Source organism: Phoenix dactylifera, chromosome 2 (assembly GCF_009389715.1).
Source record: "Phoenix dactylifera cultivar Barhee BC4 chromosome 2, palm_55x_up_171113_PBpolish2nd_filt_p, whole genome shotgun sequence".
Classification (NCBI taxonomy): Eukaryota; Viridiplantae; Streptophyta; class Magnoliopsida; order Arecales; family Arecaceae; genus Phoenix; species Phoenix dactylifera.
This window is the reverse complement of record NC_052393.1, coordinates 16000886-16071402: the sequence shown is the minus strand read 5'-3', so window position 1 is coordinate 16071402 and position 70517 is coordinate 16000886. Positions and strand designations below refer to the sequence as shown.

The window sequence follows — 70517 nt, the reverse complement described above, 5'->3', positions numbered from 1 at the left end:
CACCGATGAGGAGAGAGTACATACTGGTCTCTTACTTGCCGTAGGCCTTGATGATCCGAACGAGAAAAGTGGGGATACGTAGTCTTCGTCCTGATCGCGGAACAATAGAGAAGAGTTCGAAGGGCAATGGGATTTAATGGGACTATACCCTTTGCCACAGAGGCTCACAACCCCATTTTAAAATTCCATAGCTCTCCTCCTCCAGACCTCAGCCTATTTCTCTTCCTCTCCAACTCGTTGACGTGAGACTCGGGCTACTACTTCTGGTTGCCCCCACGTCCCACGTCATTGTAGCGGGAGCCATGCTTGATTCAAGATTGCTCGAGAGAAAGTTTCTTCCTCTGCTTAGCATGAACCCGTGGAGGCGGCAAAGGAGGGGCCTCCACCTGTTGCAGGCTTTGGACCGCAATGGCTAGCACTTGGACTTGCTGCACCAGTGCGTCGAACCGCTCGGGTTAGACTTGTGGAACTTGATCTGTCGGAGGTCTTGGTGGTGGATTCTGGACTGAGCGTCCGGGGCTTGGAGCATGATGCCGGGAGGTATCAGAGACTCCTTTGCTCCTTAGTTTTATGGCCACGATTCGGGCCCTTCCTCTAGCGCCAACTGTTGCTGGAAATTGGGCCCGGCGACGACTGCGAACCGAGGAAGAGGAGCTCCAGCGAGAGTGGCGGGTGGCGTCCTCCGGGGAACCTACAAGAAGCCGGTGGCCGGAGTTTCCAGTGCCGGCCCTCCGATGCTTAAGTCAGAGGGGGGCTTAATTTTGAAGAAGGAGATGGACTCTATGTAGATGTCCGAAGCCCCCTTTAAAGAGGAAGAAGTTCCCCTTTTATAGAAGGGATACAGGGTTACCTGGGATGTGACCAGACGAATTAAATGAGTTACCGTCATGATTGAGTGTGGTCATCTGAATTAATGTGTTGCCGTGGAGGACGGGACTGGAGCTAATGAGTTGTTGTGGGTGACCGGACGTAGTTGAGTGAGTCGATGAGTTGCCGTGGATGATCTAAGATTTTGAGTAACCTAGAGATCCGTGGAGACCATGCGCATTAATTGTTGACAGTCGTAGCAGGGTATGGTCCCTGGTTGATGTGTCGTGGCGTGGCCGGTAAGCAAAGCACGGTACAGTGAGTCTGCTGCAGGGCGTGGCCGCAGCATGTGGACGACGAGCTCGGTCTTCTGAGCTCGGTCTGCATGAGCTCGGCTCGGCCTGCATGAGCTCGGACTACTCGGCTCGGCCTGCATGAGCTCGGACTACTGGGCTCGGCCTGCATGAGCTCGGCTCGGCTTACATGAGCTCGGCCTGCATGAGCTCGGACTACTGGGCTCGGTCTGCATGAGCTCGGCCCGCAAGAGCTCGGCCTTTTGAGCTCGGCTTGCATGAGCTCGGTCTCCTGAGCTCGGCCTGCATGAGCTCGGTCTCCTGAGCTTAGCCAGCATGAGCTCGGCTCGGCCTACATGAGCTCGGCCTGCATGAGCTCGGCCTGCATGAGCTCGGCCTTGCCATTGGATTCGGGTGTTCTGATTATATTTGTGGGGTGGTCCGTTTTTCCCCCAACATTAGCAATTCAAAAAAGGGCTGCAGAGTCTTAAAGTTTCACATATATTCTGAGAGGACCAATCTACAGACTAGTTAGCCAATACTGGCCTGCAGGGTAATTTGGAATTTAAAAGGGATGATCTGATTCCGGTTTGGCTCTCCTCTTCTTCGTGATTAGCTGGAAGTTATGGTTGCTGCTTCTTTAGATTCTAGATTGTAATAGCAGTTTATTTTCCTTTAGAACTTACTCCCCCACTGGAATGTACCAAAAAAAAAAAAAATCTTGAATCATAATTTCAATTGATCTCATGACTAGAAGTTAATTACAAACAGACAAGAGAAAATAAAATTATGAATAGTGGGTTTTATGAGCCTACGTTAAGAGTTGTTCAACTCCAAAGCCTTTTAATCTGTACTAGCAATATGGATTAGTAAAAAAAATCATGTTCATGCTTATGAGTCTGAAATTGTTCTTGTTTCATTTTTACTTACTTCTGATTATTAGATGACTACTATTCAAATAACGATTTAAACAAGCTATTCTAAAAATATTTCTTGCTACATTATATATTCTTCTCCTTTTCGGAGACCCATAGGCAATTCTAGAGATAATTGGACTCATATATTCAACATATGCATTTTTTTATTCTTCTCTATTTATTTCTTTTGATGCATAACCTATAAAAATTAATATTCATGGATTGTAATATGAAGGAAAACATGATAGTAATAATTACATTTATAAATTATTTGATGTATTTGAAAGCGAGCTTGCATATTATATGCATTAGTATGAATTTAAAAAATGAATACAATAAGTTTTTTTTAATCTATTAATGTTTAAAATTTTTAGACTTTAATAGATCTTATTAACAATTCCCCTAGATAAAACTCCTGGCTTCGCTCCTAAGGTAGATCATGAATAATTAACTAATGATATAGATTTCTAATTTTGATGACCAATTTTTAATTATTAATTCTTTTAACATATATTTACCATTTAATTAATAATCTAATCATTTAATCCTGATGTGAAGATCCGAACTGAAGTCGATAAGGAGTGCCGACTTCAGTTGGTTCATCGTGGTCGTCCCCACGACGACCACGCCGGCTGAACGGCCAGCGGGATCTCCGCACACCCCCCCCTCTTCCCTCTTCCCCTCTTCCCTCTCCCTCTCTCTCTCTCTCTCTCTCTCTCCCTTTCTCTCTTCTCTGAGAGCCCCAATCCTTTCCCATTTCATTTTTCCTCCTCATTTTTCCCTCTTCTAGAGACGGTCGCCGGAGCCGTAGTCGTCGCCGGAGCCGCCATCGCCGCTGGGAAACCACTCGTCGACGACCGGAGGTGAGAAAGATATATATTTTTTTAATCACTTTTTATGGATTTAAGGGGAGAAATGAGGGATGCCATCCGGGTTCCTTTCCCCTGTTTCAAAAGAGTTATTTTGGGATTTGACCGGCCGACGGTGGCCGGCCGGGGTCAATCCGGCCGAAATGGGTTCGGCCGGAGGTGGGTGAACGGGGGCCGGGCTTCGAGCCCCGGTCTCCCTCTCTTTCCTCCCTTTTCTTCCTCTCTCTCTCTCCTTCTTCTCTTCTTCTTCCCTTCCGTCGCCTGTGACCGTGGGGTGACCGACGGCGGCTGGCCGAGCGCCACCGCCGAGGGCCACGGTCGGCCGCCGAGGGCCGACCGGAACCACCAGCCACCCCCCCCTTCTTCCTTTCTTCTTCTTCTTCTCCTTCTTCTTCCTCTTCTCCTTCTTTTTCTTCTTCTTCTTCTTCTTCCGGCCAGGGGCGGCTCAATACATTTGGGGGCCTTAGGCGAACTCATTAGAAGAGGCCTTTTTTTATTATTATTTAAATAATAATTTTTTTAAAAAATATTTTAAAATTTTTATTTAAAATAATTCGTCTAGCTTTTTGAGAAGCAAAATTACTAATTAAACTTTTATACTCAAGATCTATTAAAATACTATTTTCAATCGATAATATAGCTAATCCATTTAATTTTTCTTGTAACATAGTTGATCGCAAATAAGATTTTATCAACTTTAATTTTGAAAAACTTCTTTCAGCAGAAGCAACTGTTACATGTACTGTTAATAATATCCTATATGCAATGCATGCATTTGGAAAAGAATTTGTTTTTTTTATAAAACTTAAAATATCAATAGGGGTACTAGTTTCTATTTGTAAAAATTCTTTTAAAATTTTTAACTCTGAAAACAGATCGATACCATCAATATCAGAATATTCACCATGCTTTAAAAAGTTTTCAAGATTAAGACAACACTTTTTCAAATCATCTTCATTCAAAGATTTTAACTTTCTAAAATTAAACAAAAAACCAAAAATATTTTCATATACGGTAAATTGTTCAAACCTATTTTGAATTGAAAAAATAGCTTGATTTACTATATATAAAAAGTAATCAATTTTAAAAGATTCTTCAGCTGATCTTGTTATCCCAAAACTATTATCATCTCCATACAGTTCAGTGCATGGTTACCCCCCAGGGGCATCAAGAATGCAGCTGGCTAGCAAGAATTCTATTAGCATCTGATTAGCTTGATCTCAACTTCTATTGAAGGGAAGGGAATGCCACGTCAATACCATCTACTCATTCATTATGCACTAGGGGTTACCTATAATCAGTTTCATCTTATCAGGTATATAATTCCAAAGTTGCATGTTTTAAGGCTTTGAACATCTTTAAAAAAAAAAATAGCTATAAAGATATGCAGCGACAGCAACATCATCGCCTCAGGGTTTTGAAAGGGCCGATGGTTGAAAATTCAGAAATGACCTTCAAATTAATCAGAGAAAAACCGGAATGAACCACAAGGACATGAAGGGGAACCCTAGAATTGCCTCCTTTGCTAAATCAACAAAAGACAATAACAATCCCATACCTCACGAAGCTGATGTGTACGCCGAGGCTACGGTGGACGGCCGAGCAGTCGAGGCAGAGGAAGATCCTGTACGTCACCGATGCCTATGTAGGGTTCTTAGCATTGCAATCAAAGCACATCTGAGACGGAAAGATCCACGGTCAGAAGCGATCAAATCTGGAGGATCCCGTCGGGATCTGGAGTTCCCGCAGCAGATCCCCCAAACCCAAACGATTTTCAGGAAAACAAGTGATCGAAATTGAGTCGAACCCAGAGCAAATTTATAAGGACAAACCTACGAGACTGATTCCAATATAAGGGGGGAAAAAGCAAAAAAAGACGAAGAAGAAGAAGAAAAAGAAAGAGAAGAACTTGAACAGATTACCTTGTTCTCCGACTTAGATTTGAGCTTTTTGAATACCGCGTTCTTGTCGGTGAAGCTTTCGGGAGCCATGGCTACGATGGTACGAGCGGGGAGAGAGAGGACGGGTTTTTTTTTCCCGAGAGGAGGTTGGGAGGTTGAGGTGGGGGGGCAAGAACCTCCTCTGGGGAATGGGAGGTCGGAGACTCGGAAGAGGCGAAGAGCTGAGGAGGAAGTCAGACTCGGAGTCGGAAGTCGGGACTCGGGAGGGCTCGCCGCCTCGGTCGCCGTGAAGCTCGGAGGTCGGAGGAGACGAGGACGGCGACTCGGAGACTCGAAGTCGGCGAGGAGAGGACGGGAGGCTGGAGGCCCGGAGCTGAGGAGCAGAGGAGGCCCGAAGCTGAGGAGCAGAGGAGGCCCGAAGCTGAGGAGCAGAGGAGGCCGGAGCTCGGAGCCGAGGAGGAGACAGCACGGACTGCACGGACGCACGGTGGACCGGAGCTCGGAGCCTCGGAGCTTGGAGGTCGGAGCTCGGAGTCGAGGACGGCAACGTCGGCCGTCGGCGAGGAGAGCTGGAGAGGACTGTAGGGACAAGGTTGCCCGCCCGTTGCTTGTCGTCGTTGTCGACGACTCGACGTTGGCCGAACTGCCGAAGGGACGCGCTGCAGCCTGCAGGCTGTAGGCCTGGAGCGACGTACGGGCGGAGCCCGGTAGCCATCGTCCGTCCCCGTCGCCAGTCGCCAGTCGCCGTCCGTCTTCCAGACGCCACCGCCCACTCCCACTGTCCCACACTCTGCCAGAGTGCCAGCCAGACGCCACCGCCCACGCCAAGCGCCAGCCATTAATGGAGCAATAAAAAAAAAACATGACATGGCTGGGTGGGGCCTTCCCTGGGCCGGGGGCCTTAGGCGACCGCCTCGGTCGCCTAAGGCTCGAGCCGGCACTGCTTCTGGCTGGGTGTTTTCCTTGCATCGTTTTCCGTGCCCTGTTGTTGTCTCAAACCAGACACAAATGAACTTTGGGTGTTTCCCCTTGCATCGAATTCCGTGCCTGAATTGTGAATCGGACTTGGACCGGGTTCAAACTGTGAACCGGTTTCATCTATGCCGTGAATAAGGTTTGATCCGAGTTGAATGAATGGGTTTTGTTATGGTCTGATTGAACGAGTGATCAGTAGAATGGATTGAGTTTGAGTTGAATCCGATTGGATCTGTGGGCTAGTTTGGTTTGGGCCTGAGATCTGATCTGGACCTGTAATCTAGTTTGGTTCAATTGGGCCCAATCTGTTTTGGGCCACAATTAGCTGTGGGTTTAAAGAGTTCTGATTTTGGGATTTTGGTTTACCTGTTCTTAGGGTCTATGTCTGATCTTAGGGGCCCATTCTTGGATCTATGAACTTAAGGGTTTAAGGGATTAGAAATAGTTTAAATTATATTTCTTAGTTAATTAAATAATTAAAGTTTGTGTTTTAATCAGGGGTTCGTGATATCTGTGGTAGAAATTTTTAAGCGAGCCCAGGTAGGTGACCTATTGCTTTAAAGTAGAATTTTAACATGTACATTGCATATGTTGATGTTATGATTTATTATTGGCATTATTGTTAGAATTAGTATTAAGCATTTAATTTCATAAACTATTAAATTATTATGAGCATTATGTGTTAGAATTAGAAATTAATATTTAATTTCATGAACTGTTATGTACTGTACTATTGGGAGTTTGTTCATGACTTGAGTTGGAAAGTTGATTTGTTGATTTTTAAAATCCGCGTGACTATAGTCTAGGTCCCGCCAATGGGATGATACGTTGGCCCTGTCGACTTGTACTGAGGAACTAGTTCTAATACCGCGACCACCGGTGATAGAATAGTGGCGGCACAGGGGTGCATTTTGCTCTTCGGAGCGGCTCAGTGGAGCGTGAGTTTGGCACCAGGGGGTGCGGCACAGTGGTGCGTTGGCTCAGTGGAGCGGCTCTTTGGAGAGTTGTATTGGCACTTCGGTGTAACCATGCCACTGGGTGATGTGGCCGTAGTCATGCGGTTGAGTTATTTTGAGTCTCGGATCGGGTTTACGGATTATCGTGTGGATTTTTGGATTCCTGAGTTTAGTTGCTTTTATATGCATGACGACATGTTATATGATGACTTTACTGCATTATGTTGCCTACTGAGCTGTTAGCTCACTCCTACTATTTATATTTTTTTCAGGTGATGACATATAATTATGGGGATTACGGGATGGAGTGATCATGATGTATTTAGCCAGTAGTTATGGACTTTCTTTTGACTTATGTATATATATGGACATTTGAATTGAAAGTTGGAATTTATCTTTGTTTAGCTATTGATGTGGAATCTGATTTATCTGCCTTGCGTGCCTGCGGGGTCCGCCCTGCAGGTGCGCGGCGTCTGCTCGCGCCCCGGGCCCCGGGTTCGGGGCGTGACAGATTCATTGGTATCAGAGCCGAGGACGGCTCTTGTCCGATGGTGGAAAGGGTGTGAGGCCCAATAGTCCCACATCGGAAAGACTCGTTCCAGAGCCTGGGCATATGAGGCAGGTGTCTCCTAATCCTGCAGACGTGTTTTGGGTGGAAAACAAAATCGGGGAGGGGTGAAGGACGCTTGCGTGAAGCCCCAGAACTGGACAATATCTGGCAGGGGAGTCCCGTGTTCCCCCCTCATGCGGCCCCCACGTGGGCACTGGGTGCCTCACGTGCCTCGCAGAGGCGGGGGCGTGACATGTAACATTTCTTTTTAGTTGGTTAGAGTGTGAAGATCCGAACTGAAGTCGGCAAGGAGTGCCGACTTCAGTTGGTTCATCGTGGTCGTCCCCACGACGACCACGCCGGCCGAACGGCCAGTGGGATCTCCGCACACCCCCCCCCCCTCTTCCCTCTTCCCCTCTTCCCTCTCCCTCTCTCTCTCTCTCTCTCTCCCCCTTTCTCTCTTCTCTGAGAGCCCCAATCTTTTCCCATTTCATTTTTCCTTCTCATTTTTCCCTCTTCTAGAGACGGTCGCCGGAGCCGTAGTCGTCGCCGGAGCCGCCATCGCCGCTGGGGAACCACTCGTCGACGACCGGAGGTGAGAAAGATATATTTTTTTTAATCACTTTTTATGGATTTAAGGGGAGAAATGAGGGATGCCAACCGGGTTCCTTTCCCCTGTTCCAAAGAGTTATTTTGGGATTTGACCGGCCGACGGTGGCCGGCCGGGGTCAATCCGGCCGAAATGGGTTCGGCCGGAGGTGGGTGAACGGGGGCCGGGCTTCCAGCCCCGGTCTCCCTCTCTTTCCTCCCTTTTCTTCCTCTCTTCTTCTTCCCTTCCGTCGCCTGTGACCGTGGGGTGACCGACGGCAGCTGGCCGAGCACCGCCGCCGAGGGCCGACCGGAACCACCAGCCACCCCCCCCCCCTTCTTCCTTTCTTCTTCTTCTTCTCCTTCTTCTTCCTCTTCTCCTTCTTTTTCTTCTTCTTCTTCTTCTTCTTCTTCTTCTTCTTTCGGCTGGGTGTTTTCCTTGCATCGTTTTCCGTGCCCTATTGTTGTCTCAAACCAGACACAAAGGAACTTTGGGTGTTTCCCCTTGCATCGAATTCCGTGCCTGAATTGTGAACCGGACTTGGACCGGGTTCAAACTGTGAACCGGTTTCATCTATGCCGTGAATAAGGTTTGATCCGAGTTGAATGAATGGGTTTTGTTATGGTCTGATTGAACCAGTGATCAGTAGAATGGATTGAGTTTGAGTTGAATCCGATTGGATCTGTGGGCTAGTTTGGTTTGGGCCTAAGATCTGATCTGGACCTGTAATCTGGTTTGATTCAATTGGGCCCAATCTGTTTTGGGCCACAATTAGCTGTGGGTTTAAAGGGTTCTGATTTTGGGGTTTTGGTTTACCTGTTCTTAGGGTCTATGTCTAATCTTAGGGGCCCATTCTTGGATCTATGAACTTAAGGGTTTAAGGGATTAGAAATAGTTTAAATTATATTTCTTAGTTAATTAAATAATTAAAGTTTGTGTTTTAATCATGGGTTCGTGATATCTGTGGTAGAAATTTTTAAGCGAGCCTAGGTAGGTGACCTATTGCTTTAAAGTAGAATTTTAACATGTACATTGCATATGTTGATGTTATGATTTATTATTGGCATTATTGTTAGAATTAGTATTAAGCATTTAATTTCATAAACTATTAAATTATTATGAGCATTATGTGTTAGAATTAGAAATTAATATTTAATTTCATGAACTGTTATGTACTGTACTATTGGGAGTTTGTTCATGACTTGAGTTGGAAAGTTGATTTGTTGATTTTTAAAATCCGCGTGACTATAGTCTAGGTCCCGTCAATGGGATGATACGTTGGCCCTGTCGACTTGTACTGAGGAACTAGGTCCAACACCGCGACCACCGGTGATAGAATAGTGGCGGCACAGGGGTGCATTTTGCTCTTCGGAGCGGCTCAGTGGAGCGTGAGTTTGGCACCAGGGGGTGCGGCACAGTGGTGCGTTGGCTCAGTGGAGCGGCTCTTTGGAGAGTTGTATTGGCACTTCGGTGTAACCATGCCACTGGGTGATGTGGCCGTAGTCATGCGGTTGAGTTATTTTGAGTCTCGGATCGGGTTTACGGATTATCGTGTGGATTTTTGGATTTCTGAGTTTAGTTGCTTTTATATGCATGACGACATGTTATATGATGACTTTACTGCATTATGTTGCCTACTGAGCTGTTAGCTCACTCCTACTATTTACATTTTTTTTCAGGTGATGACATATAATTATGGAGATTACGGGATGGAGTGATCATGATGTATTTAGCCAGTAGTTATGGACTTTCTTTTGACTTATGTATATATATGGACATTTGAATTGAAAGTTGAAATTTATCTTTGTTTAGCTATTGATGTGGAATCTGATTTATCTGCCTTGCGTGCCTGCGGGGTCCGCCCTGCAGGTGCGCGGCGTCTGCTCGCGCCCCGGGCCCCGGGTTCGGGGCGTGACACCTGATAAATCTTTACTTCAATTGCTCTTTCTGAAGCTAGGAATGCATATATCAAACTATATGAAATAACCAGAAAAAGATGAAAGAAAGAAAGAACAGCAGGTGGGGGGGGGGTGGGGGGGGGCAACCATACTCTTTTTCTGTCTGTTTTAGAAGACCAGGATTGGCTCTATCCCTACTTGCAACTTACACTCAGCCCCTTTATCTTGGCCAAAGCCTAAGGCCCCATGCAGATTAAGCCAAAAGCTTGTAGCACCAAGGAACAAAGTGTAACTTGATATTTCCATTCATTCAAAAAAGGAACAAAAGTTTGATGGGAGCCGAAACGGGGGAGCAGCACCTCTCGCCAAAGAGGTGAGCGATAATACCATGCGAACCAGAGTTTGGTGGTGCGATCCATACTCCTTTTCATGTGCATTGGATGCGAGAAAGATTATGTGCGCGCCTGGAATCAAATAAAACTAAAAGGTACAGCTGAGTCGCTCGCCCTTCCTTTAATCCTGTCCAATGTTCCTTTTCCACCATCCTGTCATATTGGAAAGCATTCTGCGGACTACTTAGGTATCCCTGAATTCTGGTGGCTTCCAGGCTCTCTCAATGAAGTGTTCGTTATCCAAGCCTTCATGTACTAACGTATAGCACCATCACTTCGACCCAATCCTTGCACCTGAATATATTCCTCTTCTTTCTTAATAGCAAAGGAACTCTCATAAGGGATGTTATTCCTTGAAGAGTGCTCTGAAGAATCTAGTGAATTCGTTTCTATCTAAATACAGAGCATCACATCAGGAAGTTTGTCTACTTTAAGTTCTCTTTGCGGGGCTTGTTCTTATTTAAGATGTACAAAAAGATAGCCTAAGAGCTGATTACCTCCACATGTTAAGCTTTGCTTAGCTTTCTTATGAGGTATACTGTGGATAGAAAGTTTATTCTCCGAGTCAGAATAGAACAACAATGATTTGGATACAATTTTCATAAAGCTCGCAAGAGTGCTTGCTAAGTTGGATAGATCTTTTGCGGCATATGATTATTGTGGTTTTCCGTAGGACATTGTGGGCTGTGGTCGCGGGCGCTGAGAGTCGATATTCAAGACTTTGCTGCGGGTCTCGGATTTCTAGGTGCTTTTTCAAGCCTGTTTATTTGCACTTCACTTGTCATGTTCTCTCTGAACATGGATGACATGACTTGAGATTCCCACCACACAACCTAATGGTTGGATGATCAAATAGAATCTTTATGGATGAGAAGGAAAAACCTAATGTTTCAGCATTTTTTAACATCATAACAATGAATTTATGATCTTCTCATAGCTCCCTACTATAGTTAGAGGTATTCAGCAAAGGAAAATAATGACCTTGCAATGTAGCTGATTGGGTTGCTTCTCATGTTGTCCATCACTCTGGCAGTGTTACGTGAAACTATATCTCTATGACCCCTGTGGAATTTCGAGATATTCGCATTCGGACGTCTCTGGTTGTATCTATGCTTGGATGATATGATTCGTTTGTTTTACAAAAAAAAAAAAGGAAAAATAATGACCTTGTCTTAATTCAGCCATGGATTGAATTTTATTCGGGAACAAAATATAACTATTGCAATGACCATAATTACCCATCATGACAAAAATAATGGCGAGCATTCACATCCCTCTCTTCGTGATTAGAGATGCTGATATAGAGGGATAGGCCTATGCGCATTTGATGATGCGGAGAACCTGCATTCTAATATAAACCATAATAAAATCTGACCCAAAATTTCATGCACATAGCTGGATGGGCCTATGAGTACTTATGCATCATAAGGATGTATCAGCAGCTTGGGTTGAACCTTGATTTCTTTGTTATTATAAACTATCTTCAGGTGGAACGAAATTTTCCTCAATTATTGCGACCTCTTCTTTATCCAACAATTTTCATTATGTCTTCTTTCCTTAGCATTAAAGGTGATTAGTAATATAAACAAGAAAATAAAAAGAAACCTTAGTGCACTCTTCAGTTTGAATGGAAAAGCTTGGTTATGTATAGCATGCAAAATGAACTTTATTCCTACGGTCGAGGCGATCATGATGCGGAGACAATTTTTGTAGCAAATACTCTGGTTCCAGTGGAAGCTTGGAATCTCCTCTATTACTATCAAAAATTATCTTTCTCCACAATTTGCTGCATAAAATTGTAGCAATTGCCTATTTTATTAAATGAGCTGCGTGGACTTTAAAGGTTTATGGTGGAAGCTAACGTGTAGATGCTTAAAGCTCAGCAATGGGACCGTACTGGAAAGAATACTTTGAAGCCTCAAAAATCTCTTTCCAAATACATCATTCTATGTACTCTGTGATCCTTTTCCTTTTGTTTGTCTCGCGCGCACGCACTAAAGGCGCGCCAACTCTATTTACCACCACAGAGATATACTCCAAGAGCGTAATAGATAGGAAGAGTTTGATGGATACGTTTAAGAACTTCATATCTTTTTCCTGGAAAATACACCTGCAAATCTTATAAGCTAAGATTGGACAATTTTGATGAATTGATTGCATGGCCGGGACAACTATATCATGTTACCATGATTATATGTAAAAGTTTCAACTTCAACAATGAGCACGGTACCGGTAAATACTAATTTCTGAGCCAATCGTTACTCTTGAATCTTGATCTCGATTTAGGTCTCGAGGATGAGGGTGCGAATTGATTGAGTTGGTATTATCATGAGGTATTGGATATAGATGACTTGGATTCGATTACTACCCTCATCTTGGTTTCGGCCAGATGTCGTCCCAACCTTCTTGTCAAAATAAAACAAAATAAAATATGTACTATAAATAAGATAAAATAAACTCGATGGGATTTTGCTAGAAATGTTAGCTTTCTTTTATGGTGCCAAATGAATGCACGATCCGTTGATTAATAAATGTGAAAGTGCTTAAGCTAGGCTTCGTTCTCAAGCAAACACAAGTTACTAATAACTTGGATTTTGTATGCAGATCCAAACCCGATCTGTTGATAGCTATAGTGGTGTCCCTATCAATATATCCTAGAAGCGTCCTTTGGTCACAACTCCTCAAAAAACTAGGCACAAAAGCTAGGTTGGACAGAATAACTTTTCTAGCCGGGATAAGGCAAATGCGTGCAATGGTCATAAAAAGTTCAAGAAAATAAAGGGCATTTTAGAATACTTAATTTCCCACTGCGTCCGGTCTTTTTATAATTTCTCCTAATCCACATTCTTGTTCCCCTTGAATTAAAACTATATATATATATATATATATTCTCTCTGGGTGCTATCCATGTCCTTCTGGTGGGGATCTTAACCCCACAATTCGAGCATTAATAAGAGGCAAGGGTCTTGGATACCATTCCCTCCTTAAAGGTTAAATTATTTCAAAGGGTGAGGTGACCCACCCCCAGGTTCAAAAGAACTTGAGCACAAGGTCTGGAAGAAAGAAAAGGCGTGGAGGGGAACCAATGGAATATTACGTAAGAGATTTAATAATTCTGCGAAAGGAAGCGATGCCTTGGTGGGAATATCTTGCGCTCCCTGCCTTCTAAATCTCTCATCCCATCAATCCTCCTAATTATATCTGCATCCTGTGAGCCATGGCGACAGCGCTGGGAAGAGCCATCAACTTCTTTCTCTCCACCATCTTTTACCCCTTCCGCTATCAAGGAAACAACTATTGGAGAAGTAGCAACACCTACTACTACAGCAGCAATCCTAGCAGCAGCAACACCCACTACTACTTCGACGAGAGCTACATCAGCAAGAACATGGCCAAGGGACGACCACTCTCGCTGCAGGTTCTCCTTCATCTCTTGTTATACTTTCTGCCACTGCTACTTAAATTGCTTCCTGTTGTGAAGTGATTAAAGGATAATTGAAGAGTCCTCTCTCTTATTCACTGCATGCGCAGCTGCTCTTGATAGAAGTATAACACACGATAGCTAGAACAGTTCAATGAACCAAAGGAAGGCAAGTCCAGAATAATTATTTTTTTGAGCCAAGTCCAGAATAATTCTTTTATTGTATCGAAAGCTACATGCAGGAATATGTGAATAAACTCGTGGTTTAGGTTTGTCAAAAGCATGCCAGTTTCCCTTCAGTTTTAAGCACAAGTGAAGTTAAGCGTGCGCATCTCCTAGTTTAGAATGGATTCTCTTTGGTTGGTTGTTTGGCCCTTTGGCCCTTTGCCTTTTTCTTTGTCCCCCCGACCACTATGTCTGTGTACGTACGAAGCCGGAATTTGCTGCCCTGAACCTTTGCCTTGGGGTCGAGGGGACAAACCTTGCTGCCTTCGGCGCTGGTAGGACATGTCCAACATTTGAGAGATGGTGTTTGCTGACTGTTCCAAATAAGCAACAAACAATAAATTACATAAACAAAGATAAATAAGCAACTGCTTTACCTTGCGTAAGAAAAGGCATCATTCCTGAACCGAAGTTCTATACGTTATCCTATCCAACAGAATGAACCAAGGCATCATTCACAAACTTTATCATAGTTAAAAATTCTTACTTTCTCTCCATCTTTCTATTGCAGACAGTGGAGCTTAAAGTGAGGATGTGCTGCACAGGCTGCGAGAGGATTGTCAAAAATGCTATCTTAAGGCTTAGAGGTAGCTGCTATATATCTGAGATCATGAAATGTCATGAGCTAACCCGAACAGTGATATATTAGCTAACTGTAATGGAAAAAATTTCATGGCATAGGGGTTGATTCAGTGGAGGTGGACTTGGAGATGGAGAAGGTGACCGTGACCGGGTATATCGACGCGAACAAGGTGCTCAAGGAAGTGAGACGGAGCGGCAAGAAGGCAGAATTCTGGCCCAATCCTGATCTCCCCCGCTACTTCACATCGGCCGCCAACTACTTCAGAGACGAGGAATCCTTTCGTGACAGCTACAACTACTGGCGCCATGGCTACAATGGTGACAAGCACGGCCATGTCCCGGTGCCCCAACGTGGCGATGACCGCGTCAGCAACATGTTCAACGACGACGATGTCAATGCATGCCATGTCATGTGAGGGGGATCCGGGGACCAGCCTCTGTTCATCACTACTACTTGGGTGTCATGATGTGGGTGCGTTGTATGGTGTTATTATTACTGCATGTAATGGGTGGGGTAATCTGCGGCTCTGTGGGAGTGTTCGCGCTGGAAGGTCATAATAGTCGCCGCGCATGTGAAAAAAGGACATAGAAAGTGAGTATGTATCACCTGTGGTCCGTGCTGCGGAGAGATGTTCAGGTGTAAGGTTCATCAGTTTATCGTTGCCTTAAGTACTATATTTTTCCATGCAAATGAAATGATGAGAAAGTTGGAACACACTCTAAATCGTAGAAATGTATTCCTAAAAAGCTTAACCGGATAGAATGAGCTTCACTATAAGAAACTTGGACATTAGCGACGCTTTTTTTGGCTATTAGCGACGGGCCTCCGGCCTCGTCCCCCTCGGGGGGAGTTGTTTGTTCCGAAGTTTCTCCGATCGGAGTTGTGTCGGAGAAACTTTTTAAGCGTCCGTAGAAAGCATCCCGACACTTTCCAAAGCGTCGGTAACGCGTCGCCTATGTTACAGTGGAAAAAATATTTTCCGACGCTTTTAAAAGCGTCGTTAATTTCAATTTAGCGACGCTTTAAAGCGTCGCTCTTTTCCGACGCTTTAAAGCGTCGCGAATTACCATTTGCCAAGAAAATTACCATTTGCGGTCTGCGTTGGGTTTGGCTATATAAACAGTTATTTTTTTTCAGATCCGCCGATGTGGAACTAAAATGAGGTAGTTTTTTAGCTTCCGACGATGCTTTTGATGACGCTTTTAAGCGTCGTTATTTAACAACGCTAAAAAGCGTCGTTAGAAGTGTCGTCAATTACATATTAACTTCGACGACGCTTTTAAGCGTCGTCATTAGCCGACGCTTTTAAAAAGCGTCGGCAAATGTTGACGGAAAAAAATTTTTGCCGACGCTTGGAATAAGCGTCGGCAAATAAGAGTCGGTAATTTTCTTTTTTTGTATAGTGGAGGTAGATTTATTTATCTATTTTATATTTTCTTGCACTCTTCTTATATGTGGGCTGGACTTTCCTTTATGGGTGAACCTAATATAACTTAAGACTTCTGCTCTGATACCATGTTAAAATCACTATTTGTTCTAAAAGCTTAAGCTGATAGGTTGAGATGGATTTATTTATATATTTTATATTTTCTTACAAAATGCAACTATTATAGTGCGGATGCTACAAGTACACCTAGATCTAGCTAGTATTTAGATATTGACCATACCAATATTTTTACAAACATACGTACATATATGTATGTATATGTATTGATGATTAGAACATAATAAAACATAATATCATACTATTAAAGCAGCCATTTTAAGGTATAAATTAGTAATTAAAATAAAATTAAAGTATTGACAAGAAAAATATTAACTAATAACTAAAATAAATAACTAAAAGATAAAATTAAAAAAAAATGGAAATTTATAATTAAAAAATAAAAAATTTAAATGATGTATATGATTAAGATTAAAGTTAGAAAATAAACGTATTGTATTTTAAGATATAGATATAACTAAAAAAATAGTTAACAAAAAAAAAAAAGAAAATAAAATTAATGTTCTGTTTAGAACTAATATAAGTTAATTATATTTAATTTATATAATTAGTTAAATTTAACTGCTATTTCTTTTTCATGCATTTCTTCATTTCACATCCAAATAATGGGATGGGAATTATAATTCTAATTCCTTACTTTTTATTCTCATTCCATTCCGATTCTCATTTTAATTCTCTGCAATCCTAGAAACCAGACAGTGCGTCAAAGTTTCTGGATGCAAAGATTTATGGCTTACAAAAATGGGTGAAAAGAAAGGCAAAGAATGGCAGTGGTTCTGTTTGAATAGTATCATCAACATCGATATCTGCTCACTATTTTGTATAGATACAGAGACATAAAACCAATAGAACCAAACAGGTCAGCAGCTAGCTATCGAAATTTTACCTGATGACATATGATTTACAGAGCCTAATCCATTTTTGTCTTTTGAAAACAATGTATAAATTTTACTTGGAATTTAGGCCTGATATCGATCTGAGCTACCTTATAAATTCAGTCTAGGTGGGTTTCAGCTGGTTTTTCTATTAACCTACCTTGTGAGGACATCTTGTTTGGCATGCAAAATCATGTTGCAGTCAGCATAAATTGCCACATACCGAGTCCCCTTGCACCCCTTTGGAGAGGACAGCCATCAATGATCAATAAACAAGGATCAGATAAGGCGAATTTTGGCACGCAGCATTGCATCGAGAGGGCCATGCAATGAGTAAAACAGGGCTCTAGCCTAGGGTTGAATATTACATTGCCATGCGCCATTTTAAAGTAATTTAATCTTCCCCAGCTAGATATATTTGAACTTGACTCAAAAAATTAACTCAAAACCCTAACTTGCTCGACATAATAGGTGGGGACATCAATGGCTCAGTCAACCTAAGCAGGTTTTTTTCAGGCAATGCGTTAAAGTATTCAGGCAATGTGCTGCACAACAAAGTTTATTCCTTTCCCAATACCTCTCACTAAAGCAAATGTGAGTTTTCCCGATTCTATTTTTCCGACGCTAGGGGGAAGTATCGGAAAAGTTTGGCTCAGCGCCAACCTTTGCCGACGCTTCCCCCTAGCGTCGGTAAAGCTCCACAAATGACGACGCTTTAAAGCATCGTTAAAAAATTAGGAAACGACAACGCTTACAAGCATCGTTAAAAAACATAAAACTTTCGGAACCGCTCGCCCGACCCCCTCTCCTCATCCTCGATCTCTCGGTCGATGCCCTAGCTGCACGCCGACATCAAACTGATCTCACTTCCATCCCGAGCTCCGATCGGCGATCGAAGATTTCGCTTCCCCGCCGCTGTCGACCTCCTCCTCCTCTTTGTTTTCTTCTTGTTTTTAACGCTCGCTCGGCTCCCTCTCCTCCTCCCTCCTCTCCAGCGCCGAGCGACCGCACGTCCACAACCTCCTCTCCTCCTCCCTCCTCTGCGGCGCCGACCAGGAGAGCCCTAGAGGTATTATGTTCTTCCCCTTTTTCGATATGATCTGTGTTTTCCTGCACCTTATGTTCAAAAACCAAAACCTATTCATTTCTTAATTCTTTCCTCCGCTGTTTCCACAATAATAATAGAACCCATATAACAACTCCAAGTAAAACACATTGCACTTCAAAGGTGTTTTTAAGCATTCTGGCATGCCATCTATTATTCTGAAAGACGATTCACCATGTTGGCCAACCTTGATTTTTGAGCAAAGCTGGAGAAATAAGTCTGTCTCAAAGCACCACCCCAGTATTTGAACAAAGCTAGAAAAGTAATTCATGACATCCTCAAAGTCAAAATTAAAAAAGAAAGAAGGTAAAAAAAAAAAAAAAAAACTGTTCATTCAAAACACCACCCCAGGATCCAGTTTTCAGCATATTGGTTACGTTGTTTCTAGAGGATGAAGAATAGACAAGAAAAACGTTCTTGTTGTCTAACAGATTTGACGCACTCTAAATGGGAGCCGCTAATAAGAACAGCTAAGAAGCTAGTGGATGAAACACATGTAGAGCTGCTAAAGCTTCAAAACTCTCTGAAATATTTCATCGCTTTGCTTTCAATCAGGCATCTTTTCCTTTTGTTTTCTTCAGAAAAAATAAAATATTTTATATTTCTAGGTATAATTCATGAGTAGCAAAAGCTTTTTTATTCTTATTTTTTGTTCTGGCAAAAGATCAGACCATCCAAAAAAAGATCAAAGGAAAACTCAATTATTAATTTTACACTTGTATGTCCTATCAATTGCAAAGTCACAATGCTTCGTAGTTAATAGCTCTTGTAAAATTGTCATGGTTCCTCATCACAAGCTCTTATTTATAGATTTTTAAGCTGTGGGTTGGGATTATAGGAATGCATTGGAATGAGGTAGATGCTTTCATAGCATTTCCAATTCAAGGTCGACATTTCCTGGATATTAGACAAACTAACTCACTTCAGACTCATGGTGGAAGTAGTTGCTCTATTAAAGTCATGCTTGAGACACCTTATTAGATGCTTTCTATATGCTAGCTTCAATTGTCAAATCCAGCATCTGAACAAAAGCTTCCACCATGAGTTATGTGACATAAAGCAAATCTTTCTGTATGCTAGCTTCCACCATGAGTTATGTGTTCCACTATGGCTTAGTCTCCCTTTCTTCTTTTTTTTTTAATAATTGTCTGAAAAGATTATTTAAAATGGCCTATGAGATCATTCATGCCTCTATGTTCTCATGCCGGCGATTTTTTAGAATGACATGTCCTCAGTGTTTGTAAAGGTTGATGATTCATGAGGCCTCAGGCTAAGGATTGGATTTAGTAGCTACTTTTAGCAGCACATGCAACAATAATACAATGGATCAATATCCCTTTTTTATACCTTGAGTTCGACATAATAGATGGGGACATCAATGGCTCAGTCAACCTAAGCAGGTTTTTTCAGGGAATGTGTGCTACACAACAAAGTTTAGTCCTTCCCTAATACCTCTAAACCCCCTTAACTTGGATGAATGCGAGATGCTAAGGTTTGCTGACGAAGATTTTGGTAGCTGTTCCAGTTTAGTCAAGTTTGAGCACCAGTAAGGAGCCCTTTTCCAGGTTACATCTGCATTATAGGTGCAGTTAAGCATGATGGGGACAAGCCAATGGTCTAATGGTTACATTCTTCTTATAGTGATACATTGCGCTTATGCAATTGAATTAAGTGGTTACACATGCTGAACTACTCTGATTGGACAACTTACTCGATATGAAGGATGAACCAAGTAATGTCATTAGCAGTTTTCAAAACTTAGGAATATGTCCAATTCAATATATTTCGCGCATGAGCATGCTCGAATACACACATGCATGCGCACGTGCGTGCATGCGCGCGCGGAGAGAGAGAGAGAGAGAGAGAGAGAGAGAGAGAGAGAGAGAGAGAGGGGATGCAATAATGTCCATCATATATATTATCGATCATATGTACATATAGATGCTGCAGAATTTATTACTAGTATAGGACTAAAGGAAACAGTTTCTTCCATGACTTCCTACACTTGTGCATGTTTACAGTTGCAGGATGGGGTGCAATTTCAGCATCAGTCTCTTCCTCAGCAACGTTGCTCTTAACCTCTGCCTCTATCTGGTCCCAGAAGCGAGCTTCCCTTCTCTTCTTCCTGATGGTGGCAAGCACATCATCTTTGTTGCATATCCCCCATACTGTCACCTTTTGAAGGTGGTAATCAACATGCACTGAATGTATCCCTGCATAATGGAACATTTATTGACACGTCCAAGTAATGAACTTGAAATTAAGGCTCTGTTACATTTCTTTCAGGTCTCTTATTGTTGGACGCAGTAATCTTCTACTGCAATAGAACGATTAGTTAGCCTATTCGCTGGAATGCTTTCAGAGATATTATTAAGAAATGCAAACCTAGAATATAAGCTCATATTATTAAATTTGGCAAATTTTTAATGTTATGGAAATAACATGCTTGGTGAAACTTTTTTTTAAAAAAAATCTATTTTTTTTTATTAGAAAGGGGAGGACAGCGTTCATGTTGTGGCTTAAAAGTTTCTCCAGTATGTTGCCAAGTTGTTCATTGCAATAAAAATATATAATAAATTTAAATTCATAAACAAATCCCTTCCATTTAGTGTATCCTTTGATAAAACTTAAAAAAGGTATTCACACACCCATCCAATTCATAGATAAACCCCTCAGATAACTGTTTAACTTTCTTTAAGCAATACTATATTTTTTCATCATTTCATGTATTCGTTTGTTTGTTACGTTCCATCTCGTGTAGATAACAGAGGGAAGAAAATCCAGTACATGAAGAAGAAAAGTAAGCCCCTCAGCAATAAGGTTAGAAAGCCTTCTTCAGTGTTTGTTTGGCGAATCCATGCTATCGCTGAAATCAAATGAGTCTTCATGAGAGAATCACAGAGGCTCATTGGGGAAATACCGGCATACTAAACGTGCCAACATGCAAAATATAGAAAAAGGTTTTTATTGCAAATAAAGAATAAAGGGGGTCAGATAAGAAAATACTAGGTCATTTTCTGAAGAAACCATTAACAAAAAAGAAACTTTCCTGCAAATGGCTAGTCTAAGGAGGCAAGACTACATAACTCTATATAACTCCATGCCCAGAAGGACTAGACCATCGATCCCCAGTGTTCAAATCTCCAGACACTCCCAATGAGGATAGGGGATAGAGATATCCTTTGATATTGTGAACCATGTGTGAGATATCTACCTCTCATATGTGACAAGGCCTTCTTAATCTTCTTCTCACAGCCATAGGAATAGAGTGGCACCTTCATCTCCACATACTGGGCCTCCACATGCTTGCCTGCCGGAACAATCTGCAAGCCAGCCATTGAACTAGCCTGAACCTGTCCCAGAAGTCTTCAAGTGGCTACCTCTTCATGGGATTAATTGCGCTATATATAACCTCCGAGAAACCCAAAAGCAAGAACCAAGTGGATATATTCCCTACCCTACCAGTAACAAGACAAGGACAGGCTTGCGTGGCTTGGGTGTGGTTCAGTTCCTCCTTTTTCTCTCTTTACTTTGATCTCCTTCCTCTCTTTTTTGTTCCATTGCTGTTGATGGAGGTGTGGTTATGGTAGTTTCAATGAGATGGTTAGTGAGATTCCTTTTTGTTGGGGCCAATTCTATAGGCCGGGAAAGGTTTCATCAAAGAGCGTGAGATATGCCAAAGCGCGCGGTCTAAAGCTTTTGTTGCTTTGCTCACAGGATAAGGTGTTCAGCTCCCATGTGAACGATTGTGTAAAGCGTCTCTTGCCTTGAAAAGTTGGGAAGCATGTGGTGGTGGTGGTCCGGTAGGTCGGGTGAAAGGCTTCGCCAGAAGATCTATTACACTGTTATGATGTATTGTGTGTGTATATACATATATAGCTAGAGTACATGGGATGCACAACTGCAGATAAGGAGGCCAACCAGAACTAGGCCGAGTTACCCAGCTTAAGGCCGGGCTCCTATGCCGAGCATTGTAAACCAAGCCGAGTTCCCAAGTCATGCTCCCAGCTGAGCATTCTAGACCAAGCAAGTCAACTCGAGTTCTCAGGTCTATCACTCCTACGTGATTTTTTCAACGATCAGGCTTCCAATGGCTAAGATTCCAAAGGCCGAGGCCGAGCACTCCAGGCTAAGCACCCTAGATCGAGCACCCCAGGCCGACCACTTTAGGCTACTCAAGACCTTATGATCTAGAGAGATCACTCTACTGACTACTCTAATTCTTTTTATTCTTTTGTTATTTCTCGATGTTATTCCAAAGCCTTGCTTGCTTTAAGCATCGGAGGAGGCCTAGCTGGAGCCAACCTGGCCGACAATTCTCTTCTCTTTGTGTGCACGTCCGCGACTCTCTATGGCAGATTGGTGCTTCATCTTCCACCATAGTAGATTGAGCGGATTGATCTATGCCTTCCATGACGGGCAATGGTCGAGCAAGATTTGGGCATCAACAGAACCCAACTCAAGGGGTGGCTACCAAAGAAACCACACAGGCTTGGAAATTCATAAGTTAATAGCTTCGATGGAAATGGATTTCTTAGAGCCTTATTAAACTGCATTATCTTCACGTTCTGACAAGGGCTGCGATTTCTAGTCAATGAACTCTATAGTTCTATAGTCATGGACTGAATAATTCTACTATTAGACCTTCATTTCTTAGATTGGCGACCAATATGTTTAATTTATTTTTCCGGTGAAGGGCCCGGCAGGTGAGGCCCATTGGGACTAGGATGTTTCAAGAATAGAAAATGGCTCTCAGCCCACACGGCTGAACCTGGCCCCTTAGGCCCGACATCACAGCCACCTTCCACCGTGTCCGAGTGTGTGTGATGTTGGCTTGTTGCCATAAGACTCTTCTCTTTTCCACTGCTATTGTACACGCCATCTTGCTGGTGAAGGAAGGCATCACCGGCAGTGGAGAGAGAGAGCTTTCACTTAAAAGCAGAGTTCTGACAGAATTTGGTGCTCCAATACTAATTAGTTTTTTTTCCCATTGGTTTGCTTTATCAGTAATTCTTTTTATAGTTATATTTGGTTTTTTTATTAATCAATTACGTCTCCTAATTAACAAGTTTTTCCAAGGAGAGGAGCTTTTAAGTTTCATCCTCGGCAGTAGTAGGTCGAGCAATGAACAAGTTGCACCAAGTTGAATAAATGTGCCATGAACACAGTAGTATTAATTCTTATATGTGGAGGATTTTTAAGAGACAAAAAACCCCTCTTGCATCATACTTATCTTGCTCAAAGTGATCCCTCTTCCCTACTTCATCTCTACGAGGCCCTCTAGCTCTCACGGCACTTTGAACACCATGTTCCGTTTCCAACGGCAGAGGACCTCATTGTCCATTAATGCCATGTCCATAAGTATCATAGCAACACCTGTCTGAGCTCCTACAAATTTTCTCATCTTATTTACTCTAATGTACTCTATCACCTCTCCTCCCATACATGTTGAGATTGTGGGGCTTAATGTCCACTTGGACTGTGAAGGATGCGAGAAGAGAATAAGGAAGGCAATCTCCAAGTTGGATGGTAAGAGTAGACAAAACTCTATCAACTAGACATTGTCATTGAGTTCTAGCCCAGGTCACCAGACAAAATTTCGTTACAGAGGTTGATACTGTGAAACAGACAAGGATAGACAAAAGGTGACGGTCACTGGATATGTGGATCCGATCAGAGGAAGGTTCTCAAGGCAGTGAGGAGGACAGGGAGGAAGGCCTAGTTCTGGCCGTACTCATACGACTCTCAGTCCCATCCATTTGCCATTCGATCTCTCGAGGACTCGACGTATTCGTCAAGCCATAACTACTACCGGCATGGATGTAATTCTAGCGTGCATGGATATATATTTCCCTGACCCACCTTAGTCTGTGATGGTTGATGATCAGATGGCTGAAGTTTTTAATGATGACAATGCTCACGCATGCATGATAATGTGAAAATTACAAGCATTTGGTAGCATGAATAAATGCGTGAATGTTGAGAGCACCTATATGTAGTTGTAAATAAAATTCGCCCATGTGTTTTTCTAATGTGTAGCCAATGTGATCATTCGAAGAAAGGCAAGTGGATTTCTCTAGTGATTCTATCAGTGAAAAGCTTCATGCGTAGAAATATTTTCTTATGCTAATGTTAGGCCAAAAGGAAAAGGGTAAGCAAATGAAGAAAAGAATGGAATTTGAAGGGTTCTTTATGAATCCACTGGCAAATTATGTGCAATTTGAGTTGCAGGCTACCTTGGAAACATGGTAAAGAATTAGGCATTATCCAACTAGAGAGTTTTAGAAGTGAATCTAGGAATCTCATGTAGTCCTCATATTGCTATTGGCAATGATAATAACATTACAATATACATATTTCTCAGAAAACAACAATATATGTACAAGTGACATGCTGAGATGTCAATATACGTACAAAAGGCAACGATAGATAACTTCTTTGCACATTTGACCATCAAAGATTTTTTTTTTTATGAGACCAAGTAGATGATTAATGCACGCTATTTATTTCAAGAGTAGACAGAAAGATCTCAAAAAGGCCAAAATTAAGGTTATGGTGTTAGTCCACTACTCAAAACGAATGAACAACAATAGCACAATATATAGTTCTTCCTGAGCATTTGGACATGGGTAGTTCCAAGTGACTAGTTAAAAAAAACAGAAGAAAGAAAAGAAATACAAACAAACACCCAAAATCATGGGAACAATAAAGCATATCGTAACAAAGTTTGCTTTTCACAGGATCACCATCCTCAATCTTCATAGGACCATCTGTAGTCACCAGTGCATCGTCATCTCTCTAATACTTTCTCTTTTCATTTTTTTTTGAAATCAAATTAAAAAGAAACATTCATCATCCTTGCTTAACTTCCAGTTCTCAAAATAAGTTAGGAGAAGTTCAATTGCTGGGCTCATTAAGAGACTTGTGTTTTTGTTTGTAACTACCACCAAGAAAGTAACTTGAAAGGGAAACAAAATCTATAGCTCACACCAAGCTCATGAGGTGGTGATCTAATCCTAGTCCAATTTTACAGTGTTACACATGTCTGGACAAGCAATCCATGTCACCGCTACATCTGGAAATCCTATGTATCCTGAGCAGCAGAGACTAATCATGGCCAAAATTTTGACTCTTCGGTGCGACTGAGTCTCCACCCATGACAAATTGCTCGAGTTCAGAAGCTTCGGTATTAGACTGATCAGAGAAGGATGGAGTTACTTTTATTATCCATATTTGGCAACACAAGAGCCAACTCTAGCCTTTGCACCAGCAACAATGCAACATGAGACACTATCTAGCCTACAACAGTGGTTAGTCTGTTTAAATTGCACCCAGCTAAAATTTGCAAAAGAAAAAGAAAGAAAACTTAGTAGTGTGGCCTTTCTACATAACCAAGCATATAGGTCTCTTCTTGATCTGCCACAAGATGCCAAGTTGTAGATAAGAGCATGTAGGTACATAAACCTCCCCCTCTATTGAAACAATTTGAAGCATGTAGGTACAAGAATCTCGTACCCTTATTGATTGTCTGATGATTGGTACTGTTTGACATGACAGAGTACAACACAGAGTCTGTAGAGGGAAAAATCTATGTGAAGAATTATTATTTGGGTTGTTGCTGTCTCCATGATTCCTTATCCCATTTAAATGACAGCAGACACAAAGGGAAGCACGAGAACAATTTTCCACAGAAGCTAACCAAAAGTTTATTTGAATATGATCTAATTAATTTTCTTTTTTCTGCCACTAAAAACTTAATTTTAGTATGACCGAGTTTCCTTGTGTGAATTTTTTGTGCATGCATGCAGAATTTTTTTTCTTTTTTTTTTCTATCATTAGAAATCGAATTTTAGTGTGATTGAATTTTCTTACTTGCATTTTTTGTGCGCAAACATGTGGAAATTTTTTTTCCATTTTTCTGCAAGCGTATGAAATTTTTGTGCATAAGAATCACTAGAAGACTGCCATGGATTTCTTTTATCTGAATGAAATTTAATTATTTTTTTATTACTCTACTAAAAATGTAATTCTAGTATGACTAAATTTTCTTGTATGCTTTTTTTTTTCACGTGCATGCAATTTTTTATGCATAAACATATGCAAAATTTCTATCTAATATAATTAATTTTTTATGCTACTGAAAATTTAATTTTAGTGCAATTGAATTTTCTAGCATCCTACTAAAAACCTAATTTTAGTACGATTGAATTTTCTGGCATGTGTTTTTTGTGCATGCATATAGTTTTTTATGTGTAAACATGTACAAAATTTATTTTTAACATGATTTTCAAAAAAATGAATTCAGCACATAAAAGTTTTCATCTTGTGGATAAAAATATGAATTTTGTGTATAAAAAATTGAATCACTAAAAACCTACTTTTATTTGATTCTAATTTATACTGAATTAATTTTCTTTTTTATACAGAATTCTTAGCTACTTTAATTAATATTCTTTTCTTGAATGCACTTTTTTTTTGTGTGCATGCGATTTTTTATACAAAATTTCTTTCCTAACATGACTTCTAAAACCAATTTTTCTACATTGTTTCCTAATTTTTCTGAATTTTGAAGAAGAGTCGAATTTTCTCTCTTCTTTCTATTTAATAGATTTAATAGGTATAGAGATCTTTTAGAATATATACATGTAAAGATATTACAAAAATATATATATACAAAGAGAAAGGATATGTTTGCCAAAAAAACAAGATTAGCTTGGCCATAAACATCTACTATAAAAGGTTCCTACCCCAGATGGAAAAGGAGCTAATAGTATGCTAATGAGTTTTTTTGCATGTATATTCTTCCAAATATATAAAATTACATGAATACCCTCGTAAAATTACTATTTGCATGTATATTCTTCTTTTTTTGCATATGTACCGGTATCATCTAATATCGTTAAAAAAATAAATGGACCAAAACTAATATGACTGAAATACCCTTATGGGTAGACATGCAAAAAAATTTAGGATTTTTTTGCATGGAGAAGAATTGGGTGGACTTGCTTGACTCGGCACAGTTCTGTTATAACCTTCATCGGAGTTCGTCCATGAGGATGAGTCCGTTTGAGTTGGCTACAGGCCAACAGCCCCTCACTCCACATGAGGTGGCCAAGCAGCGCACAGGAGGTAAGTGTCCTGCTGCTTATCATTTTGCCCGCTCCAAGCAGGAAATGTTGGAGGAGGCAACGGACAGTTTTGCAAAGGCTGTTCGACGGATGAAGAAATATGCTGACAAAGGCACTTCTAAATATCAAATTTTGCGTGAATACCCTTTTAAAACTGATATTTGCATGTATACCCTCGTAAAACTCTATTATTGTACAAATACCCCTAATTATATAATGGTTGTTCTAACGGTGTTAAAAAAATTATATTTATATTAATTAAAAATAAAATAAAAATTTAGAATGACGTTATTACCCTTACTCTTTCCTCTCCTATTCTCCCCCCACCCCACCCCCGCTGCCTTCCTCTTCCCTCCCCTCCCCTCCCCATCCCAGCTTCAACCCCATAATTATGATATGATTAATTAGATTTGCCCAAATTCTTATCCAAAAGCATGGTAAAGTTTTCATTTACTTGCATATCCTTATAAAAATTTCTATTTGCATGTCTACCCATTAAGGATATTTTAATCATTTTAATTTAAAACCGTTAATTTTTTAACGGTGTTAGATGGCACGGGTACCTATGCAAAAATAAGAATAAAAAAAGGTATAATAGCAAAACAAATATTTTACGAGGGTATACATGCAAATATCAATTTTGGAAGGGTATTCACGCAAAATCTAATATTTAGAAGGGTATTCATGCAAAAAATTCAAAAATTTATAAAGATATACATGCAAATAACAACTTTAAATAAGTATTCATGCAATTTCTCATATTTAGAAGGGTATATATTAAAAAATCTATTAAAAAAGATCAAAACTTGGCTGGAACTTGCTAAGTCTCTTATAATTCAATTGGATTAATAAGTCAAAAAAAAAAGAGCTACATTATTGTTTTTTTTTAAATCATGACTCAGTCAAGTTGAAATATTAGGTGATCATTTTGATTATGCTATTCTCCTTTTGATTTTAATACAATAATTATTATTGAATCTATGATATCTATATATTATTCTTCATTATTTTTAAGAGATTAAAGTTTATAAAATTTAAATTAATTACAGATACTTAGATTAGTAAAATATTTTTTAGTAATTTGTAAATATTAAGTTGTTTTTTGTTTTTAAGGCAAGAATTTCGTAAAAGCAATATGATTTATTCTATAAGAGTTGATATTAACATGAGATCATGTGACATGATAATATTAACCTTTTTTTACCATCTTTTTTAATTAAGAACAACTGAATTATCTTTACCGAATCTTGATTATTTTTTATTGGATTTGTTTTAAGTGTATATCCTCCTACTAAATATGTATAATTGCATGAATACTCTTACAAAGTTGCTATTTGTATGTGCATTCTTATAAAGTTTTCTTTTTGTGCGTCTATCTATGAGGATATTTCAGTTATTTGAAATTTAAATCGTTTGTTTTTTAACGATGTTAGATAGTTTGGTTATATATATATAAAAAAAGAAAGGAACAAAAAAAGTATATATGCAAAATAAGTATGTTATGAGGATATGCATGCAAATAGCAATTTTATGAGGCTATTCAAATAATTTTATACATGTAGGAGGGTATAAGTGCAAAATCCTATGCTAACTAGGTTAGAACAAGCTAATTAGGTTAGATTGTTCTCTCATTTCTTTTCCATCTCATCCTATGAGAAGGCAAACAAGAGAAGGAAAAAAGATAGAAGAGAGGGGGGAAGAATACGGCGCTCCGCTCCTATCTATCTCTCTCTGTGTTCCACAAGGAAAATAGGTGGTCCATCTCTCGCCGCAACGCTTGGATTTCAGGGATTCGTTCCAGTCTGAGAGCAATACCTTAATGGTAAAGTAAGATGTAGTATCCAGTTAGTCAAACCACCAAAATAACTCTGTAACTTCTCAAATTTTGCGTTGCATATGTTCGGCATAGATCATATACTATTGATAGAACTATGCTTCGAAGAATACAAATATGAGGTCCTACAGTCTATATTTTAGTTCTAAACTACGAGGATGCGCCGGCCATTGATCGGTTCGGGAAACCAAAGTATAAGCAGTTGAATGATTTGATGTCACCCATGGAGCTCAACTTGTAGCTTTTCTTTGGAATTAGCGTATCCAGTCCTCAAGGAAATAATATATAAATATTTCCCTCAACTATGTCCCTAACAACATTTTAGCTCTCATTACTCATTAGCATCTCATTTGCACTAAACATTTAACCAGAGCATTTGATATAGATGGTTGTCGTAGATCACCATGTCATACTTAGTGTTCACCCAAATCTGATAGAATCTTATCACTAGATTTCAGAGGGCGGAGGAAATGTCAGCGCAAACCAAAAGATCTTGATTGTTGGAGCAGGCTTGTTGGATTGCATCTTCTTGGTCCTAAATTGTTGAGTTTGGTGCGACAGTTGCCAGTGTCGCAAAGAAGAAGATGACAGATGACATCGAGGCCAAAGTCCCATCTGCCATGCAGAAGACCACCTTCACAGTGTTGGGCATCTGCTGTGGTTCAGAGGCAGCACTAGTACAAAAGATATTGAATCCTCTTGAAGGAATTGAGAATATCTCAGTCAATGTCTTGGCGAAAACTACAACTGTAATCCATGATCCATCTAAAATTTCAGCTTCTCAGATTGGTAGAAACTTAACTCCTTTACTTTCTTCTTCATGCTCTTCACATCATTCATAACAATGCTTTCCCTGTCCGCATAGTCAATGCTCTTAACAAGGCTAAGCTGAAAGCTGGAATCCGGGAGCTTGGGCAAGTCAAGACCAGAAAGCAATCACGGCCAAATGCAAACGTAATAGCCTCAGGAGTGCTTCTCCTTGTGGCCATGTTCAGCTACATCTACCAACCACTGGTATGGGTTTCACTGGCATCGATTGCTATCGGAATTCTGGACATGCTGCGGCGCTGCATAGCTGCTCTAGGCCGCTGTGTGTTAGATATTAATGTCCTCATGGTGATTGCAGGTATCTTCTCCTTTTATCCCTTTCCTTGGCTCCACGTTTCCCCGCAGTGTATCATCAAAAGAACTGCATCTCACTTGAGATTTATGCCATCGTCTCGCAGAAATAGTAGTCTAACCTAACGATTAAAGAACTATCTTCTCATATCGGACTAGCTTTCAATTGCAAATTACCATAAATGTCTTTTACAAGATTGCCATTGATGATCAATCACGTACCTCTGGTGCAGTGTTTGGTGCTGTCGGGCTTGGCAATTACCTGGAGGGAGCCTCAGTCGTTTTTCTCTTCACATTAGCACAGTGGCTGGAAGCAAAGTCAAGTGACAAGGTCAAGAATAATAATATACTGAAATATGTCATTTGTTCATTAAAGCTTTTGCAAATTAAAACGTTATAAATAGAAAATTACTGATGGCTCCAACTTTACTCTTCCAGGCCCAAGCTTCATTGGAGTCACTAATGAATTTGGCACCCCGTACGGCAGTTATTGCAGAGACAGGCGAGACGGTCGATGTGAAAGATATTACAATCAATACACTTGTTTCAGTCAAAGCAGGAGAACGTGTGCCTGTTGATGGGCTTGTGGTGACTGGAGGAAGCACCATAGATGAAAGTAGTTTGACTGGAGAGTTCATGCCAGTGGATAAGGAGGTTGGTTCAAAGGTATGGGCTGGGTCAGTAGTCCTAACAGGTGGGTTGCGTATGTTGTCATTTACTTGTTTCCTGAATTCATAAACCTTCAAGATGATGCATGTTATGACTACATGGTAGGCACTATATCTTGCAGGGTTCATTAATGTGGCAACAAAGGCATTGGAAGAGGACTCTGCTGTTGCTAGAATGGTGAAGCTCGTGGAGGATGCTCAGAGTCGACGTTCAAACATAGAGGAGTTCATAGAAAAGTTTGCCAAGTATTATACACCAGGTATGGCCAATTATCTGTCCTATTCTTGATCAAGTTTTAGTGTAACTTCAGTAGAAGCCAAGCAAGTTAAGGACTTAAATTTTAATTGGGGACTTAAAGCTTATTTCTGTGCATGAGGAAGGTCTTTGACTAATGACGATAAACCTCAAGGACAAGATCATAGGAAACGCATTGCTCAACTTATTGACAACAGCATCAAAGACTAAGAATTTTGAAAATCTTTAGACATATTAAATACAATATATCAAAATTAATCTGACTAGAGAAACCATTTTGAATAGCCGTTTTTTCAGAATTTGTGAAAGCATCGCTAAAAGAAAAACAAGGGAAGGAAAGTCGGGAAAGACAAGGCGCACATCAAATATGCACTAGAATCAAACTCTTGTTTGGGATCTGCTAGTTCTTTGATTGGATCCACGTATGGATCTCCTTTCGGCTCTGCTCCTGTCTGAGCCTGTTCTCCTAGTTAATTTCTTTGTCAAACTTTCGGCCATGCATCATGAATCTTTTTTAATTGCACCCATTTTTAGCATCATCAATGTCATTAAACCCGCCATAGACCGTGTGCTGGCCTCTGTAGAAGCTCCATGCCCTATAATCTAGAACTTCAATATACTTAGTGTGCTAAAAAGTATCTTCTAACTGATACTAGGTTGTAACAAGTACCCATCCAAGTCTGTGGCAAATCCTTAAGTCATCAAAGCCTAGAGTCAACAACACAACTAAAACTTGTTTAATTGATTGGCAAGCACAACATGATGTTGTCCGTAGATACAGAAAACAATTAAAAATTCAGCAACCAATACAAGGATGCACATTCGAACTTATAGACATGACACTTTTACCAGAAGAGAAGCTAAAAATCAGTGACTTGTTTCAGATGTGATGAAACCAGTCAATTTTTAACAATATTGCTACAAGGAAGGGGATTACAATTGTTGGTAATATTGAAGAAGAGAGAAGCAAACTAAATCCAGAAAACCAAACCTATATGAGGAAAAGGGTAACATAGAGGAGGAAGTCTTTTTCAACCTAACGTTCAGATAAAATAGCAAGAACATTGACATAATTTGATGCATGAATTTATTGTTGTGAGGTCTCTTTCAGTATTTCATCAAAACAGAGAAAAATGAAAAGAAGGAAAAAAAAACTCAACTGCATCGATATACAAATATGTCATTAATGTTTCACATGAATCTTGTTCTATAACAAAAGTTTCAGCAATGATGTCAGAATTAGCTATTATGCTTTTAAGTGTGTGAAAGAGAATATAGTATATCAATCATCAAGCTCAATAAGGATGTATTTGTTCCAGAAACCAGACTTGTTGATAATGTAACTTCTGTAAATTCCATCATTTAAGAGAGGAAATTTGGTCCCATATTACCGAAGCAAGACAATCCTCATCAAAGTTAAGTCACAGCTTTGCACATCAGGATGAAATTTGACAGACATCAATCTCTATGCAGGAAAAGAAAATTCAGGTCTATTTCCTAGTTATACTAAGAAAAGTGATGGTGAAGACAGTAGGACAGCTATTGCTAGGATCTAATATCAGTAATGAAGATGAGCTTGGCTGTAATACCAATATTGAGGATAAGCTTGAAAACACAACTATGATTTTTGCATGAAAGTTCTTTCTGTCAATGTTTGAAACCATCGATCAGTTAAGGGAGAAATATTCATGCTATTAAAGTCAAAGATGGGACCCAATTTTGTAGCATCAAATCATATTCGGATCCATGTATATCATATTAGCACATAACATAGTTAAATCACCTTCATCCTTTTTGTTTGATAGTTTTACTTTTCAAAATAACTGTTACGACCATATAAGAAAAAGAAATACGAAAAAAACAGAACTTCGAGTAGTTCACATGTTTTTTTTGTTGTTGTTGTAACCTTGAAAGAACAAGTTATTCTGAGAGGCAATTATGTCGAAAGTTTACATGGATAGAGTAGGTTGGTCTCACTAGGTAGGCAATTATGTCAAAAGCATTTATATCTTTACATGGATATATGCAGCCCGCGAGCATGCATCAATAAAAAAAGCAACCCTCTTGTGGCACCCTGTAGGCATTTTTTTTTCTTGTATGCTCTTTGTATGTCTCTATGTGGAAATTGGATATATGAGTAATTTATAAATTAGTTGCAATATTTTTATTGGAATATAGTTTAAAGATAAAGTCCCTCAAAACTACTGCTTGACAAGTACTAGAATTTTTCAGGAATAAGGAATACTAATTTTTTGCGAAACAACCAGGTGTTGTGTTGATAGCTGCAGGAATTGCTGTAGTACCATGGGCACTAAGTTTTCAAGATATTCGCCATTGGATCTATTTATCACTAGTCTTGCTTGTGGTTGCATGCCCATGTGCGCTGGTGATCTCGACTCCAGTAGCCAAAGTGTGTGGCCTCTCTGCAGCTGCCAAGATGGGTCTTATTATCAAGGGTGGGAATCACTTGGAGGCTTTAGCAAAAATAAAAGCACTAGCGTTTGATAAAACTGGAACACTAACAGAAGGATCCTTCAAGGTTGTGGACATGCAATTGGTGGAACAAAAGATAGATATTAACCAGTTGTTATACTGGTAAGGAAGAAAATATGGTTTTACACAGGGATATGAGTTACTGTGATTATTTTTAGTTTTTTTTACAAAATAAACTAATATATAAGATCCTCAGGATTTCGAGTCTGGAAAATCTGTCCGGCCACCCCATAGCAAAAGCTCTAGTAGAATATGCAAGGTTCCGTGGTATCCAACCTAGTAGAGAAGTGAAGGACTTCAAAATGATCTCAGGAGAAGGCATTTCTGCTTATGTAGACGATTGCTTAATCCAAATCGGAAATGCACAACTAGCCTTTCGCAATGGATGGCTATCAGAGAGTAATCACACCCTTTATTAAACTCATGCCTCTCTAACTTTGCGGGTGGCGGTTGGTTGCATATATATTTGAATAAATCCTGAGTCCAAATGCTACTTTTCTATAATTGCAGGTAAGTTCTATATCGATGAAGCAGGTATAACAGTTGGATACGTGGGGATGGACAATCACTTCATTGGATACTTTCGCCTTGGAGATCAAGTTCGTGGAGAAGCTGCACAAGCTGTGCATGAACTACAGGTACAAACTAGAAGGGAAAACGAAGGTGAAACAAATATATACTTAAGCTGATATGTAACATTTGTCAGCTAGTTATACGTTAATTATTTATTTTATTCCAGAAACAACGGATCCAAGTGACTATTCTGACTGGTGACTCAAAAGCGGCAGCTGAACTCATCCAGAAACAAGTATGAAGATGTAAACCAAAAAATGGTTGCAGGGAAAGGGAGGGGGAGGTAATGGGCTTGACTAGAAGGAAAGGTTAAGTAATTTATTGAAATTTTCTTGCGATGCAGATTGGAGAAAATATAAAGGTAGAAGCCAGTTTGGCACCTGAAGATAAGATGAAAAAAATTGCCGAGCTGAAAGAGAAGTGGGGTCTGACGGCGATGGTCGGGGATGGAATCAACGATGCACCGGCACTTGCAGCAAGTGATATTGGAATAGCTATGGGCGTTGCAGGATCAGCTGTGGCGACTGAAACTGCAGATGTTGCACTTATGTCAAATGATCTACGGAAGATACCTGAAGCTGTGAAGCTAGCAAGAGCTACTTTAAGGAAGAATTACCAGAATGTGGCTTTGTCCTTGGCTGTGAAACTGCTCTTCCTTGGTTTGGCATTTGGAGGGATGCCTTCTCTCTGGGCTGCCGTGGTGGCTGACATGGGCACTTGTCTCGCGGTTATCTTCAATAGCATGCTCTTACTGCGGAAGCATAAGAAAGAAGGAAGCATTGCTTTTGACAAATCCTCAGAACAGCTGCATGTCAGGGTTGAACCTGGGTTGGACTCTGAATGCAGTAGAAACCTTCAGGAGAACTTGGAGGGGTTGCATGAACCCTTGTTGCCACCAAAGGAAAGAGAAGAAAAGGAGGAGCGTCCGCGTTCATGTTGCAAGGGTTGCCGTGGAGGAGCAAATGGAGAAGAAGTTGATTTTAGGTAATGAAGATGAAAGCAGTGATGAAAGGATATAAATCAGAATTGTCTGAATAAATGTACATATTTAAAAGGACATTGTTTTCTTCTTTTCTCAAAAGAAGAGGACAATTCTCTAGGACTTCCAAACTTTCAGGCTTAAAACTGTAGTACAAATATTTTCTTCTTATTGTTGTTTAAATATTAATCTATGTATCATGTACTAAAACAAAATTAAAATTGATATCCCAAAATTATTATAATCTTTGAACTTGATTGAAAAAATCCTTTATATTTAAATACCCACTACATAATGGAATCAAGATTCTATCCCTTTAGTCGATCTTCTTCTGTCTTGCAATCAACATGGTCTATCAGTATGTAAATGGTAAAAATTAATTTAACAATAATAAACTTAATATACATAAAGTAAATAGAAAGAGTATGTATCAAAGCAGTATAATTGCTCCAAAGGAAAGAGTGAGATATTTGTATGCAATAGTTGGTTGGAGAGAGAGAGGGACAACGTAAAAGAAAGAGGGGGCCATAGAAGCATAGTTCATGAAAAATCTAATAAATAGTTTTTTTTATCATATTTGTTTAGGAAAAACTAATATAGTATATAGATAACAAAAACCTTAATAGTTCATAAAAAATCAATTTGCAAGAAAAAATAATTAATAGATGAATAAAACAATTTTTTTTTTCTTTTGTGCTGTAATGTGTGCTTTACAAAGTCCTTCAGTTTATATAACTACTGGCATCAGTTACAACAATATTCTGGAAGCATCCGGACAAAATAGAAGAAGTCTTCCATAGCACACAACAATATTTTGGAAGCATCGAGACAAAGCAAAAGAAGTCTCCCATAGCACAATACTAATATAGCCGACCATATAAGCCACAATTCTATCAGTAATAATGTAGCTTCATGTAGACATATCTAGTCATATGTGAAAATGATGTTTGGTGTGAGTCTCCTCCAATGAGGGATGACTAACTCTTAGGTGCAAGTTAAGCAAACATTTGTCCAATGAATTTTCAACATAATCATAGATATACATTATATTATCTTGAACATTGTAACGGTTGTTTGATCTAGAACATTAATTTGTCGAGGAATATTACATAAAGTCAAAATAAAAATTAAGGTATTATACTTTCTCGAAAAAGACTAATATGTCATTTAAAAATGTAGCAGGAATAAAGAAAACAAGTTCAGTTCAATGGATAAGGTGACATTTATTTAGTAGTAGTTAAAAGGTATTGTAATTCAGAATTAACTGGTGGAATAATATTTATTTACAGGTGGTTCTATCATTCCATGGGTAGGGTAACAAGCATTCATGTATCACGAGTAAGGTTTTTTTTTCCCAAAATGATGTATGGAAAGGGCAGTTACTAAGGTTTTTTTTTTTTTTTTTGGATTAACAGAAGTTATACACCGTATCAGGATACCATTGAGTCTTTCTTACCCTAAAAAATAAAGGAATTCAGTTACTAAGAAATAAAAAAGAAAAATTGTAATTTCACAAAACGAAAAGTAATTTATTATCCCAGTATCCCATTAAGCCCTGCGATGTCCTGCGGGGGCCGGTATCTTATACTTAAACCTCTCCGCCGCTTAAAATACCATGTCGCCTGGAACTATACTTTGTTCCATCACCATGGTTAGGCGACTCGTGGCCGTGCTCTAAGGACATCCCGAACCCCATTGCCGGTAGCCGTTACGTCTCCCTTCGCCGTCAATTCCTTTTTTCCCGCTACTGTAATGGAAACCCTTCTACGGCTCAAACCCTACTCGACTCCTCCCTTCGCCCCCCTCCATCTGCACCCTTCTTCAAGAAGCAGCCCCTCTTTCGCTGGTCAGAGCTTTTCCTCCCTTTTCTTTGATCGTTCGCGTATTTTTCTAGAATTTTTCAATCATATTTTCTTGTCTGACAGTCTTTCTTTCTTTTTTAATTTGAGTCTTTAGCGATCGTTGCAAATTCTCCGAGGAACCAATCCGGCAAGAAGCTCAGATTTCATGGCACCAACATCACAATTCCTATCAAGAAACGGCGAACTATTCACCGAAATGTTGTTGTGAGATCGGAGATCGCCGCTGCCGGCTCAACCGATGATTCGGCGTGCTCGATGACAGGTTCTTCCAAGAAACACATTGATAGGAATCTTGATTTCTTGAAACCTTTTGGCTTATGGAAACTTTGCTAAGCTTTATGGTGGCTGCTCGTTAATAGATGGGTTTTATATTGGAACAGGAAAAAAAAAGAAAAAAGAAACCAACTTATGGAATCTTTATGACATCCGTTGTTTTCAATGATCATCAAGGCAGCTACTCGATAACAAATAGGTTTAAACAAGAAAGGGGAAGAAAAGAAATCCCACGTTTTCAATCTTGATGAGTCTTTTTTCTTTTTTCTTTTTTCCTTTTTTGCTTTTTTAATCTCTATGTCGACTGCTTGCTAGCAATCTGATGTTATACAAAGAAACAAAAATAAAAAAAGGAAAACTCATTTCTTGAATCTTGATAACATTGTTTTTCTAAATATTTATTGTTCCCTACTTGATAGTACTCAAATTTCTATAATAATCAGAATTCCAATTGGGTTCAAGAATCCGGGCAATTTGCTTTTACTCCGTGACTATCGTGGTTGCAATCTTTCTTTTTGTGGGAATGGTGGTAGTACACCCATTCGTGCTTCTGTTTGATCGGCTTCGTCGGAGAGCTCACCACCTGATTGCTAAGCTATGGGCGACCTTGACCATTGCTCCATTTTATGAGTTTGAGTTTGAGGGGGTGGAAAACTTGCCTCCTCAGAACATGCCAGCTGTGTATGTCTCCAACCACCAGAGCTTCTTGGACATTTACACTCTTCTCACACTTGGGAGGTGCTTCAAGATCATAAGCAAGAGAAGCATTTTCCTATTCCCAATCATTGGGTGGGCAATGCTCCTTATGGGTGTCATTCCTTTGCGCCGGATGGACAGCAGGAGTCAGTTGGTACTGATTCTTCTTCATTTCCCCCCTTTTTTAATATTTGGTGTCTGCGCCTTGAATTATTTGTTTATTTGATCCTGTGAGTGCAATCATGGAAAATCTTACTTTACATTTATCATACTTTTAGTGCAATGTTGAATGTTAGATATTTCCCTGAGGCTTCCAACAATTTAATTTCTTAAATTTATCATTCAGTCAGTATCTATAAATAGTATCACTGCACTGAAATCATATATGAAATGAACGTTAGGATTGTATTATCTTGATTCTGTCGTGGTCATCAATCCAAGAGATTATCCATTTACTGATCACCCCATATTATTTTCATGTTTATTGGTTGTAAAGAGTGAGGAATAGGTTATCTAATGGAAATTGTGCTGGTCCTCATTTCTTCTAAAATTAGGAAATTGTAAGACAGCAATTAGCAGATCAGCTTTTTATACACTGATGTCCAGCTCATTATTTTTGTTCCTTCAATACATGATGTATAACCTTGTTATTTTGATTTATTTGAGAACAGGATTGCCTCAAACGTTGCATGGATTTGTTGAGGAAAGGGGCATCTGTATTTTTCTTTCCAGAGGGAACTCGGAGCAAGGATGGAAAACTAGGTGCATTCAAGGTCAGTTCTTCAGCAGATAAAAACTAAGTATGATTGCATGTAGTGGAGTTTAGCTGTGCCTACATATTATTTCTGATGTAAATTGAGATAGGAAATTACATTTATGATCATGTAGAAAGGTGCATTTAGTGTTGCTGCAAAGACTGGTGTGCCAGTTGTGCCAATGACTCTTTTGGGAACCGGCAAGCTTATGCCTGCAGGAATGGAGGGTGTACTGAATCCTGGTTCAGTGAAAGTTATTGTTCATCAGCCTATAGAAGGAAATGATGCAGACATGTTATGCTGTGAATCTAGGAATGTCATAGCTAATGCACTTCTTGATCATGGCTATGGGGTGCATGGTGCATAGTTGGCTTTTGTTCAGTTTAACACTCCTGCACTTCAGTCTTCATTTTTTGGGGGAAGACTTATGAGGTACTCCTGTTCTCTCCTAATTAGTTTTCATTAAGAAGTCAAATGATGCAATGGCATGGTTAAGAACATAAGTAAATAGAGAATAGTTGTTATGTATATTTGTGAAGCTAATAACATAAAGATGCATACTTGCAGCCTTTCTCCATTTCTTTGCTACATGTTCATTTTTATGTATTCAATGGTCAAATTATTATGTAATTCATTATTAGGTGCTATTTCCTTTAATTTTTACTTTCCCATAACGGCGGAAAAATTTACCAATAAGCTGCAGTATGTGAAGTCTGAAGTTGCAATGAGCAAAAAATGCTTCCCTATAGAAACACTAGTTGCAAGTGATCTTTTTTCAGGTGATAAGTTTTCCCTCGCGAAGTGCCTTCTTGAGAACCATATATGTATTTTCAAATGTTGGACTTTGCAAGCTCTTATTATGCCCCAAAAGCATTGTCTCTAATAAGCTAAGGTCATTAAAATTTTGTAATTGTATTGAATAGATTGGTGTTGTTTTCCTGTAGTGTTAATTGAAAGGACATTTGCACATCTTTATCCTTTTATACACGTATATTTAGTTTCTGATCTTTTCATCTTCTAGCATGCAATGTATATACGGTTGGAGTTGGAGACACCCAAATTGAGGCGATATAAAAAATGCTCAGTATTTTTTTCCCTAATAAACAAATCTTCTTCCCTTCCAAATTAACTGGAATTCATGTGGGGGCAACATGTGGATAATTGGTTAAGTGGCACAGATTGCATTGGATCCCATCCCTGTGTGAAAATAATCCTCCTCATCTTCTGGCAAGTACCTTCCACTCTCAATTAGAGACTTCCACTTGTCAAGCAAAGAGCCTTTCTCATCCCTTTCCTCCTCCTTTAATTCTCCTTTGTCCTTTTCTCTTTTGTCCTCTCTTTGCAACTGTTGGATTTGATCTCTAAGCAAAGAAAAAGAGTAGGAAAGTTTATGTTCTGGGTTATTTGGTGTTGCATTGCAGCATGACAACCAAGATGATTGGCAGAAACTCAAAGTATGGACTGCATGAGATGACATAGCAGTCAAACAATCAGAAGTTGTAGACTTTAATAGTGAGAGAGAGAGAGAGAGAGCATGGCAAGGGGGCGATTTGTGAAGTGAAATCAATACTATGTGTCTGTAGTCAGAGGAATGAGATTGCGGTAGAACAATAAGGTAGGCTGCAAGGTTCTTAAATATGGTATTTAGTGGCAAAGCCGAGATTTGGTTCAAGGGCAGCAAGTTCTGCTCCATAGTCAATTGAAATCAAAATGATCACATTAACTTGCATTTCAAGGGTCTAGCAATCCTTCAATTGTTTGAAGTAGGCCTGAATGAGCACTACCAATACTAAAAAGAGTAAATTTAAGGTTTATTTAGAAAAAGAAAAGCATAAAAAGATGAGTAGTAATATGAGTAGTGTCTAATTAAACAAAGGGCAGTAACATCAGCATTAAGAGTCTAGTCATTGTCTTCTAAATTTAAATGGCAGTGACAAATAATATAAAAAGAGAATAGATTTCGAGCAGCAAACTAAATACAAAAAAGAGATAATTACATCATGAATCAAGGTATGCCATGCCATACCAAATCGGGCGGTACGAAGTGTACTGTACCATACTGGTTCAATAGCGACACTCGGTATGCTGAAGCAGCCCTTGTACCGAGCGTATCGATACAGTAACAAGGTAGCACCGATACGGGGCCCGGTACTTAAATAGCGTACCTTGCCATGAATAGCATAAATTGCCTCTTCATTTGAAGGACAACATTGAGAAATAAAAATAAATTAATTTATTCACCTGAAAGAAAAACTATAAAATAGAATAAAAGAAAGAAAAATATACTCACTTAATTGGATGGAAGGATCCTCCTTATTTTCCTTTTCCTGTCTTCCTAGTTCTTTTCAAACCCATCCACCTTATTGGACACCTTTAACCAAATATAAACAATATTGGTTGGTCATCTAAATCTTACCTTGTCTTCAGAGTCATTTTTGGTTGACCATAATTGGGTAGATCTTTTGCTTTTGTAAGAATAGAAAGTAAAAGTTCATTACTTTGTGGAATTCAACTATATATTGGTGCAAATCCGAATCCCATGAATTATGATACACATACAATATAGCGAAATTTTTTTTAGAGTTTCAAGGTGGGGGGACTTTCACTTCTGACCTTCTGCTTCTACTAATGTTATATTGTTTGAAGTAGCAGAGCCAAAAAATCTAGCTTTCTTTCCATGAAAGCATTATTACCCTTTTAAGGCTAGGAAGATGCCATTCGACTATGATCTAAAAAATCTCCTAGCTTATGATGATGCAGTTGGGAAATATAATTCAGAGAATTTGAGCATGCATTGGAGCTGTACTCTATAAAGAGATGTGCAATTTAGGGAGACCTTGTAATTCCAGTTCCAAGTTATATCTTCATTTGTTGGTATTCTTTTGCTTGAGTCACACTCTTTCGAGTGAAATATAAGGCTACTTTAGTTACATGTTGTCTGCTATAAATAATTAATAATATTTTTACATGTCTTTTTCACAATGAATCATGTGCCACATTAATGAAATACTCCATTTCAAAGGGATGTGGTCTTTGGTTTGAATTGTAACCCACCATGTTGGAGTTCACCTGTTCTGATGGACCTTCACAGTCATTCATATGCGTGTGTAATTTCTCGCTTGAGTTGCAGGAGAAAGAATGCATTAAGTATTGTTGTGGTTCAAATCTGGCCCGAGGGTGACCACGTCGGTGGAGCCGAGGGAGCCGCTGGTGCTGGAAAGGGGAAGACGGGAGCCACCTCCTACGCGACGGCCGCGGACCTGCACAAAGCCTCACCGGTGTTTCTGGTGAGGGCCCTCCGACGATCAAGTTAGAGTGGGTAAATTTGGTCCAGCCAAAAAGGTTCCTTTGAAATTACCTGACCGAGCTATTTATAGCCTCGATGGAGTGGCCTAGGAGGTGAAGGTACTGTCACCCCTCATCATGAGGGGTCGTGGCTTTGAGCCGGATGGCGCGTAGCTCAGGCTGGCTGGTGATGTGCGGTACGATCCGTTCTTGAGAACGGTAGGATGTTGACAGTCACGGCAGGGTATGACCGGAGTAGTCAAGGTGTCGTCTGACTGCTGTTGGCTGATTATGGAAACATGACACGATAATGTGGTGGAGTACGACCACATAGGCGGGTATAGGCCCGCACATGGGCATGGTCATTGGTGAGGCCGAGCTCGTTAAACAATCGCGTCATGCGTTTGACGAGGTCGGCTTGGCGGGTGCTGGGATTAGCTCGGCCTTCCGGATTCCGAGATGTGCTCGGTGAAGTGCCTCGAGCTCGAGAGTCGGAGCGTATCGCTGGGGTCGGCGCCCCGAGCCTGGTTGGGACGGATCAGTGATTGTCTGGAGGTACCCCGAGCTTTCGGCGGAGTTTCGAGGACGAGCTGGCCCTGGGCCGAAGTGATGATTCAGTTGTCCGTCATTGGTGCTTACTGGGCCGAAACTGGGCAGCCTTTTGGTTGTGGGCTAGGCGATCCATTTTTTTCTCTATCATTTGTCTCCCACTTTCGAGGTCGAGCTACCTGGTAGCTCGGACGATGGAATTAGTCAGACTTCTGATCATCCAGCACTTCAGTTACATGAGCAAAAAGAGGCGTGCACCGAACTGGATATGCTTCGGCGCACTTCTTGGCCGAGAGCTTGACGTCGGACTTGGGACGTTCGAGTTACTAAATTTTCTAGAATGGAATTTGCCACGGAAATTTTTTAGGGTTCCACGTGGGCGTTCCTTTCTGGAGAGTTGTTGAATCGGGATGAGGAGGGTTTCAACTATTAATTTCCCGTCCCCTGAAGCATTGCGTCTAGCGGAACATGAGGAGTCGGCCATTAAAGCTCCTTTCTCTGAAGCATCTCATTTGACGAAAGGCGGGAGGTCAATCATTAATATTTCGAGCTACGAAGCGTCCTCCATAATGATCAGCATTTAGTGAGGCGATTTAGAGAGATTTGTTGAGGCCATTTTAGGGCTTGCCACATGGCAAATTCCGGGCTGTATGATCATTTAGGTTGCCCGATCGGAGCCACTGCAGAGGCCTATATAAGGCCTGAAGAAGGGGTTGTAGGGTCGTTGTTTGACTCTCCCCCTGCTCTTGATCTTTTCTCAGCCGCCGTTGCTAGAGTGTTGGAGCTTTCTTCCGGGGGTCATTCTCTTTCTTCGCCCATCCATCTTTTTCCGGCGAGCTTTCGGGTAGGCATTTTATCCCTTCTTTCGGTCGTTTGGAGAGTCTTTCGTCTTCTCCCTCTTTTTTTCTTTAATCCTAAGACCAGAACAATGGACTCGCCAACGAGGGCATCGATGTTCGATGTGGGTCTATCGCGAGCTCCGGCTTCTTCCAAGGTGGAAGCGGTTGAACTTGAGGTGGGCCCGAGCCCGTATGGAACAGGTTCGCTCATGACCGACGAGGATCTAGGCTCCGTTCGAGCCCGATTCTTCATTCCTCCGGAGTTCGTGCTTGAACTTCCGGATCTCGGAGGCCGAGTCACCAACCCGCCCAGCGGTTGGGTCGGGGTGTACGTAGATACACTCCAAGCAGGGTTGAGATTTCCTCTACATGAATTTATGGATGAGCTTTTGACGGCGTATGGCCTGGTGCCTGCGTAGCTTGCCCCGAATTCATGGAGGCTAATCATCGGCTTCCTTGCCCTCTGTCTGGCACACGGCTTGCCCCTCTTGGTAAATGTCTTTAGGAGTTGCTTTATATTAAAAGGCAACCCTGTAGATAAAGGGTGGTGGTACTTCTTTCCTCGAGGAGGCCGTAAGCTTTTTGGGGGCCTGCCTACTTCCATCCACAGGTCGAAAGATAATTTCTTCTATATCTCCTCCGAGCGGTCATGGGGATTTAATCCGATCTGGATCTTTCCGTTGGCCTCGGTAAACAATAGGCTCCCGCGATTGTTGCAGTCCGAGCAGAAGACCTTGGATAGTTTGCTCGGGCTGAAAGAAACTCCTCGGCTCCCCGATCTGCTCAATGAGGAGGCCCTGGCAAATCTTGGTATGAGCCTGGCTCGTCCCGAGGGTAAGAATAGTTTGACTTTTCCTTCTTTCTCTTTTATGTCGGGGATGTTGATAAGACTTTTGTCCACATATATTGTAGGGATGATCTTCAACACCAAGACGCTAATAGCTATATATAAGAAGAGGGCCGCCCCCGAAGGGGTCCGTCTTAAGGGGAGGCCGAAGAAGGCAAGAGTCGCTTCCGGCCTCGAGATCGGGCAGGGAGAGTCTGAGGTTGCTGCTCTTGCTTTGGCCGGGCCTAGCCGGGGGTCCGTAGGAGAGGCCGAGGTGCCCCAGTCGACAACTGGGGGAGATCTTCCCACCCAGGCGGCAGTCGCACCTACCGACCAAATCTCGGAGATCACCGCGATAACTCAGCCGTCCGGGCCGGATTCCGATCCGAGGCATGGGTCTGGGGCTTCAGTCCCCCCCCCCACGGTCTCATTGTGCGCCAAGGCTGCGACTTTCTCCGAAGCTCCGGCCTTGGCGAGGATTGAGCCAAAGTTTTTCAAGTCCGGCGGGAAGCCATCACGGCGCATGCCTGAGGGCGATTTGGCCCTCGTATCCGAAGAGGTTGCTCGTGGGCTTGTGCGTAGTATCATGCTTCCGCGCGACCTCGCATTGATGGAGGACGACCTTGGCGACCTCGCCCACCATGTCTACTCGGTGAGCATACGGGTAAGTGATGTCACCCTTCTGTTTCTTGTTGTTTCTTTTGTGGATGTTTAACTTTTGCTGACACTTCTCTTTCTGTGCCAGTCCCTTCATGTGATCGACGTGTTGATGTCCAACATGCTCGCTGATCGGGAGGAGCTGAAGGCGCTCCGGTTGAAAACGGAGTGTGCCGAGCTTCAAGGACAAGAGGCTGAAGGCCGAGCGACGTCGGCTGCGTAGCGTCAGCAGGAGGCCGAGGATCGGGTGGCAGCTGTCGAGCAGCAGCAGCATGAAGCTGAAGAGAGAGCTGCTGCCGCTGTACAACGGCTTGGGAAGACCAAGAAGAAGGTGCGTGCTTCCGAGGCCGTAATAAAGGACAAGCTGGCTCAGATTCAAGTCATGGAGGCTGAGCATTCTCGGGCTCGCTCCTCCTCGGCGAGCCGTATTTCTGAGCTCGAAGCTGCTCTAGCCCATCTTCGAGGCAAGGCGGAAGAGCGGGAGCTAAAGATTGGGCGGCTCGAGGGCTTGGCGGAATCGTCCGCCCACGAGGCCGTCGAGAAATTCCGTCAGTCGGGAGAGTATATCGTCAAATTGGCAGAAGGGGCTGCTGCTGCCATGGTCCAGGGTTTCGACAATTGTCGTCTCCAAGTCCAGCAGTTCTGCTCCGGAGTCGACCTCAGCGGCCTTGAACCAAACCTGGATGGGGCTGCTGAGGTGGAAGAGGACGTTGCCAAAGCCGTTGGCGAGGTCAGGCCGGAAATTGCCCCTAAAGGTACCAACGGGGTGGAATCATCAGTCGTTCCTGACGCTGGCGCGGGAGCTGAAGCTACCGAAGCAGGCGGGGATGGCACTCCCGAGGTTGCAACCAAGCCGGAGGCCGTAGCCGACACTAACGCGGAGGTCGTCCATGTCGATTGATTTTTATTCTTATTCTTATAAGGCTGGCCATTTAGGCCCTTTGTAATTTTTCCGATCGTGAGGTCGGGTACTCTTATATTCGGCCTTCAGCCTTTTCTGTTAATAAAATTCTTTTTCTTTCGACAAGTGTTTTGAGTTGGTTTTGCTTCATGCTTGAATATTAAGATCCGGATCATGTAACCCATACCCGGGCCTATCTCGCATAGCAGGGGTTGCACTTAGTACTTGTAGGGATCTCCGGGTTCGGTACATCCCTAATTTTAAAAATAAACCTTATGTGAGGCGAGCTCGTAGCTCTTCATTTAACAGCGTGGGCCGTTTTAAGCCTTGCCTAGGAGAGCGAGAGGAACAATCGTAAATTATCTTATAGAGGCCCGTTCGGGGGCTCTTGTTAATTCGGGAGCATAGGCGAGTTCGGGGACAAGTATCCTTCCGATCGTAGAAATCCACTCGAGGGGCCGAAGCCACTTCGAGACTTTAAAAATCCACCCGAAAGGCTGAATCCACCTCAGGAATAATAAGTTCGGGGATAAGCATCTCCCCGAATATAGAAATCCACTCAGGGGCTGAAGCCACCTCGAGACTTAGAAATCCACCCGAGAGGTCGAAGCCACCTCGGAAATAATAAGTTCAGGGATAAGCATCTACCCGAAAATAGAAATCCATTCGAGAGGCCGAAGTCACCTCGAGACTTAGAAATCCATCCGAGGGGCCGACGCTACTTCGAAAATAATAAGTTCGGGGATAAGCATCTATCCGAACATAGAAATCCACTCGAGGGGCCGAAGCCACCTCGAGATTTAGAAATCCACCCAAGAGGCCGAAGCCACATCGGGAATAATAAGTTCGGGGATAAGCATCTACTCGAACGTAGAAATCCACTCGAGGGGCCGAAGCCACCTCGAGACTTAGAAATCCATCCGAGGGGCCGAAGCCACTTCGAAAATAATAAGTTCAGAAATAAGCATCTACCTGAACGTAGAAATTCACTCGAGGGGCCGAAGCTACCTCGAGATTTTAGAAATCCACCCGAGGGGCCGACGCCACCTCGGGAATAATAAGTTCGGGGATAAGCATCTACCCGAACATAGAAATCCACTCGAGGGGCCGAAGCCACCTCGAGATTTAGAAATCCATCCGAGGGGCCGAAGCCACCTCGGAAATAATAAGTTTGGAGATAATCATCTACCCGAACATAGAAATCCATTCGAGGGGCCGAAGCCACCTTGAGACTTAGAAATCCATCTGAGGGGCCGAAGCCATCTCAGAAATAATAAGTTTGGGGATAAGCATCTACCCGAACATAGAAATCCACTCGAGGGGCCGAAGCCACCTCGTGACTTAGAAATCCACCCGAGGGGCCGAAGCCACCTTGGGAATAATAAGTTCGGGGATAAGCATCTATCCGAACGTCTTACGGATGGGGGTGCTCTTCCTTGGCTCCCTGTTGACACCACAGAGCACCCCTAGCCGAGCTCAAAGTGTGACTTTGTAGATGCCCCCCACTCAGATCGAGGGCGAACTCGTAGAATCTTGCGGATGGGGGTGCTCTTCCTCGGCTCCCGTTGATGCCGCAGGGCACCCCGAGCCGGGCTCAAAGGGTGACTTTATAGATGCCCCCCACTCAGATCGGGGGCGAACTCGTAGAATTCTGTGGACGGGGGTGCTCTTCCTCGGCTCTCCGTTGATGCCGCAGGGCACCCCGAGCCGGGCTCAAAGGATGACTTTGTAGATGCCCCCCACTCAGATCGGGGGCGAACTCGTAGAATCCTGCGGACGGGGGGTGCTCTTCCTTGGCTCTTTGTTGACGCCGCAGGGCACCCTGAGCCGAGCTCAAAGGGTGACTTTGTAGATGCCCCCCACTCAGATCGAGGACGAACTTGTAGAATCCTGCGGACGGAGGTTCTCTTCCTCGGCTCCCTGTTGATGCTGCAGGGCACCCTGAGCCGAGCTCAAAGGGTGACTTTGTAGACGACTCCTGCAGTTGTGAGATCCTCGAGCCCTCGTTAAGTCCTGCAGGGCGCCCTAAGGCAAGTTTCGAGGGGCGACTTTATAAAGTCGTCGGCATACGACTCACGCTTTATCGAGCATGCGCCGAACTTCCTAGGGTACTTCAGAGACGTCTTGGGTGAATTCCGGAAGATAACTTCATTAGATTACGGTCTAAGGGAGAAAGCCCTGACCTGAAGGAGGCTAAGGTCCTTCCTTGGGGGAGTAATTTACATCTGGGGTCACCCGCCTCAGGCCGGTGAGTGCGGCCTCTTCTCGGCCCCTTGGGGCCAGGGTGGCATCAACGTAAAACTCATAGGCGGGGTATTGGTAGTGCCCGCACCGGGGCGTCCGTTGTCGGGTTCGTTAGATGGTCCCGAAGTCTGCCCATCAAGCTCTGCTCTGTTGGTTGACCCGCCAACGAATCGGCTCAGATGGCCTTGGGGGACGATCACTTCGATCTTATCACGGAGCTGATAGCAATCCTTCGTATCGTGACCGTGATCTCTATGGAAGCGGCAGTACTTGCCTAGGCCATGGTCTGCCGTACCGGTCCGTACCGGCCGGTACGGGCCGGTACGTACCGGTCCGGCCTGGGACCGGTACCGGATCAGCGTGAAATCCGGTACCGATAATTTATTGTTGAAGAACCGGTACGGGACCGGTACGCCACCGGTTCGGATCGGTTCGGACCGGTACGCCACCGGTACGGACCGGTACGCCACCGGTTTCGTACCGATCCGGGACGCCACTGGTACGCCGACTTCTGCGACTTGGATGATCGCATCTTTGGAGGAGATTGGAGGTAGTCGCGATCCTCAATTTCCGTAAGGATCTCGGCCCGGGAGGACGTAAGAGGAGTATACTCCTCAAAACTTCGATGAGAGAGATGTCTCCCAGATCTCCGAGGGGACCTGCTCCTCGATCGACAACACTCCTCGCGGAGTTCTGCGATCTGATCCCAAATCATTTGGATTTGTCGCCTCGCTTCCTCGACCTTCTTGTCGAGTTCGGTGGTTGACGAAACTCCAGCCGAATGAAGGGTTTAGATAACCACGGCTAGGGTTTGGACTTGCTAGGCGAGCAGGTAAAACTGCTCTGGCTGGATTTGAGAGGTTTGGTCTGCAGGGACGTGTGATGCAGGAGGTGAACCTTAGAGAGAGCAGTCGGGCACTGATTCCCAGCTGCTCCGCGTTTGGGGCCCCTTGGCTCATTATCTTTGTGATCACGACTCAGTCCCTTCCTCTAGCGCCAAAAATGTTGTGGTTCAAATCTGGCCCGAGGGTAACCACGTCGGTGGAGCCGAGGAAGCTGCCGGTGCTGGAAATGAGAAGACGTGAGCCACCTCCTGCGCGACGGCCGCGGACCTGCATAAAGCCTCACCAGGGTTTCCGGTGAGGGCCTTTCGACGATCAAGTTAGAGTGGGTAAATTTGGTCCAGCCAAAAAGGTCTCTTAGAAATTACCTGACCGAGCTATTTATAACCTCGGTGGAGTGGCCTAGACGGTGAAGGTACTGTCAGCCCTTATCATGAGGGGTCGTGGCTCTGAGCCGGATGGCGCGCAGCTCAGGCTGGCTAGTGACGTGCGGTACGATCCGTTCTTGAGAACGGTAGGGTATTGACAGTCACGGCAGGGTATGGTCGGAGTAGTTAAGGTGCCGTCTGACTGCTGCTGGCCAGTTATGGAGACATAACACGGTAATGTGGTGGAGTATGGCCACGTAGGCGGGTGTAGGCCCGCACATGGGTGTGGTCGTTGGCGAGGCCGAGCTCGTTAAGCAGTCGCGTCATGAGTTTGACGAGGTCGGCTTGGCGGGTGCTGGGAGTAGCTCGACTTTTCAGATTCCAAGGTGTGCTCAGTGAAGTGCCCCGAGCTCGAGAGTTGGAGTGTATCGCTGGGGTCGGCGCCCCGAGCCTGGTCGGGACAGGTCGGTGATTGTCCGAAGGTACCCCGAGCTTTCGGCGGAGTTTCGAGGACGAGCTGGCCCTGGGCCGAAGTGAAGTTTCAGTCGTCCGTCATTGGTGTTTACTGGGCCGAAACTGGGCGGCCTTTTGGTTGTGGGCTGGGCGATCCATTTTTCCCTCTATCAGGTATGTTTTGGCTTTTTGATGGAGTTTTTGGTATACTCTGATCCATGCAAACTTGCTTTCTTGGAGTTAATGTAAAATGTCTTAAACCTACTGAATCCAACTGTGTTAAGGACTATGTTTGCAGATCCGCACCTTGAGTAGATTGCAAAGTACTATAGGTAATTTCGTAGTTGAAGGGCTTCTATCAGGGTGCTCTTTTGTTTTCCTGAGTTGCGATAGCTGTTCTAGAGTGTAGCAGTAGCTGAGATGCAGAGTCACAGGTTTAATTGATACACATTGAGGGCGATTTACTCTATAATTGAGCATATGGCCAGCCATAGTGCACTCTCACCATTGTGGAACTAAAGTTTTAAAGTGGTTTTAAACTAACTTATGATAATGGCCTAGACATATTTATTATTGAAAATTTCATGAAGGTCAAGAGTCCAGAAATGCTAGGTCTGTAAACAAGTTAAACATGCAAAGAAACCTTACGCCAGTGCTATGCCAACCTTATGTCAAGGTCTGGATTTTGAATTGAACCTCAGCATTGAATAAAGAGATGTAAATTACTTCAAAGTCCAAGTTTTGCCAATTCAAATGTTTCTCCATTTAAGAGGAAAACCTCTTATTACCAATTGAACAATAACAGAGGAAGAGCCTACTAAACTAGCTAGCCAAAGAAAGATTTTTGATTAAGTCTTCTTGGAATGGAGCAAGATCCATAAATCATGAAGGAAACCATGTTAAGGAATGTACCTCATGGTTAGGAGCCTTTAGTGTGTAATTGGAATTCTAGTAAGGTAAGGGTTTATTAGTCTATGTAGCATTTCAAGCCTAGGCTGGTGGCGAAGGGTCATAGAAGGAACATGTAGGATTATCGACATATTTGTTTCCATTATTAAATTCAAATGCCTGGTCGCTGGTGAGGCTTTGCTCGGGGTTTGGTCCATCTCTTCTCGACACACATACATGCGTCAAACTCCTGTGTTCTTTTATCTCTAGGATTACAACAATTGGTCTTGCTACACTGGCTTCAATTTGTGAGCTGACATTCATGATTCATTAGATGGATGTGAAAATTAACCTTTTTGCCTATTGCCTGAGAAGAGAAAAGCTAGAAGGATGTGCTATTTCTAGCCAGGAATTTAAGGTCTGCAAGTTAATTAGGTCATTCTATGCACTCCTGCAAGCATGGAAGCTATTTCATGGTAGATTTCATAAGGCAATTGTATCAGAGGAACTTGTGGCATGTGACATGTTCATTAGTTATTCGTAACGAACATAGGAGTTGGTCGTGTTTGCATGTGGATGATCTAAGAAGCAGATATTGGAAAATTTGGAAGATTCTTGTAGGCTATTATTCTCAAATGTCAAAATGAAGGGTATGGGAAGCTTCTGTGATCCTTGCTATCAAGATTGAGAATTGAGACTAACATCTAGTTGACACAACCACAGCATGTTGAAAAGATATTCTGCAAGTTAGTTTTGGGTTTTCACTCTAATCAACACAACCTTTCTCCAACTGCACAATGAGATAAACTGCTGCGATCAATGGTGAATTAGGTTAGTATCAGAGAATTTGGGTTATCTTTGCGTTTTATATGCTCAACTGACATACTAGCAGCAGAATTTTACAAAGTGAGTGGCTATGCTATGAGGAATTTGAAGTGCATCATCAGTCCAAGATTGCACCAGTCAAAAGTTCTAATTGAGTGAAAGGTTTGCAACAATGCAACCTGGAACTCAGAAACCAGGCAATCCAAGTTTCGCAGCTGTTATTTGTTAACCTTCCAGAATCTGCCATTTTCTAAAGTCAAGAGATGTATAATGCTGTCATAAAATCGGCATACTATCAGATTTATATCTTCAGCTTGGATCAATTCTGGATAATTTAGCTTATTTACAGGGGCAAATGGTTCATACCAACTCATACCAATAGGATAGTATGCAAAAGGTGTTACTAATTGGTATGACAAGGTGCAAGCCAGTAGTCCAGTACAAACTGGTTAAAGCTGATTTTTGCTATTAGGGTATGTTCTTCTGCCTTTTAAAAAGTTCTACAACAGAAGAAACCAGAAGGTAGGTTTTCTAGCTTCTCCTAAAAGCAATTTTTTGACTTCTTATAGAAGCACCTCTCATGTCATGTTATAGGGCGGGTTTAGTGTTGCTTCTGATGTTTTAAAAAATTCTCACAAAAGAAGCCAGAGTCTAGGTTTCTAGCTTCTTGTCAAGTTACTTTGTTGACTTTTTCATTTTGTAGAAGCATTTGTCTGATACAATTACCAGACGCTTTTTGTAGGAAATACTTTTTTAGCTTTGAAAGTTGAAGTACTTTTTTGATGGAACACCAAGATGCCCTCACCAAACACTTGTTTTAGGAAGTAAGCTCTTGCTTTAAAAGTTGCAGGACTTTTTTGAAGCAATACCAAACATGTTCCTTTTGAGTGCTCTAAGAACTGTTATTAACTTCTAAAGCATGTTATTATTTGTATAGATAACATTTAACCAATACGTGGGTTCTTTAAACATCCAAAGAAGAAGAGACAAGAGAAGGAAAAGAAAAAAGAAGGTTCATGAAGATAGTACGCTTGCATAAGCACAATTAAATTGATGATATTATTATTTTTGCTGGATATTGCGAAAGAAAAACCTCTTATATCGTTATTTATCTTTTATACATCTTTTTATTTCTGATTTTTTTTTATATTTCTTAATTTTTAGTTTATTATTATAGAATACTTGTTTTTATTCTCACTAAGTGAAATAAGGGATGTAAGGAAGACCAGCAGCTAGAGTATGTCAGTAACAAGTAAATATAAAATCACGTCATGCTATCTGGACCAACATTAACAAGTAATACGAATATGACAATTTGTATTGGCTATGTCCAGGGTAGCAATTGGTATTGATATTTAAACCGTTTGAGCCCTAGCAACTACAGTTTGTTTGACAAGGATTAAACTGGTGTTCTTATTATCTTGCATCCCATGATGGATACCATATTATACTGCGTAGGCCCCATATTATTGCATATCAGCCTATATCATTGCATATGCCTTTGATGCATATGAATCCCGCATACCAACATGGATTTCTCATCTCTGCCCAAATTCCCTATAGTAAACCCATGCCTAACATCTTTAAGAGTATCCTTATATTAAAACAGTTGGGAGCTCTTTTCTGTTCTTTTGTGGCTTTTCTTTTTTAAGATTTGAAGGATACAGATCAAACATGGTAGCAATGCAAAATTGTCACTCCAAATTGAATCAAAAGATAAATGTTAAGATTGCCTATCACATACAATCTTGTTAAAATAGTGCTAAAATATAAGCTTCCTATAGTACGAAGAATTATGTACAACATCTATTTGTATGCTACTTAATACTATATATTGCCGTCTCAGACACCCATTAGCATCATACTAGACTGCATTATGGTTCCAACTTAATATACATTAGTTATGAATTATGCTTATTCATGGAAAAAAACATGTGCATAAACTAGTACTGGTCCCTGACATTTATTTATTTTTATTCTTACCAGCAATCAGGCACATGCAATACACGCTCGACGGGGAAGCTTATGGATATAAACTTTTAAATTACATTAAATAGAAAAATTATCATATTAAATGGATTGTTATGAGAGAGACTTAAAAGAGAGATATTACCATATGAGGATGGAAGATTTTCAATTGAACAACTCTAACATTCAAAAATTCTTTTTTTATAGGATTTACAATCAAAAATTCAAACTTTGAATTTTAATTGATCATGAATTATTTAATTGATTTTTGATTTGAGATGAATGAATCAAGTGATCAAGATAGGAAGAAAAGGTGGGGAAAGAGAACTCGTGTATTTGTTGATTTGTTAGATTTCTATCTTTGCTAATCTTCAGCTGGAGATATATTAGTAATTTCCAGAACAAGTATAAGATTATTTTAGGAAGAAAAATTCTTAGGAAGATTATTTTAAGGAATATTCTAAAACTCAAGACTTTCATTTTCAATATATCAAGACTAGATAAAATAAGAAATAAAAATAAACTTTGAATGCATATTTTCAAACATTTATTTTACTAAATAATTCTAACTCCTCCCTAATGTGTTCGTGCATAAGGCATGTCTGACCATCTGCATTTCCCTATCCTGCATGTTCCCTTGCCCCGCCTCTCCTTATCCCATGTTTTGTTCACTTGTTTCCCCTTTCTTCATGTGCTTGTTAACCACAAGGTCAAATCTCTGAGGCCTACCATTTGTTATTTATTATACAAACTTTATTTTTCTTTAAAAATAAAATAATACATGCATTTCATGTGCCACATCATAGTACTAGATGTTGAAAACTCAATTGCCAATTGAGTGGCTGGTGAAGTCATTTTAAAAAGTGGGCAAGCCAAAATCTATCTGTTGATGCTTGGAGGGAGATGGCAATAAAAGAAACTCAACTTAATTTCTTTGAGTTCTAGGATGACTTATTTTAATCATGGTAAACCTTTATTTTCTATTTTTTTTCAAATTCTAGAAAATCTATATATAATTTTAAGCAAGATCTGTTGTGCTAGAACTGGAGCCCGGTGGCACGGATCGGTATGCCCTAGTACTGCTCTGTGCCGGGCCTGTATTGAAGAGTAGAAGAGGTGGGGGAGAGGGAGAACAAGAGAGAAAAAGAGAGAGAGAGAAGGGGGAGAGGAGGGTGGTGGAGGCCGGCAGAGGTCCGGTGGAGGCCGACGAGCTGCGCAGAGGTGGCGGAGGAGGGGCTCCGCCTCCAGGTCCCATATCTCTTCCTCCCTCTCCCTCTCCCTCCCTCCCCCGCTTGCTCTCTCTCTTTTCCTCTCTTTCCTTCTCCCTCCTCTTCATCGATGGTTTTTTGTTTTCATTACCGAAACTGTTGCAGTCTGTCACCGGTATAGCTCGGTACTCTCCAAACCGGGTTCCCTCCATCCGGTCTCCCCTTCATGCCGCGCAGAGGGCCATCCTCATAACGGGCGGCCACAGACCCCAGGTCCTCCGCATCTCGACCGGTGGACACCGCCCCCGCACCTCCCTGGGGTTGAGCTGCGATGTCGCCCGCCACAATAGACCCTGGTATGCCGGTCTTCCCCTGGACCATGCCGGTGCCGCAATCAAGTTCGCCCCCTCCATCCGCCTGTTCCACTGGCGATGCCGATGCCAATGTCCGAGTGCATGATGAGGGCCCTTGTTCCTCTGCCTGAAGCTTTGCCACCATCTTCGCCAGAGGAGAGAGTGGCATGGAGTCCTCAAACTTTGCCGTCTCCGCACCCAGCAAGGTCTTCAGTGGGTTGCCCTGCTTCGGCCTTGGGAAGAGAGCCCTAGGCTCAACACGGGCCTCCAAAGGACCAGACCGACCCCAGGCACCACCGACCGGCCCGCCGGCTACATGGACTCTAGGTGGGCACCTGACCCGTGTAAGAGGCCTAGGTCCGCGGTGATTCTTTGTTTGGAGCGGGATCGCGTGGGCTGGCACAATCAGGCCCAGCTGGCCCGCCAATAGCCCCCAGCCTGCCTCACTGTATTGATTCACCCCTGACTCAGAACCGGGCACACGGTGACTCACCTCAACCGATGTCCTTGAGTCTCCCCTCGAGGTAGCCTTCGCTAGCAATTTTCTCTGTGCAATCTTGGTCGGCTTGTGCCAGTTGCCCAGATCTAGCGGCGACTCGATCGAGCTCGCCCGGATCCTCGGGGAACTGGGTCCCGAGTGGCCGAAGGCAGGACCCCAGGTTGACTTAGCCTCGAGAGCAATTGTCTTCCTCAACCTCGATTTAGCGCCTCCGTGCCTCGCCTGACGGATCCGACTGCTTGCTAGCCACGGCCCGAAGGTAGGCCGGCCTCCCTAGCTAGTAACTCCTCCCCCGACATCCAAGGGGGCCTCTATACAGGTTATTACCTAAGCTGGTTGTTACTTCAACAACTTTTCTCTCTATCTCTTCCTTCTGTTGCACACGTTGCCTACTGTACATTGTTACGTCAGTTGTAACAGTCGAGCTTATCCTACAGCTCATATGTTTATCTTTTCCTCTATTTATTCCCTTTCTGTAAACACTCCTTGGTGAGAATAATAGCATCATCTTCTTCATATTCTATATGGTATCAGAGCTTCCGTAGTTCCCACAAACAACACGATCCTCTGACATTCTCCCATGGCAGATTCTAGCTCCTCTAGTGACCCGGTTTTGCATACTCCACCTTCAGCCAATTCTATCATGCCTTTAGTCGCTGTGAATGCATCCTCATAACTTCCTCTTAAGCTCACACCGACGAATTTTCCATCTTGGAAAGCTTAGTTCGTCTCTCTTCTCATTGGCTATGACCTCATAGGGTATGTTGCTAACAATCCTCAACCTCCCTTCTCCAAGCAATCTAAATCTCAAATCGTCTGTCAATGGTGTGATAAGATTGGTCACTCTGCTCGCACCTGTCGTCAGCTGCTTAAGGCCAAAGGAGGAGATCTTAATGCAAACTATACTACTGCTTCCCCGTCTTCTGATCAGAAGAAATGGCTTCTTGATTCCGTTGCCTCTCACAATGTTACTTCTGATTTAGCAAATATGTCCATCCATTCTGAGTATACTGGCCCTGATGAAGTTGTTATTGGTGATGGTACAAGTTTGCCTATCACTCATGTTGGTCATGTTATTCTTCCTACTTCTTCCAATCTTAAGCTCTATGACACATTGTGTGTCCCTGCCATCCACAAAAATCTTATTTCAGTTCATGAATTCTCCAAATCTAATCGTGTGTCTGTTGAATTCTTTCCGTGGCATTACTTGGTAAAGGATCTACGAATGGGAGTTCCTCTTCTGCACGGGAACTATGAAGCTGGAGTCTATCCCCTGCGGACCTTTTCTGGGAACTCCTCTTCTGGGGTTCTAGCGTGTGTTGGAAAGAAAACATCCCTTACTGGTTGGCATCGGCGTCTCGGTCACTCCAGCTCCAAGATTGTTTCCAAGCTTCTTCAGCTTCACTCCCTGCCGGTTTCGCAATCTTCTGCAGTTTCTTCTGGTTGCACTTCCCGTCGCTGCAAGAAAGCTCATCAGCTTCCTTTCCGTTCTTCATCTATTGTTACTACTCAACCTCTTGAGTTCCTTTATTCTGATGTCTGGGGTCCTACGGCTCATGTGTCTATTGAAGGCTATCATTATTATGTTCTTTTTGTTGATCATTATACAAAATATTGTTGGCTGTTTCCCATGGTTCGCAAATCTGAAGTTGAGCAGATATTCATTCAACTTCGTACTATGCTAGAGAAACAATTTGATAAACCGGTTAAAAATCTTTATTCTGATAACGGTGGGGAGTATTTGAAACTCAAACCCTTTTTAGCCAAAACTGTTATTGGCTGGTACACCACGACTCCTCATACCCCGCAGCAAATGGCACCTGTGAGCGTCATCGCAGGCATATTGTTGAAACGGGACTTACTTTGCTTCATCAAGCTTCCATGCCCTTGAAGTTTTGGTGTCATGCTTTTCAAACTGCAGTATTTCTCATCAATCGTATGCCAACGTCTGTTCTTCAATTTCGGAGTCCATTTCTGGCCTTATTTGGTTGCCATCCGAATTATCGGTTTCTCAGAACATTTGGATGCTTGTGTTTTCTGTGGCTCCGGCCCTATAACTCTAATAAGCTTCAAGTGAAGTCCAAGCCATGTGTCTTCCTTGGCTACTCTTCCAATCAAAGTGCTTACAAGGGCTTGGAGTTGTCCACACAAAAAATCTTTCTGTCTCGGCATGTTATCTTTGATGAAGAAACCATGCCTTTTGTGGCTTTCGGATCGTCGGGGTCTTCCTCTTCAGATTCTGTGTCTTCCTCCTCCCCGCCAGCACTCTTGGACGTATCTCTTCCGACCATTCCTCCGGTGGTGACGACTGCACCCTCCTCTTCTTTGGAAGCTTCTTCTGATCCTCCTGCAACTTCTATCATCTCGGCATTGCAATCTGGCTCACTTTGTTCTTCTTCCCCACCAACGGCTGAACCGTCGCCCATTCTGGGTCATCCTGCTTCTTCTTCTGGTGGCCAGTCCTGATCTCCTATTCCTCCTCCTCGAAGAACAATTGTCACAAGGTCAATGAACAATATCTTCAAACCTAAGCAACTCCATTCCGTTACAAAGCATCCTTTGCCTTCTATGGTTGAGCCTACTTGTGTCACTACAACTTTGAAAGATTCTCGATGGCGTGCTGCAATGTCTGCTGAATCTACTGCCCTTCTTCGTCATGGCACTTGGAAGTTGGTTCCTCCTCCATCACAAAATCTTTTTGGTTGTAAGCGGGTTTTTCGCATCAAGTGCCTGCCTAGTGGGGAGATCGACAAGTTTAAAGCTCGTTTGGTTGCCAAAGGCTTTCATCAGCATCTGGGCATTGATTATATAGAAACTTTCAGTCCAGTTGTCAAACCTGTCATAGTTCGCTTAATTCTTTCACTGGCTACTCAACGTGGTTGGCCGTTAGGGCAATTGGATGTTAACAATGCGTTTCTGCATGGTAATCTCACAGATGAAGTCTACATGGCACAACCGGCTGGGTTTGTGGACACCAATTTTCCCCTCCATGTTTGTCCTCTAAAGAAAGCCATTTACGGCCTCAAACAAGCACCGTGTGCTTGGTATCAGGCCTTGCATACTTTTATTCTTGGGCTCGGCTTCATTAATTCCCGCTCTGATTCGTCTCTCTTCATCTTCAACAAAAATGGCGTTCAGTGTTATCTTCTGGTCTACGTTGATGATCTGATTCTTACCGGCAATCAATTTCTGTTCATCTCTCATGGCATTTCCAGTCTTGGCCGGAGGTTTTCCTTGAAAGATCTTGGCTCCTTACACTATTTCCTTGGTGTTGAGGTTCTGCCAACACGTCAAGGTTTGTTTCTCACCCAGTATAAATTATTAGGGATATCTTACAGCGTGCTCATACGGATGGTTCCAAATCTGTTCACACGCCTATGGCCACCAAGCATGCTCTCTGTCTCAATGATGGTTCTCCTCCAGCTGATTGAGTTTCATATCGTTGCATTATTGGTGCTTTACAGTATCTCTCTTTAACTCGACCAGACATCAGTTTTTCGGTCGCCAGGCTTGCTCAATACATATATCAACCCTCTGAGACTCATTGGACAGCGTTGAAACGGCTCCTTCGCTATTTAAAGCAAACTATTTTTCATGGCGTTCTTTTACGTCGCTCGTCATCTTCGCTGCCACTTCGTCTTCATGGTTTTTTGATGCAGATTGGGCCGAGGATCCCACTGATCGCACCTCCACTTCGGCTTACCTTATCTTTCTTGGTTCTTCACCTATCTCCTGGTCTACTCGCAAGCAACGAGCGGTTGCACGCTCCTCCACTAAAGCTGAATATCGAGCTTTAGCCTCGGCAACTTCTGAATTAACCTGGATTGTCTCCTTGCTTCGGGAGCTTGGTGTTTCTCTTTTGCAGCCCCCGCTTCTTTAGTGTGACAACATTGGTGCAACTCAGTTGAGTTTTCATCCAGTGCTCCACTCAAAAATGAAGCATATTGCCATTGATCTTCATTTCATTCGGGATTTTGTTACCAAGGGCTTACTGCATGTTTCTTACGTTAGTACCCAGGATCAACTTGCTGATCTTCTCACCAAGCCACTTGCTCGTCAACGTTTTCAACTTCTTTGTTCCAAGACGAGTGTTGCCGGGGGCGTATACAGGATATTACCTAAGCCGGTGGTTACTTCAACAACCTTTCTCTCTATCTCTTCCTTCTGTTGCACTCGTTGCCTATTGTACATTGTTACGTCCATGGTCTGCCGTACCGATCGGTACGGATCGGTACGGGTCGATACGTACCGGTACCGGACGGAACCGGTACGGTACAACTATATTTTTCGGTTTTAACTATTCGCAACTCGTATCGGTCGGTACGGACTCTTACCGAACCGGTATCGATCCGTACCGACCGACTCGTACCGACCTCAAATTTCTTTTGGCTTTTGGCCCGAACCAGCCGAACCGGTACAGTACCGGTTCGATTCGGTATGGTACCGGTACCGGTGCCCACCGGTATGTCGGTATGGTACCGGTACCGGTGCCCACCGGTATGTCGGTATGGTCGGTACAGCGGACCTAACTTACATCAATTGTAACAGTCGAGCTTATCCTACAACTCATATGTTTATCTTCTCCTCTATTTATTCCCTCTCTGTAAACACTCCTTGGTGAGAATAATAGCATCATCTTCTTCATATTCTATAGCCTCCACCTCCATGGAGTCCGGTACAATTCTCGCCCCTTTGCCCTCCACACCAACCGGTTTTGGAGGAGAGAACTCACAAGACCCCTTGACATGGCTGAGCCGACCGCATCCATAATAGAACCCAGGCAGGTTTTCGTAAACGAAAGCCTGTCAGAACTTTTCCATCTCCCCTTTGACAAAGGTCCCTAGCCGAAGAGGTTTTAGGGCATCCACCTCTATTTTGACTCTTGCAAACCCTAGCCGCCAGAGTTGGTCAGTCACCCCATCCACGACCAGCAGACGCCCAACTGCCTCGGTGATGTCCAGGATCGACTCCCAATACTTGAGCGGGAGAGCAGGCAGATGGATCCAAACTACTACCGTACTCACCACATCGGCACCGGGGACGAAATCAGATCTCCATCGTTCCATGGCTAGAAGCTGTCCAGCGACTAGCCATGGACCATTCGACAGCGCCGCCTCCCTATCCTCTTCCCTTTTGAACCGGAACGCCATGTGCCCCGCCACCAATGGGAAGCCCTCGACATCGTAGTCGAGTTTCCCCCTAAATTGCATCTCCTTCGCCGCTCGCTTCGTCGGTATTGGTCGGCCCAAGCTTCGGGCAAGCACCATCGTCGCAGCCCAGGCGCGCCGGACCCTGTTAACCCTCTCCGGCGGTAGCTCGATGACTTCTGTGTAGAGGTTCTGGAGATGCCCGAGCTCCACCTTAGAGATAGTGTGGGTCGTCCACTGCGGCCTGCGCGGAGGAGCTTGGGCCACTGCCGACCACGACGGCTTCTCCACTCCCTCCGGACTCCGTCTGGAACCCTTGTCCGCCGCCCCTTCGGACCACCGCCCCCCTTCGGCTCTGCTTCCCATCTTCGCTCCCCCTCTTTAATGACATGTGCCATGCATTTGATGGCACGTTCCAATATAAACCATGGTTTCCAATATAATTTACTTGTCCAAATTTGGCAACACCATCATGTATATATTCATATAGAACTAATTTTACAACTTACTAGAAGTTGTAGAAATAACTTAGCCAGCTAGAGGAGCAATCGGATAGGTCCCTTCTACAAGATATAAGGTGCAGCCACTATTACAGTCCCAGTTAACAAAATAAGGCAATATTTAGAGCCAATAAATAACTGAACAGCATGCACATAAGTCCAAACCATAGTTTTCCCTCTAACAATAACTATACCACCCTTTCTTTCTAGTCTATATCATAGAATCTATATAACTGACAGCCTCAAAGATCTTTTAAGCCTAGAGCTGAAACCAGTAGAAAATAACCACCTATTGGCAGTTTTTGGTAAAACAAAAATTATATTAGGGTGACCTAGGCTGAAATCAAGATTCAGGTATATCTTTTCACTGAAATTGCATGAAATTAGTCTTGCTGGAATTGTTGCAATGAGCGGATGCTATTTTAGATATATTTATCATCAAAAAGCTCACTGGAGATTAACTGATGAGATGAAACCAAATTATAATATACATGTATGCTAACCTAGTAAGAGTTTACACAATTAGTTCAATGGGATAGAATTTAATTTGTATTTAATATTCAATTTGCAGATAGTTCGGGCACTGTAGTCTTCTACTACTCCAAGATGTTGAACCCTAATTCCTTGTCTTAAGAGGATTGAAGAGAGGGGAGAGTGCAGTGAGTATTGTAATATAGGTGCACCTTAAAAGTTTGTGATGTGAAATGTATAGCTATATTCCCTTGAAAACTTGTTTTCTTTGGTTATTTCTTGAAAAGTTTAATTGAAACTAAAAGTTTTGTAGATTACACTATAATATTTTTATGGTGTGGATCAAATGTGCAAAACAATTCAGAATTTATTGAATTATATTTTTGAAATTTCAATATAAAGATTGGTTTGGTATCATCTTAAATGGAACCTGGACACTCTTTTAGTTTGACTATGATCTGGATCTTGCCAATGAGAGTTACATTGGCAATGTGGCATCATGAAACTAGTTTCATTTTGGACCTGCACCGCAATGTTGAATATGTTTCTGGATCTACAACAGAGTTAAATGTTGTTTTGGACCTACACTACAAGAGTTGAAGATGGTTCTAGATCTACACCATAGAGGTCAAATATTGTTCTGGACCAAGGTTCGCCGTACCGATTCCGGACCCCGTACCGGTGCCACACTAGCATAGTATCAGTACGGTACGCAGTACGCCATCGGTACCGGTACGGTACAGCATACCATGTTCTGGACCTACACCATAGGGATTAAATGTAGTTCTAGACCTACACAGCAGGGTTTAAATGTGGTTCTAGGCCCTATCATAGGGATAAGTGTAGCCATAGTCAGAAATAATAAGGTAGAGAATAAATGAGTTGTATAATTGGATTCTGGAGACTTTTTGATTATGCTCAGTAATGGCCAATAACTAAATATTATCAGTTATTCTATTTCTTTTAAAAATTATTGCTGTTGAAAAATATAAAGTTACTAACTGTTTATACAAGTTTTAGTTGCATAATATCATGTCAAATTTACCTCCAATGTATTTGATGGATTTTTATTGTTTACTAACTTCATTTATTTATTTATCCTATCAATGCTGGATCCAATTGGTAGTGATAGCAATAACTTACTAGGTTTATTAGCTAACATTTAATGTTTCTTTTGTTTTCTTTCAAATCCTGAGGAGTAGATTCCTAGATTTTGGGTATAGGGAGGGAACATGAATGATCTAGGATTGGAATTACTTTCTACTAGTTAGCCTCTAATTGTTTTGAAACTTATGTTGTGTTGTTGGTATCTTTAAGATATGGATGTTTGATGAATTACTTATGATGGACAATTCTTAGTTGTGGTGCTCTATTAAAATGATTTTTAGGAGTTTTGGTTTAAAACTTCTTTTATGGTATTTGTGCTTTAAGTATACTGCTACCTATTATGTTGAGGTCTAGATGCTTTGAAGTATAGTCTGTTGGAATTTGAGATTATAGGTTGCCTTGCATGTCCTGTGGGATTTAATCTTACGGAATGTGCGAACATTTGTCACGTGCTAGGCTCGTGATGTTGGGTTGCAGGTGTGTGAATGATACCATGTGGAGAGTACTCTTGAAGAAATCTTTTTTTTTTTTTGGCAAGAGTATGAAAACTAGAGAGACATGAGCAGTCTCCAGAAGATGGATCCTGGAGAACTCATAGTGGCATTGAATGGGAGTCGAGTAAAGATATATTTGGGGTATTTTTTGAACACATCTAATACATATTTGAAAAATACATTTCTATTAATCTTAAAAAAGTTTTTCTTTTCTTCTAAAAAGCAGAAATGCTTCAAATTGTATCTAGTATCCACATTTGGATCCCAGTTTTTAAATTAAAAAGACTTAATTGTTTCATGGATATGCCTAGGATACTTTTCAAATACCTTAGCGATGGGAATGGGTTGGCTTTATGTCCTTATTTTTTATTTTTATTGATGAATGTTGATTTTTCAGTAACAAATAGTTAATTATAGATTTTGTGATGTTATGGAGTGTGGATTGCGGTCTATAAATTTGATAATGACCAACTAAATGATAGAGTTTGTGGATTTATATATTATTGTGTGAAATACGGAGTGTGTATGGAGTGTGTTTTGATGATGGTAATGATTTATAGATGCTTTTCTTCATGTATGTAAAGAATATTTATTTTTTTGTTTCCATGTTCCAGCCATCTCAAATCCCTGCATTTTTCAAGGTTTATTCATATTGGTGTATCCATATCATTTCCCATCCGCATATCATATCCTTGTAATATTTTAATACTTGATAGAGGTTGTATAGGTGCTAGATTTGGACAAAGTATATGGGCTGGGTTCAATAACAACAATATTATAAACTCATTGAATGATTAAATTGATTAGAGGTTTTTCTTTTCTTGTTCAAGAGCATTCTAGTCAAGATTTGTTGTACCAGTAGGTATTGTACTATATTGGGCATACCATACCACACCGATATTGAAATGGTGTATGTACCATACCGTACCGACACTCGGTACGTCGAACCTTACCGTACCATATGATATACCGATATTATAATAAGATGATACTTGTACGGGATCTGATATCGAGACGATGAACTTTAATTCCAGTGTTGATGACCATTGATATTTGAAAAATGGCGTGGTGGATGGATTATTTCCAAACTTGTTATCTGGATGTCTTTGGACGGATAGATTATGGATATGGATGATGCCTACACCACACGGATATCTTTTCCTTATTTTGTATCTTAAACTATTAGTATGCTATATATCTTTTAAACTATTTGGTGTGAATAAGGGCTTCATTCTTGATGAACAGATTAGGGATGTTTGCATGGTTATCGAATTACTTCATGTTAAAAGTATTATAATTTTTTATAAATTTAAAAAATCTATGTTTTCCTTATATACTTGTTTGTTGTTCACCTCTATATCTGTGTCCTAGTTTTTCAACATCAACCATAACTCTATTATTTTTAGTGCTTAAATGGTATTATTAATGTGCGTATGAGAGAGAGAGAGAGAGAGAGAGAGAGAGAGACTCAACAGGAGTATAAATGCCTTATAAGAGACTATAAGTTATAACCACCAGCAGGCCCACAGCCTCAGTTAAGACCTTGCATTATATACAGTAAAGATGGAAAAAATAAATTACAATGTCTTTTAGCTTGCAAATTGTTTATTTCATTCTCAGAATATATATATGGCTTTACTTTAAAAGATCTGTATGATTAGTCTAGAAAACAAGAACCATAAACATAATTACAAATTTATCTGAATAAGCTCCCCCTTCGAACGGGTACACTCTGCATGTATGGGAAATAGTCATGAAAAGGACATTGAACTTGTTATTCAAATATTCTGCATTCTTGAATATCTATTTTTTCTGGTATTCACTGCTTCACGTTATGTTGTCAGTTTTTTCTTTGTTATTGACCTGTTTTTTATTAACAATTAACCTTCCGATTTACAGAAAGGAAAACCAACTGCAAAATTTAAGCAACAGGTAGTAACAAGAACTGGAAGTTGGTGACTGGGATATACGGGCAGGAAGAGGGTAACAATTTTCTGTGAGATTGACTAAAGAATGCAAACTTCTCGTGTATTTCATGAGCTTCTGATTGATGTCCTCCTAATTGTTCTGTCTTGGGACTTCCCCTGGACATGTACAGATTTTAAAGCCTTACTGGTCTATTTATAGAGTAATTAGTCTCGCATCCTTGGTCGCTGTTCACCATTTTTCCCTCGCAAACTTGGAAACTTAAATCTCCTAACTGGCATGTAAACAATCTCTGTTGAAATAAATTTCTTTTCAGAATTCCACTTTCACCATCAACAATTTGGGCAAGTTTTACAAAGGATTTACTAACAGACGAATACTAGATGGACGGTGTGTGTAGGTCAAACAGGGCACACTAGGCCTGGTGTTTGTGTCCCAGGATAAGTGCAAATCTTGTGCATGTAATTTAGATCGATTTCATTTCTCTCTCCCTCTCCAAGGCGTTGCGCACAACTTTTGCATTTAGTTTTGGACATGTTGGCATGGGGTTGTTTCCTGCTTCATTTACAGCAGGTTGTGCATGCATGAAACGACGGATTACAAGAACAGGAAAAAGAGCGGGCAAGCCAGCGTTCAAGCAGATAGTAGCCTCCTCTCCCAGGAACCCGGCCTGTTTTGGGTACGTTTTAGAAGTAGATGCAGACTTCTGAATCATCGAAGCAAATTTTGATGATGTTTTGTTATTTGATGGCTCATTGAATGTGAATCTGTGGATATGATCACATCGGGGTACATCTTAGATGGTTGAAAGCCCTGGTGAATTCATGGATCGGCGAATGTCACAGCTTCCTTTCGATTCTAGTCAGGTTTGGGCCATTTGACAAAGGCTGTGTTTTGGATGGCGTGCGGGAAGATTGAGATGATGGCGGCCAGTGAAGAGTGAGGTGGTGATGGAGAAACAGGAGGGAGAGGATCGAAAGTTTTGGAGTGCATTATCCCCCCTTCTTTTTGTCGGATACTATATTCTAATACAAAGGTGGTCTGTAATCCTCAAAATTTAGGGATCATAAATTCCTCATAGAGAGATCTCCTTCTCTCAAATGATGCTCATATTCCGGTTTGGACTGTATCTTTCGAGGCAAAAAAAAAAAAAAAAAAAAAAAAAAAAAAAAAAAAAAAAAAAAAAAAAAAAAAACGTGATTATATTCTTTTGCAAAACAGAATAATTGATTTTTTTTTTTTGGCGACGTGAACGTTTGGATTGTGCCTTGCATAACATTTTATACATTTGAAAGCGCTTCAGCCTTTTTCTTCTGCTTGTACAGCTCTGGAAGCAACTATTACAAGATCCAACTATCAACATCATGAAAGATACAACCCGAACCCACTAATCATCTTCTTTTCCCTCGTTGGATGCATCGTCAGCGGACCACTTATACTGAATGCAAACAGTGAACTCACATCTTGATGTGCCTTTGCCAACATGACTTGAATGTTACCATGCCTGCCAACGTATTCACACACATGCAACATCCGCATGTGACCCATCAACAGAAGATGAAGAAGGCTCCCAGGCCTTAATGGGGATTTGCAGAGGATCTCTTATTTTGGGAATAATCGACATTTCAGGTGCAATAATCGACGTGCATATAGTCCCATACCTCAAGTTTTTTTTTTCTTAAAAAAAAAAAGGAAGAAGAAATCATTCCACCAATTATACTTTCCTCCAGGACGTTTTATCCACCTTTCTTCAGCAATTCAATGGAATCCCATGACCAACTTTAGTGCTACCCCAAAGTCAAGTCTAAAGCATGCTACCCATTCTCCTGCGCGCGAGAAAGCCATGCAGAAGGTTGTGCCCCCCTATCCTCTCCTCCCATTCCTCATCAAACTCCTGTCTTCTAAGTTGGCTTTATGTCCCATCAAATTATGCACGTATGTCAGACTTCCGGTAAGAGATCCTCCTTTTCTTGCTTCGAAAGTTGGCAAGGTTCCTTGCGAGCAAGGCATTCGTATTTCCGTTGTCCACTTCATCTTTTCCGAAGGGCCCCAAACCTTCTTGATCATTCTAACCTCCCATGCCTTCCTCATGTTTTCTTGCGGGCAATGCTTCCGATACTTGTATCAAGACTATTCCCATGACCCAATATTTATGCTCGTAATGATGGTAAGCGGCTTGTCTCTACAGTGAGTGGGGTTTTGGAGTCCAAATTAGAGATGAGTGGGAGGTGGAGATGCTAGGAAAGGAAATCTTGGCCTTTTCTCGCTTTCCATTTTACGATCGTTGTTGAAGCCAACGTTATTGGAGTGGTTGGGTGCTGTCAACTGGTACCTCGGCTGACTCAGCTCCACGTGGTCGCAGGTTCTCCCGGCCCCTTCCATCCAACGTCTTCAGTTTATCATGGTGCCAACATAGGCAAAAGACAAAAGCAGGCAAGTAACGACTGCTCACTTTCGGTGCGAGTTGAAACAGCTTTCGGTCCGAAAAGATGATAGATTTTAAGGAGATTTGGAGCATGCATGAATTAATGTCTGCGTAAACCTGTCCCTTCATGATCCATGTCTCTGAGCCATATATTGCGTTTTCTCCCGGCTGAAGCTAAGTTCTACTCCAGAGCAAAAATAAATTAAAGTTGATTGTTTTATTGTGGAATGTGGTGCAATAAAGGATAAGCGTCAAGAACATGATCATGATATCATTCTAGCGAACCTAGACATATATATGTTCCCAGCAAAATAGATTCCTATCCAACAACACCAACAACAACAATACCAACAACACCACCAACAACACTAACAACAAAAAGCCTAGTTAACGGCGATTCTTTATCCATAAGTTCATGAGCTCTAAAGGTGGGCGCTGTGTCGAGGTACTTCGCACAGGAAGGGCTTCATTGTTTCATTGTTTTTAGATCTAAGTGAGCTGATTTGTCGAACTTCTATTGCATGCAATATGTAAATTTGGACTGCGCGGGGTTCATGCAACCAACTTACTCAATAGAGGAAGTTTACGGTATGGAAAATGTTTGGAAAGCACCCGTCAATCAAAAACAAAAGGTTTATAACGCCCACAACTGATGACTTGCCGACTTCACAATCAACCAATCCGCCGTGCTTGGCAGCAAAACAACAAGATGTTGGCGTACAATCCATGGAACCACGTAGCAATATTGCTCTTATATATGGTATAGGCCTCATCAATGTCAGAAGGCTTATTCAATGAAGAAAGAAATGAAACGTGATTGACTTCATGAGTGATGACCACAAATTACATCTTGATCATGCTCTGCCTCCACAGGACTATTGCATTTAAAGGAATAAGAAATCCATTGTTCAGCCACCAAATTTCCATCTGATTTATGCCTTTTTTATTTCGGGAAGAATAGAGAATCTCCATATTTATGTAGATGATCCTTTACATCTAAAAAGAATAATAGAAATCCTACCTAAATAAATGTAAATTGATTGTCCCGTATCCTCTTTATTCAACTACGTACAATGTCTCAGAAAAATAAGCAACACTAAATACAACGGAAGTTGGAAAAGCTTGCAACAAAGTTGTATGAATTAAACAGGACATGAAAAACAGCAATCCGCGAGGGTTGGTTAACTCTGTATCTACTAAGGCACCGTTTCTTTGGAATGAAATAAGTCTGATTTCAGGCAATATGTGGAATTGCCTCTCTTGTAGTAGAAAATCAATTTGGTAAAAATATATCAAGCCTTCAAAGTTATTTTTGATTTTGGTCTCATGATAGGACAAAATTCAGTAAGGAGTATAATAAGAATCTGTTGTCGGGCAAAGGTTTTGATAAAAATCAAAACAATAATGTTTCCTATTTTTTAAGAAATTATTTTTCCAAAAAAAGGTGCTTTTTTGTAAGAATAGAAAAGTGTGCGTCCGAGATAATGAGGACAAAGAGTTATGATTTTTTCCCCCAAAATAATATGGTGGGCTTTCTACATTTTTTATTTATTTTTGTGTAGAAAAGATTAATAGGTAATGAGCTATATAATCAAGTTGGCCTTCTTTCAAACTTCCCAACCCTGAAGGCATGATCCAAACTTAGATTATTTGATACAACTATCAGAAGACTTTACCAGCTTAGTAAGCCAAATGCATGGCAGGATCCTCGCGCGGCGGCGGCGGAGTTGCTGAAATCAAAAAAAGTCTTCTGATAGTCAATTTCAAAAGCAGCACTTAAAGTCTATGGTTCTTAGTGGTTACAGCGAGGCTCATGGGAATTCTGGATTTGCATGCCTCACCACCTATCTTGCGTGTAACTCTCGGGTGCTTTCACAAAAGTTTCGCCTTTCTTGGACTAAAAACCTCTAAAAGGAATGGTTTTGTTAGAGACAACTTGTAAAGAAAAAGGAAGAACAACTTTGATCATCAAGCACCTCTTCAACCTTAAGGCAGTTTGAATTTGTTGTTTGGATATGACAAGCAGCTGTATCATAAAGATTGTTGCACCAATTTTATCCTCAATGATAGTGCTTAATTTATACCTTCAAGAGATAGATATATAACAGTTATTTTTGGTTAAGTAAAACAATAGTGTATCTATTTTCAGCAAATAAACTACGAAAGTAAAAAAATATACCGCAACTGTACCATAGAGTTGGAGGCTGATCTTTTTTACCATATTGGTTGCACCAAAAAGTATCACCATAAACCTTTACTGCAGCCCTACATCTATAACATGCCTTATACCGCCAACTATAGGAGGTGTCAATCAATTTTAAAGTTACCTTGCATGTGAATTTCACCTCCTAAAAACATTTAAATAATTAGAGATTCTTGTGCAAGCAAATTATCGGATATAATCATATTTTAAAGCGCACCTGATAATCATGTAGATCTAATTTCAGCAATTCTTTAATCCTTTTTTTGTTTGTGATATTTTCTTGTTGAGGACTAATAACAATTTCTTGCTTCTGCTCCATAAATCTAATAGGCGCAATTGGTGCTTTAATTATATACATAAATTTATAGGTATATTTAGATCATAGTGGATAGATCTAACTTTTGGGTGATAAATCTAATAGGTTAGAAATTTGGTGTTCGGTGCCCCACATTAGGGTTGGGTGTTCCGCAGTCGCATCTCCATCATAACTTACAAATACAAAAAAGGACAACCACACCTGCCTTAATGAATCGTGAAATGCGTGTCAATTTCTACCTTCTCTCTCAAGGATGTAGCCAACTAAATAAGACAAAAAATGCAGAGAAAAAAAAAAGAAGGAAAGGTGCATGTGGATTAGGAATGGGATTGATATTAGCACCAACTATAGTGATAAATCTATGGTGTGTGCTAATATAGATAAACCAAACTTTTGGATGCTTGTTTGTATTTCTTTTCTATCATGCCCCCATCTACGTGAGGCACATGAGGCACCCAGTGCCCACGTGGGGGGGGGGGCCACATTAAGGGGAACAAGGGGCTCCCCTGCCAGATAGTCTGGTTCTGGGGCCCGCACGCGTGCACATGCGCCGCTCAGATCCCTCTCCGATTTTGTTTTCCACCCAAAAAGCATCTGCAGGATTTGGAGACACCCGCCTCATATGCCCAGGCTCTGAAACGAGTCTAACCGATGTGGAATCTTTCATTCACCCACTCTCGGACTAGAGCCGTCCTCGGCTCTGATACCAAATATCACGCCCCTTGTC

General features: G+C 41.7%; 4 protein-coding genes across 9 annotated transcripts; 3 read left to right on the top strand and 1 right to left on the bottom strand.

Moving 5' to 3' along the window:
• Window positions 1–13210: 13210 nt before the first annotated feature.
• LOC103720381 (heavy metal-associated isoprenylated plant protein 44-like) lies at window positions 13211–15090 on the top strand. Its single transcript, XM_008810055.4, has 3 exons — window positions 13211–13565; window positions 14305–14380; window positions 14475–15090. The coding sequence occupies exons 1-3, from the start codon at window positions 13365–13367 to the stop codon at window positions 14789–14791; spliced, it is 594 nt and encodes a 197-aa protein (XP_008808277.1). The 5' UTR covers window positions 13211–13364; the 3' UTR covers window positions 14792–15090.
• Window positions 15091–19752: 4662 nt separating this feature from the next.
• On the bottom strand, window positions 19753–21472 carry LOC103720382 (heavy metal-associated isoprenylated plant protein 30). Its single transcript, XM_008810056.4, has 2 exons — window positions 21075–21472; window positions 19753–20073 (listed from the first exon to the last, which is right to left on the bottom strand). The coding sequence occupies exons 1-2, from the start codon at window positions 21196–21198 to the stop codon at window positions 19820–19822; spliced, it is 378 nt and encodes a 125-aa protein (XP_008808278.1). The 5' UTR covers window positions 21199–21472; the 3' UTR covers window positions 19753–19819.
• A 7120-nt stretch (window positions 21473–28592) lies between these two features.
• Window positions 28593–35150, top strand: LOC103720383 (cadmium/zinc-transporting ATPase HMA2-like). 4 transcript variants are annotated; one of them, XM_008810059.2, is made up of 11 exons: window positions 28593–28810; window positions 29281–29611; window positions 29688–29948; window positions 30175–30272; window positions 30380–30635; window positions 30732–30869; window positions 33133–33460; window positions 33555–33757; window positions 33869–33996; window positions 34098–34166; window positions 34275–35150. In XM_008810059.2, the coding sequence occupies exons 2-11, from the start codon at window positions 29407–29409 to the stop codon at window positions 34917–34919; spliced, it is 2331 nt and encodes a 776-aa protein (XP_008808281.1). In that variant the 5' UTR covers window positions 28593–28810; window positions 29281–29406; the 3' UTR covers window positions 34920–35150. The 4 variants fall into 4 exon arrangements, with proteins under 4 accessions (XP_008808281.1, XP_008808279.1, XP_026665522.1 ...); XM_008810057.4 differs by having other exon boundaries at window positions 28622–28810; window positions 29274–29611; XM_026809721.2 differs by having other exon boundaries at window positions 28622–28815.
• A 1379-nt stretch (window positions 35151–36529) lies between these two features.
• On the top strand, window positions 36530–65178 carry LOC103720385 (1-acyl-sn-glycerol-3-phosphate acyltransferase BAT2, chloroplastic-like). 3 transcript variants are annotated; one of them, XM_008810063.3, is made up of 7 exons: window positions 36530–36756; window positions 36867–37034; window positions 37489–37895; window positions 38413–38514; window positions 38630–38928; window positions 61420–61507; window positions 64820–65178. In XM_008810063.3, the coding sequence occupies exons 1-5, from the start codon at window positions 36663–36665 to the stop codon at window positions 38861–38863; spliced, it is 1005 nt and encodes a 334-aa protein (XP_008808285.1). In that variant the 5' UTR covers window positions 36530–36662; the 3' UTR covers window positions 38864–38928; window positions 61420–61507; window positions 64820–65178. The 3 variants fall into 3 exon arrangements, with proteins under 3 accessions (XP_008808285.1, XP_038979429.1, XP_008808282.1); XM_039123501.1 differs by having other exon boundaries at window positions 61420–64735; XM_008810060.3 differs by lacking the exon at window positions 61420–61507.
• The last annotated feature ends 5339 nt before the right edge of the window (window positions 65179–70517 follow it).

What these genes read in the sequence shown, in the direction of transcription:
- LOC103720381 (XM_008810055.4), top strand. Translation starts at nt 13,365, where the DNA reads ATGGCGACAGCGCTGGGAAGAGCCATCAACTTCTTTCTCTCCACCATC. An exon ending in GACGACCACTCTCGCTGCAG is followed by an intron (nt 13,566 to 14,304) that starts GTTCTCCTTCAT and finishes TTTCTATTGCAG; the next exon opens with ACAGTGGAGCTTAAAGTGAG. An exon ending in TGCTATCTTAAGGCTTAGAG is followed by an intron (nt 14,381 to 14,474) that starts GTAGCTGCTATA and finishes TTCATGGCATAG; the next exon opens with GGGTTGATTCAGTGGAGGTG.
- LOC103720385 (XM_008810060.3), top strand. Translation starts at nt 36,663, where the DNA reads ATGGAAACCCTTCTACGGCTCAAACCCTACTCGACTCCTCCCTTCGCC. An exon ending in AAGCAGCCCCTCTTTCGCTG is followed by an intron (nt 36,757 to 36,866) that starts GTCAGAGCTTTT and finishes TTGAGTCTTTAG; the next exon opens with CGATCGTTGCAAATTCTCCG. An exon ending in TGGACAGCAGGAGTCAGTTG is followed by an intron (nt 37,896 to 38,412) that starts GTACTGATTCTT and finishes ATTTGAGAACAG; the next exon opens with GATTGCCTCAAACGTTGCAT.
- LOC103720382 (XM_008810056.4), bottom strand. Translation starts at nt 21,198, where the DNA reads ATGGCTGGCTTGCAGATTGTTCCGGCAGGCAAGCATGTGGAGGCCCAG. An exon ending in GGCCTTGTCACATATGAGAG is followed by an intron (nt 20,074 to 21,074) that starts GTAGATATCTCA and finishes TCCATTATGCAG; the next exon opens with GGATACATTCAGTGCATGTT.
- LOC103720383 (XM_008810059.2), top strand. Translation starts at nt 29,407, where the DNA reads ATGACAGATGACATCGAGGCCAAAGTCCCATCTGCCATGCAGAAGACC. An exon ending in TGGGTCAGTAGTCCTAACAG is followed by an intron (nt 30,636 to 30,731) that starts GTGGGTTGCGTA and finishes TATATCTTGCAG; the next exon opens with GGTTCATTAATGTGGCAACA. An exon ending in TGCCAAGTATTATACACCAG is followed by an intron (nt 30,870 to 33,132) that starts GTATGGCCAATT and finishes CGAAACAACCAG; the next exon opens with GTGTTGTGTTGATAGCTGCA.